A 72,089-nucleotide genomic window follows, 5' to 3' on the forward strand; every position below is an offset into this window, starting at 1 on the left:
TGCTGTTGCCTGTCAGCCAGCCAGCCCAGACTTCTGCCGTCTATGCTGACGTTGTGCCATCCGAAACCGGGCATACTAGGCCCAGGGCTGCTCGAGATCGTCCTGCAAGGCCACCTGCAGTCTTCCACCAGCCATGCTGCAGCCACTGGGGAAGCATGGCAAAAGAGCACTAGGATAGGCAAAGGTGCACACAAGACAATCACTCAGGTGATTAGCTGAATGTTGGATGTAATATTGGATGGAAAAATTTCGATTGTAATATTTGCTTTGTGCTGTCCTTTTTCTCAGCATTATGGCCAAGATGACACTGTGATCATCAGTAACAGCGGGAAGGTAAGGTGTCGTACAAATGTTGAAAAGGGAATTGGGATTCATAGAATAGAATCATAGAAATTTACAGCACAGAAGGAGGTCATTTTGGCCCATTGTGTCCGTGCCGGCAGACCAATAGCTATCCAGCCTAATCCCATTTTCCAGCTCTTAGTCCATAGCCCTGTAGGTTACGACACTTAAAGTGCACATCCAAGTATTTTTTAAATGTGGTGAGGCATTCTGTCTCTACCACCCTTTCAGGCAGTGAGTTCCAGACCCATACTACCCTCTGGGTGAAGAGATTTCCCCTCATTCCTCCTATAAACCTCTCTCCAATTACTTTAAATCTATGTCCCCTGGTTGTTGACCCCTCTGCCAAGGGAAGCAGGTCCTTCCTATCCATTCTATCCAGGTCCTCAGAATGTTATACACCTCAATCAGGTCTCCCCTCAGCCTCCTCTGTTCTAAAGAAAACAGACGCAGCATCTCCAATCTTTCCTCATAGCCAAAATTCTCCAGTCCAGGCAACATTCGTGTAAATCTTCTCTGCGCCCTTTCCAGTACAATCACATCCTTCCTGTAATGTGGTGACCAGAACTGCACACAGTACTCTAGCTGCAGCTTAACCAGTGTTTTATACAGTTCAAGCATAACCTCCTTGCTCTTGTATTCCATGCCTCGGCTAATAAAGGCAAGTATTCCATGTGCCTTCTTAACTACCTTATCTACCTGGCCTGCTACCTTTAGGGATCTATGGACCTGCACTCCAAGGTCCCTTTGTTCCTCTACACTTTTCAGTGTTGTATCATTTAATGTGTATTCCTGCAATCCTAGCTTTCGTCTTCATTATCAATCACACAGCCTATTTTAGTGTCATCTGCAAAACTTCTTAATCATACCCCCAGCATTCAAGTCCAAGTCATTGATATATATCATAAAAAGCAAGGGACCCAGCACTGAGCTCTGCAGAACCCCACTGGATACAGCCTTCCAATCACAAAAACACCCATCAACCATTACCCTTTGCTTCCTGCTTCTGAGCCAATTTTGGATCCAACTTGCCACTTTGCCCTGGATCTGATGGGCTTTTACTTTTGTGACCAGTCAGCCATGTGGGACCTTATCAAAAGCTTTGCTAAATCCACCTACACGTCATCATACGCACTGCCCTCAGCGAGCGGCCTGGTTATCTCCTTGAAAAATTCAATCAAATTAGTCAGACATGACCTTCCCTTAACAAATCCATGCTGACTGTCCTTGATTAATCCATATCTTTCCAAATGAAGATTTCTCCTGTCCCTCACGATCTTTTCCAATAATTTTCCCACCGCTGAGATTAGGCTGACTCGCCTGTAATTACTCGGTCTATCCCTTTCTTCCTTTTTAAACAAAGGTACAACATTAGCAGTCCTCCAGTCCTCTGGCACCACACCTGCAGCCAGAGAGGACTGGAAAATGATGGTCAGAACCTCTGCTATTTCCTCTTTTGCTTCTCTTAACAGCCTGGGATACATTTCATCCGGGCCTAGGAATTTATTCACTTTAAAACTGCTAAGTCCCTTAATACTTCCTTTCTCACAATACCTCATCTAATATTTCACACTCCTCCTCCCTCATTGTAAAATCTGCCTCGCCCCTCTCTTTTGTGAAAACAGATGCAAAGTGTTCATTAAACTCATACTCACATCTTCTGCCTCCACACACAGATTTCCTTTGTGGTCTATAATAGGCCCCAGTCTTTCTCTAGTTATCCTCTTGCTCTTAATGTATTTATAAAACATCTTTGGGTTTTCCCTGATTTTACTTGTCAACATTCTTTCATGTTCTCTCTTTGCTTTCCTGATATCTTTTTTAATTGCACCCCTGCACTTCTTATACTCCTCTAGAGTCTCTGCAGTATTCAGTTCTCGGAATCTTTCATAAGCTTCCCTTTTTTTCTTTATCTTACCCTGCATGTCCCTTGACATCCAAGGGTCTCTAGATTTGTTAGCCCCATCCTTTTTTTAAGGCAACGTACTTGCTTTGCACCCTCAGGATCCCCTCCTTGAATGCCTCCTATTGCTCTGACAATGATTTACATCAAATAGCTGTTTCCAGTCCACCTTGGCCAAATCCCATCTCAGCTCAGCGAAATTGGCTTTACCCCAATTTAGAACACTTTTTCCTACTCCACTTTTGGCCTTTTCCATAACTACCTTAAATCTTACTGAATTATGATCACTAGCACCAAAATGCTCTCCCACTGATGCACCTTCCACCTGCCCTCTTCATTCCCCAAAACCAAGTCCAGAACCATCCCCTCCCTTGTTGGGCTTGTTACATACTAGCTAAAGACGTTCTCCTGAATGCATTTTAGGTATTCTGCAGCCTCTGTACCATTTCACACTGCTTTTTTCCCAGTTAATATTAGGGTAATTGAAATCCCCCACTATTACAGCTCTATAGTTTTTGCACTTCGCAGCAATTTGCCCACATATTTGTTCTTCTATCACCCTCTGACTGTTTGGGGGTCAATAGTACACTCCCAGTAGTGTGATCGCCCCTTTTCTGTTCTTTAATTCAACCCATATGGCCTCGTTTGATGACCTCTCTAACATATCATCCCTTCCCACAGCTGTAATTGTTTCTTTAATTAATACTGCAACCACCCCTAGAACATAAACATAAGAACATAAGAAATAGGAGCAGGAGTAGGCCATTTGGCCCCTCAAGCCTGCTCCACCATTCAATAAGATCATGGCTGATCTGATCCTGGCCTCATTTCCACTTCCCCGCCCACTCCCATAACCCTTGACTCCCTTATCATTCAAAAATTTGTCTATCTCCACCTTAAATATATTCAAAGACCCAGCCTTCACAGCTCTCTGGGGTAGAGAATTCCAAAGATTCACGACCCTCTCAGAAGAAATTCCTCATCATTTCTGTTTTAAATGGGCGACCCCTTATTCTGAAACTATGCCTCCTAGTTCTAGATTCCCCCTTGAGGGGAAACATCCTCTCTGCATCTACCCTGTCAAGCCCGCTCAGAACTTTATACGTTTCAATAAGATCACCTCTCATTCTTGGAAGAAGGTGTAATTTGAGGTAGCACAAGAGGTTAGCAGCACGAGCATGATGCCAAGTTCCTGGATACAATGCAGGAAGCGATTCAACAACAACAACAACTTGTATTCATATAGTACCTTTAACGTGGTGAAATGGCCCAAGGTGCTTCATACGTATATTATGAGACAAAAAAAGAATTGACACCTAGCCAGGCAAGTAGAAATTAGGGCAGGTGACTAAAAGCTTGGTCAAAGAAGTAGGTTTTAAAGAGCGTCTTGAAGGAGGAAAGTGAGATAGAGAGACGGAGAGGTTTACGCTGGGAATTCCAGAGCTTAGGGCCAAGGCAACAGAAGGCACAGCCGCCAATGGTTGAACGATTATAATCAGGGACGCTCAAGAGGGAAGAATTTGAGGAGGGCAGACGTCTCAGGGGATTATGGGACTGAAGGAGATTACAGAGATAGAGAGGGGCAAAGCCATGGATGGAGGCCATCTTAGTTATGCTGCGGATATGTGGTCAATAGTTCATTTCAGGGTCAAATATGACACAAAGGTTGCAAACAGTGTGGTTCACCCTCAGACAGAAGTTGGGGTGAGGGATGGAGTCAGTGGCTAGGGAACAGAATTTGTGGCGGGGACCAAAAACAATGGCTTCGGTCTTCCCAATATTCAAATGGAGAAAATTTCTGCTCATTCAGAACTGGATGTCGGACAAGCAGTCTGACAATTTAGAGACCGTCGAGGAGTTGAGAAGAGTGGTAGAGAGGTAGAGCTGGGTGTCATCAGCGTACATGTGGAAACCGACGCTGTGTTTGCGGATGATGTCGCCAAGGGGCAACATGTAGATGAGAAATAGGAGGGGGCCAAATCCTTGGGGAACACTAGAGGTAACGATGTGGGGGTGGGAAGAGAAGCCATTGCAGATAAGAATGGAACCAGCCGAGTGCAGTCCCACTCAGCTGGACAATGGTGGAGTGGCTTTGGAGAAGGATAGAGTGGTCAACCGTGTCAACAGCTGCAGACAAGTCAAGAAGGACGAGGAGGGATAGTTTGTGGCATAACTCCTTTTGGAAGTGCAGCCTTCCAACGCACATGTTATCAGACAAGTCAAGGTATGATCGCTTATTCCTGTAACTGCATTGGGTGTAATGTCTCCTTCTCCTCAGCAGTCTGCTACCTCTTTTATTGGGCACATAATGCTCTTAAATGAACCCTCTCCCATCTCTATTCTGCAACAGGTGAGTAGTCATCACTATTGGTTGTGAAGTTACAGGCCCCATCACAATAAATCACTGTAAATGCCCTAATCTGTCTTCTTAAATTGTCCTCAACAGATACAATAGAAACTGGAAATTAACCACAATGTGATTAGATGATTGGCAAGATTCAAAAATGCCCTTAAAATCACTCACAAATTACTTCAATGCTCCCAACCACTTCAAGCGGCTTTTTATTAAACTTCCTCCATACTGCCGTGTTAAGGTCAGGTGAGTGCAGCTTTTCTTGAGCGTCTTTTGGGGCCAGCGATCATTTGAGCGAATTATGGGCAAAGTGCCGAAAGTAGTGCTCAGCGATAATCTGGGCGATAATCGGGCACTAGTTTCCATTATAAAGAATATTCTAGGTCTTGCACAAGTGATGACATCATATTTTTTTGAAATAGCCCGGGCGATTCAACTCAATCCTGTATGCCGAAAGTTGCACCGGCAATAAATGGATGATAATATAAAAACATAGAAAATAAGTGCAGGACTAGGCCATTCGGCTCTTCAAGCCTGCACCACCATTCAATATGATCATGGCTGATCGGGCGCTCATTTCCATTTATCATCAAATATGGGTGATAATCTGAATCTCAGCGCTTACATGGGCGCTAAATGGGTGCTAAATGGGCGATTATGTGCCAAAAGTCTAGCCCATAGTCTCTAAGATTGAGACCATCCATTCAGCCACCATTGCCTCTTTCCTTCCTTCCCCTAGCCCACCGGGCCAAACTTCCTCTAAGAATCCCCCGTGCCTTAGCCTGACCTCACATCTTTCTCCAGTTTCTCTCCGATCTCCCCTCATGACATTTCTGAGCTCATCCTATCCTTGAGACCCACTTCCTGCTCCCTTGACCCTATTCCCACCAAACTGCTGACCAACCAAATTTCTTTTCTGGCTCTCATGTTAGCTGACATTGTTAACGGTTCTCTCTCCTCAGGTACTGTCCCCCTCTCCCTCAAATCTGCCATCATCACTCCTCTCCTCAAAAGACCAACTCAACCCCTCCATCCTTGCAAACTACCACCCCATCTTCAACCTCCCTTTCCTCTCCAAAGTCCTTGACTGTGGTGTCGCCTCACAAATCCGTGCCCTTCTTTCCCGCAACTCCATGTTTGAATCACTCCAATCCAGTTTCCGCGATGCCACAGTACCGAAACACCTCTCATCAAAATCACAAATCACATCCTTTGTGACTGTTTGCAGTCCCTGAAGACAGATTGCGTTTCCAGACTATGCGCACAATACTGCTGGGATTACTGAGTCGGAGGACTGCTTTCAGGTTTTCTGATTCCTACCTGGAGGTTCTCATGGATGAGGTCAGAGCAAGGAATGGGTTATGCAGATGCAGCCCCAGCACTACAATTCAGCAGGTCCTGGATAGAGGTGACTGACAAGGTCAGTGCAATGATAGCAGTATCACCGCAGGATCTGGCTTCAATGTAGCTACATTCAATGACCTCACAAGAGTAGCAAGGGTGTGGACAGCTCTTCATCTCTCCAGATTTACCAACAACACCTGGCAACACTCCTTTCACCCCCTCCCCCATCACTCTCAACAATTCCCTCCCTTCATCACATCCTTGGGTGTACAGTCACAAGGGCACACTACAACTCCGTTCACTCTCAATTCCTCTCATCACTCCTTCTACACTTCAAGTTCCACGCACTTAGCTTTACATTCATCACCTCCGTATCTTCATTCCCTTTGCCTCTCTCAACATATGCACAAGCCCTACACATCCCCATTTACCTTTTCAACAGTCACTCACTAACTCTCACCCTCTCTTTCTGCAGGACAAGACAGCACATAATCCGAGAGGTACGATCAAGACTGGGGGAAGAGTACTTGACATTGTAGCCCTCACACAAGTACAGCAAGAAGCCCTGGAAATTACTGGCCCATGCTGACTCATGAGCATCGGGGAAGGTGACTTATGTGAGCAGAGTATCTGCATATTACTTGTAACTCTTCATTCACCTCAGAAAATATTCAGCATTTCACAGCTTCACGTTTCATTCTCAAGACTGTGGTCTGCTAATGTTCAGCTTCTCAGTGCTATCCTAACTTGTCCATTTACTCTTTCCTCTAGATCCTTCCAAATAGGAAGAGCTTTGTGCATCCTCAGAGGAGAACAATCCTCCTGAGGATGCACCGACATGCTCCTCTCATTCCTTCCAAGCACCAACATAGTGGTATTCCGCCTGGTTTAGTTAGCGATGCAGAGGGGTCTGCACGTGGTGAAATACCCAAGATAAGTGAGCAGCAGAAGGGACTGATGGCAGAGACAGCTCAGGAGAGAGCTCTCTTGCTGGAGGGCGAGATTCTCTTACAGCTCTGCTGAGCAAACAGAGATGAGGGGGAAGAATTACGGTTGTGTAGCGCCTCAGTTAGCGCCCCGGAGGGGCATTAATGCATCTCGAATTGCTTACTGCCCCGCCGCGCAGCTTGCAGTGCCCCGCCGGGAAATTTAGTTCAGATTTACTGGTGGTGCAAAACGCTACTGCCTCGCTGTGTACTTTCAGTCAGATCATGAGGTCAGTCCTCGTGTAACGACCCGCTAGCGCCCCGCTCGCAAAATTAGGTGTGGCCGCCACATTTAGCGTACGCCCCTAATCACGCCAGAGAAACCAGGTGGTCCCATATTTCATAGTCGATACCTGGAGGTTATTTAAAGGAAGGAGGAAGCGCATTCATCGGAGGTCACATTGAGTGCAACGTTTCGACAGAGCACGGTGCACGAACCTCTGACTTTGCAGCGGCAGATAAATGTGACATTACAGGTTCTTAGCAACTTGAGTTTAACAATTTAATGGGTGGATTACTAGCTCGCCATGGTTGCCTTCTACAGGCTCTTGTTAGGCAGCATCAGGGTAAAAGGGCTGTTGGCCATGTCAGCCCACAAATCAGGAGAGCCCATAGATGTCAGGACAGGAGGCCTTATCCCCCAAGGGTTTACCGGCAGCAACACTCATACCTCGATCTGTCGGAGGAGCAACGTGTCAGAAGGCTGTGCTTCCAAAAGGAGGTCCTGCCAGAGATATGCCATCTCCTACAGGAAGACCTGCAGCCCCACATTTACGCCAGGACTGTGCTGCCCGTCGCAGTGAAGGTCAGTGTGGTGCTGGCCTTCTATACCTCCGTCTCCTTTCAAGCTGCATCAGGAGTTATATGCAGCATCTCTCAATTCGCTGCACATCGCTGCATCCGTGATGTGACACAGGCTCCGTATACACGCAGAATGGACTTCATAATATTCCCAATGAGCAGGGAGAAACAGAATGTGTGGTCATGTGGGTTTGCCAGGATTGCGGGCTTCCTGATGGTTCACGGAGCCATTGACTGCACACAGTGGCCTTGCGAGCACCATTCAAGAATGCTGAGGTATTCTGAAAGGGATACCACTCCCTGAATGTGCAGCTGGTGTGCAACCACACACAGTGCACCCTTGCAGTGAATGCCCACTATCTTGGCAGCATACATGATGCATTCATGCTATGTGAGAGCATTGTGTCATGAATGTTTCAGCCACCACGGAAGGGGCGTGGCTGGCTGCTCGGGGACAGAGGATATGGCCTACCCACCTGGCTAATGACCCCCCTCCGCAACCCCACTACCCAAGCGGAGCATCGCTACAATGACAGCCTTGTGGCCACCCGCAACATCATCGAGCAGTCAATGGAGTGCTGAAGCAGCGTTTCCGCTGTCTGGACTGCTCTGGAGGCAGCCTTCAATACTCCCCTTACCAGGTGTCGCTATTCATTGTGGTGTGCTGCATGCTGCACAACTTGGCCATAATGAGGGCTCAGGCATTGCCAGTGGGGATTGCAGCCCCACCTCAGGAGGAGGAAGAGGAGGAAGAGGAACCGACTGAGGTACTGAATGGCCAGCCAGACGAGGAGGAGGAGAAGCAGCCATGGAGGAGGCAGTGTGGCAATGATGCCGGTGCAAGGGCCACACATAATGCACCGGCAGCATTGCCACACTGTCTCCTCCATGGCTGCTCTTCCTCCTCCTCATCTGGCAGGCCATTCAGGACCTCAGCCAGTTCACTTGAATGGAGGAAGCTGAGGGATGCAGCTAATAATGACTATGTGCGACCATAATGGCACATCTCCGTGAAATTTCACATTCATACGCAAGACAGTAATGCAAAATGGTCAAATGAACATTTTATTAACGGCATCTAAAGTCTGGCGTCAAACAACACAACAAAACCCCTCACCAGTAACTAATAAAAAATGTAACGATGGCCCCTTGAAGCAGCATAACACACAATTAACTTCAACAATATGTGTACAAACGCCCCTGCCATTTGTCATTCTCACCACCATCCAGGTGCCATATTAGGCACACACCCTTACAACAATAGTAGGATCAAACAACAGCAATGAGATCTTTACAAGCATAGTTACAGGATGAGGACATCTGTCCATGGTGGCCAAAGTCTTTATTCAGACTTGCTCTGGGATTTGTCACCACTTACCTAATTCCCCTCCCACTCCTACTGCTCCTCCTTAATGTTGCCTCAGTGCCTGCAGCAAGGCTGCTTGAGGGCTGATGTGTGTGTAAGGGAGACAGTACGGATGGCCTAGCAGAAAGCCCTGGACCAGCTCTGGGTGTGGAAGGCCCGGCTGTGTGCTCCACCACCTCAGCATCGGCGGCAGCCGTCTCGGATGGCTGGGGTGTAGACCGCGGCAGGTGCAAAATCTGAGTGGCAGTGGTGGGAGCTGGAATGCTGTCACCTTGAGGAAGGACAGCACCTTCCATTTCCAGCGGCCCACTGCCACTCGGAGCAAAGCCTCAGCATCCGGAGCAATATGTGGGAGCACAGATTGCTGGCCTGCTTTGGCACCGGCACTTCCCCAGTTGGACTGTGGGGAACACAGAGAGGATGGCAGCAGTCAGTGTTTGCATGGCATCACTCTGCGACCACAGAGCAGTCTGAAATGCAGCAGTCTGAGAGTTGATGCCAGCATCACATCATGAAGGCCTTGCGTGGTTTGGGCCTGTGATGTGATAGCTGCTGTCATGTCAACCACGGCATGCACTATCCCCTCTGGGACTCCACTGTTGCTCATTGAGTCCATCTCCCTCTGTAAGCGGGCAAGGATGGGCTCGTTGGACTGCTGAAATGCACGGGCAATGCTTGAGGTGGCCTGCCCCAACCTCAGAGCAAGTGCATCTATGCTCTGCGGGACCTTTTCCAATGCACCCATAAGCTTGCGATGCATTTCCATGGACTCTCTGGACATAGCCTCCAAGTCCAGATCCATATCTGACTGTCTCTGAGCAGGACTCATGGGCCAACTCACCCTCCAGGGAGATGGCCCCCGAGCTTCCCCTCATGCTGGGCATTGTTGCAGGCCGCTGGGGCCAGGAGCTCTTCAAGACTGAGGAATGCTGGCTCTTCCACCGAGGTGGTGTCCCCACTCGGTGCAACTGATGGAGGGTCCGGCTCTGTTGCAACACTTTCATCACCTCCCTCCTCATCTCTCCCATTGTTCGATGTGGAGGGCACATGGGCAGGCTGCCGCATTTCTGGCTCATCATCTGTAAGCCCAAACAACAGAACTATGGTTAGTAGCAGGGGACGGGGCAGGAAGGAAAGAGGAAGTGGCATTGGACATTTATATGTAAAAGGGGATAAGTCATTTACTATCAATGGTGAAGGATCTAACAGAAATCGCAAAGGGCATTCACATATCGTCACTGTCCACAGGGGGTTTTGCTTCACCGACTGCTACAGCACCAACTGGTGTACCCATGAGGGTGGACACTCGCTCCTCCACTCAGTGAGGTACTGTATGTCAGGCTCCCTCCTCCAGTGCACTGCTGCTCTCTCCTGTTGTGTGCCAATTTCGACTGCAATAAGAAACACAAGATGGTGTGAGTGAGTGAGCAGCTCATCGTGTGCCACATGTGCTTTCCATAGTTAAATAGCTTCTGCCTAAAGTGTTCAGATGTCCATTTGAATCTGTGTGGCTGCGCAGAGTGGATGTGTGAACGGTGGGATTAGGTGACAACCACCTAAGTTTAAAGATGAGGCTGAAGTATTGTGGAAACATATCAAGAGTGAAATGGTAGTGTGAGGAGGGGTGAGGCTGAGTCAGGAACAAGAAGATGAGCAACACTTGAATGGCCAGGGCACGGCTGGTGAACTGACCCTGAACTTTTATGGTGGCTTCACCAACAAAGACCGTGGCCTGGTACACATAGAGAAGGAGCAGGTGCTGCAAAGACTTTACATTGTATGAGACAGTGAGGTTCACATTAATAGAAACAGTACTCACCCTGACAACCCTAGTGAGGTCATTGAAATTCTTGTGACATTGTTTCACAGTTCTTGCCACCTACAGAAAGGTGCTGGACCGCCTCCCTCCAAACTCTTCGGAACACTCTTGGAACGGGACTCCTTCCAGTAGGAGGTTGCAGCACATTCCACCTCCTCTCAATAGCCTCGATTAAGGCGTCAGCGGCCATGGCCGAGATGCAGTGGGCACGCTGGCGACCTTCTTGCTCCTCCATTTTCCCGCTCTGCTCAGAGTGAAATGTTGAAACTGCGCATGCACATATTTATCATACGAAGCCTTTAAGAATTGGCTGTCCCCGGGATATATAGTGGCCTTCAGAGCATGTGCATTGCTTCTTCCAATTTAGCACTGAGATTTTCAGTTCCACACCCGAGGAGACTTGTGGAATGACTGACTTAGCGCTCCCTTTCCCTCTTGGTGCAATTAAACCAAATTTCTTGGGAGGCGACGCAGACTTTTCGAGGGGGCTACAGCTACCGCCCCAACAGGATTAACACCTCAAAACGGGCCGTACCGAATTTCCAGCCTGAGGACTTCAGGGTTCCAGCAATGAAATGAAAACTGATTGTCTCAGACAAATGCCTATTCCATTTATTGGAAGGCCTGTCAAGGAGTTTAAATACTATGGATGAAAGTGTTGAGGAATTTGCTTCTATCCTGAGTGACTTACATGGATTTAGTGCCAACATTTATTTGGTGCTGGTCAGTACCGGTATCATCTTTTGTGCCAGTCAATACTAGTGGTCTCCCAACACCGAGGGACATAAAAGGATAATTGGTACCAGCGTTGTCCAATGATGGTGAGTCCCATGAAATTGACTTAATTTATTAAGCCCTCAGTACCATGAAATGCCAATGATTCCTTGGCACCAGTTTATCTCACTGTGAGTTCAGCTATGTCTAACTGGACATAGCTGGATTTTGTTCGGTTTTCTGTGCTTGTCTACCTTGTTCTGAATAATGCAGGAAATAGAGTGCAGCCATAACTTACTGGCTACTTTGTGAACTCAAGAAAACTTAGCAGGCTTCCAGTTCTTATTTAAGTAGCAAGCATTTTATACAATGATTATGACTGCCAGTGATCATAAATTAAATTTCACAATATTTAAAGCCTTTGGCAGACAGTCGTCCAAACATGTTTGCCCACAGTTTTTTCTTGATTCAGGCAGTGCACTGTATGGCCGCGATTTCCCTAACCTCGGCGAATCCGGTGCAGCCGAGGTCGGTGGTGGGTCCCAACCCCGCTGCTGGCTCTAGCCCACTCTGTGAAATGATTTTCCCCTGATTGGGCTTGTTAAGTCCGCCCAGCACATTTCCTGGCCAATTAAAAGGAAGCGAGTCTGATGATGTCATTTGATGACGCATCAGCAGCAATTTCCTTAAAGGGACCACGTCCACATTTAGTTTGACAGTTGTGCTGTCAGTGTTCTACAGCAATGAGGTGCATAGCTGCAACCAGGCTCTTCCATGACTCCCTGCATATGTTTATGGAGGAAGTCACAGCATGCAGGGAAGTATCCTTCCCTTCCAGTGGGCGGAAGAGATCTCCCCAGGACACCAACACAGCCTGGTTGCGCATTGCACAGGAAGGCACAAGCAGGGATGTCATCAGGAGGACCAGGCTGCAGTGGTGCAAACCTTTCAATGATTGCAATAGATCACGAAATGTTGCTACAAAGCAACACTCAACCTCATCCTGCTGTGCCACTTAACACATCCCCATCACTCTGCCTTCCCTACCCTATTCCTGCACATCCTTACACACACCAACTTACTTTGCACCACCACCCATCTCTCTCTGTCTACATTATCACTTCCTCATCTCACTAGCCGCCCCTCACACTCACCTTCATCCGAGTGCAATCATACCAACCAACAACACACAACTGTAGGCACTTGGATCTTTTAGCCAATGTTCATGTAAAGTTTCTGTTACTGTGCTGTCAAACATTTACATTTTTATTTTCAACACTTTGCATTCTTGGACAGATTTGTGTGCACCTTTGGAAGTGATTTAGTGAGTTGCAGTTGCAGTACATAGTGAGACATAACGGTACCCCCCGCAATAGTTATGAGTGTGAAAGGAATGGCTTGGGCATTTATGATGTTGATGTGGGGTAGTGCCAACCTAGTGCTTCATGTGGCAGCCAGGGTGTACAGTATCAAGTGAAGTAAATCTGGTCATGGTGAGGCCATCCCTGGCCTCTGGGCAGCAATGTGGTGTGTCCTGTGCAGCATCAGTTGGTTGCGGAGAATGTTGATGTTGTTGTTGGTGCTGCTGGTGTGCCTGATGCTGCTTGTATTGGGGCTGTTTGTGGGGGGGATTCTGAGGACCAAGGTGAGATAGTTTCAAGGGCATCAACGCTAATGTAATAGATAGCAGGTGATCTTGAGATGTCAGAAGCGACATGTCAATGGTGAGAAAGGTTGTTCCAGTGAGATGACACTGGATAGAGTGCTTGCTCTAAAAACTTGCAACCTGCATGAAGCTCAATCTGTCTTCCAAAGAAATAAGCAACAGCTTTTGATCTTGGAAAGTGATCAGCTGTGAGATGGGAACCTTTGTAGCACATTTGCAGCTGTCAAGTTAACAAATGTTGTAATGCATTATAACAGTGACTACTCTCCAAAAGTACTTCATTGGCTACAAAGCGTTTTGAGACGTCGGATGGTCGTGAAAGGCTATATGAATACAAGTTTTTCTTCTTTCTTTTAAAGAAATGAATTCATGGTAGCACAACTCCCAACGTCCTTACCTGACATGATCCCTGAGTAACGTAGACCACATGGACAATCTGGTAAAATGATAAAGTTAGCTCAAAATACTGTTTAAAGGGCTTTTATCAAGGACATAATGCCCTGAATTGCCTCCCCCACTGCTGCGTGTCGGATCTGTTCAGACCTGACATCTGGGAAAGGCGTGTGGCGGTGGGTTGACAGTGGGGTACCCACACGCTGTCAAAACATTTTTTTTCCCACCCAACCTGCCACCAATCGTGCCCGCTGAACCCCCGAAGAAATCCTCCCTTTGAGTCAGTATTTAAGTACCTATCATCTGACCATTGGCAAAGGTTGCCAGGCCCATATCTGCAGCTCCCTCATTGGAGGGGGCCTAAGGCAGCACACGCAATGCCACTCTCTGGAGAGACATGGCCATCTGTGTCCATTCTTTGCAGCCCACTAGTGTTGGGCAGAGCTAGTGTTTGTAATCATGTAATCACGTAATCATGTAAGCTCTCTTCATCAATCCCATCATCTACAGCAAGAGGATAGGAAATATATTCACATAATATCTAGTTTGTGACTAGCAACACCGCAGCATGAAAGTAAATGCTTATTTTACTTTCATCTGCCAGATGCCTCCATTTTAAGGCAGCCCACAGAGCTACCACTCTTTCAAACAGAAATGCAAGTCTATGAGTGAATCCTGGGAGATCAAGGATATCCTCTGCATTCATGCTGATGACACCTGAGCACTTTCCCTGCACATCAATTGAATATTGCTATAATGAAGTCCATTCTTCATACAAGTTAGCATAGAGCACACTATTGGAAAGTTGTAGGCTTGCTTCTGTTGCCTGGATCAGTGAGTTCCAAAGGCACCCAAGGGTTAGCAGGTAGATCAGCTGGAGACGAGTAACAACTTAAAAAGGATGCGGAGAACATCCCTGTTAGATTATGGATCTTTGCTGCCTTTATTACTCGAAATGTTTCAGTTTATTTCATTCTACTCTGAAAGCTGAATCGTAGCTTCCTGTAACCCCAAGAGTATCTTAAGCAGCTCTGATAGCTGGGTAAGTCTTTCATAGCAGGCCAGCACAATGAACTGAAAACTGTCTTTAGATTTTCTTAGCTACAGGGTTTATCCTGTGCTTACTACAGAATTCTTCTGGTCTCTTACTCCACGTCAGCGTGGCTCAGTTGGCAGCACTCTCGACTCTGAGGCAGAAGGTTGTGGGTTCAAGTCCAAATCCGGAGACTTGAGCACAAAAATCTAAGCTGATACTCCAGTGCAGTACTGAAGGAGTGCTCCACTGTCAGAGATGCCGTCTTTCGGATGAGACATCGAGGCCCCGTCTGCTCTTCAGGCTTTGGAAAGCAGACTGGAGGGCATGATGACTCGTGGTTTTCAGTGTCTCAATAAGGCCTTGAATGAGCTGGTGGCTGCCATCATTCCACCTATTTGTTAGCTGAGACCAGTAGATCAATTCCACACAGGTGGGTCAACTCGTGTGGTCCAATTGGCTAATGCTTCCACCTCTATGGGTGGCAGTGCCACCCTGGCCTTACAGCAGAAGGCACCAGGCCAGCTGGACACGGCAAGTTGCAAGAAACAGCTCAGGATCTCAATCCCAGGATACAGACAGCAACATTCCTGCAGATGAAGGTAAGCATCGACAAGTCACATGACCATGGCTCATCAGACCATCCACCACACTGCAAGTAGCCGCACCATCCATGTTGTCTGCTAGAGAGGACGGGGGACGGCTGGTATAAGAGCTCAACTGGGCATTGTGGCCAAGCAAGGTATCTTGAGGGAGTTGGGTGAATTTAATTCCTGTCTCTGCCATCTCCACTTTCTTTTCGTCATCCAGTGGCCAGGCTGGAAGAAGTTTTGTTAAAGTTTAATACAGTTTTTGTAAAAAAAAATTAAGTTTACATAGTTTGAACAATGTTTGTTGCACTCTTATTGAACTTAATTTAAAGTTTAATATAGTTTTTCTACAACTTCTGAATTTCAAAAATATTTGCACTCTTGTTCATGTTTAAATGTTCACGTTTAATTCAGTCTTTGCACAATTTTAAAACAGTTTACATCGCTGGGTTGTACAACTTGTTAGATTCAATATTTGTACCATACTTGTATATAGTAATATTTTGAGAACTGCAAAAGAAATTTAATTTTTTTTGTGTTTTCTATTTATCGTTGACAGTGGGATATTTCAATTTCTTGTAAGAAATCCTTTTTGAATTTGAACAAATCAGTGTCTGAGTCTTCTTCTACTTGCTACCCCGGGGGGGAGGTTGGAGGAGGTGTTATAAATGAGGGATGGGGCTCATTGTGTGAAAGCTTGCACCAAAAGCTGTGCTCTGCATCTTCTGTTTGAATCGGCTTCTCTCCTCGGATGTTTATCACAAAAAAATATCATTTTTAAGCAGAGTTTCAAACCACCACCAGTGAGTAACCCGATTTAACATAACTGAAGATGACTTTAAAAAAGTACAGAATCATTTCTTAGTTACACTGAGCTACAGTTGTTAGTTTCTTATTATTTAAAAAAAATTACATTCAACAGCATTCAAAACATTCCTAGTAGCGACCGTGCACCCAAAAGCACCAGCTTAATTTTTAGAGCCTCCTCAAAGCCCTGCAAATTAGCGCAATTAGCGGATACTCCCAATGGTGATTAATTCATCCTGGGGGTGTGGCCAGTTTTGTGGGTGGGGCCTGCTTCTAATGCAATTTTTTAAAACTAGCACAAAAGATCACAGAAACGAGTTGCACTGAGCATAATTTGCACTTAAAATTCTGCAATCTTTTACATTGGTTATGCTGATTTTGGCCAAATTATGCCGAAAATCTGACACAATCAAGCAGAAACACCAGGCCTACATATTTTCTGTATCTCTAATATGTAGTTTAATTCAATTCTTTCAGCAGATTCCAGTGCCTTATCAACTCAGGTGGAGTGAAGTCATGTACTGCAATCAACCTGCTTAATAGAGAAGTGTTAATCTTCATGTTACGTAAAAATAACCCTTTTCCTGGAATATGCAAATTTACATGTAATAGCTTTAAACAAATTCCAACATATACATCTTCAATTGTAATTGGTTTAACATGGCTCATCGTTGTATAAATCATTAAACCTAATTCCCCAGAGAAAACATAGGCAAAGCCACTACAATATGGAGGGTATGTACAGAAAGGATAGTCATTTTTTGAAATGTATGCCTTTGAAAAAATCCATCTGGATGGTTTCGTGTTGATCAAGGGGTAGCCTGTGAAAAAGTCACTGGAAACGCTTTTGCTAATTTTCAGCAGAAAATTAACTAAATACTTTACATTTATAAATACATCTGCATCTGCTTTCATCACATAATCAGCCTTGGGACAAAATTCTGAAATCCACTGAAATGCCATTATTGTCTTTAAGGTCAGATTATCATAAGAGTCTATAAAATCTTGACTGATTATATCGCCGTACTGAAGAAATTCTTTTTCTATATCGCTGTGACTTTCTACATCTTTTCCAAGCAAGAACAAAGTAATAACTTTTTTCCCAAACCACATCTTATCCGTTCCCCACGTTGATCTGATCGCCTGCCGTGCATCTGTTTCTTTTGGCCTTGTAGCAACTAGTATAACTAGAATGGGATTTTCATCTTTACATTTCGAATGCGGATTTATAGTAAAATTAGAGTTCTTTTTATAGATTGGCTTCTCTTGGTAGAAGAACTGGACCTTTTCCTTTGAACAGTCTTTGAAATTAATGAAAATGAAAGTTGATGAAATAAAGAAGATGATCAGGATCAAAGGCCACTTCTTCCAAATTGAATGAATGAATGAAATGGTACTGTCTGAAACACGTTTCAGTTTCCTTGACACTCTCATTCTTGTTTTTCTAACAATCTGCAACAAAAAAAGATAAAATAAGTTATCTGTATCACTCCCGGACCTTCATTTTCAGGTTCATATGATTAACATTTGAAATTTATTCTGCTAACATCTGCTGTTGGATTGCATTCTTTTGGGAAATAGCCTATTGCACATCTCAGCAGAATAAATGTGTGTAATGTTCCAAACAATGCTGTAGTGTCACAATCATTTAATTGCTTCAGTTTATATTTATAATTATTTTACTATGTTATACTCTTTGCAAAGTAGAGAATTTACTGTGTATAGAAGTTAAATAAGGTTAATGCTAATCTCACTCATACCACCTACATGATTTGACACTATGTATCTTCATACTAAGTTCTGCTATGAAAAACAATCAGAACCATTCCCTTGTGCATTACAGCCTGTCGAAAGGTTGAATCTTAATGCCCACTGCAGGGGCATAGCAAGCCCCCGTCTTAAACCAATCATTACCACAAAAGGGAAGCATAGACTAAACAAGTGTGGCCCTAAATAGATGCAAAAGAAATCAGAAGCAAAATAAAGAGATAAAGGAAATAATATTTTTGGGTCTCTTTAAATCTTCTCGTCCTAAATTATTTCAGCTCTCACATCATAGATCATTGTTATGGGTAAGTCACGACTTCCTATACCTTCAGCACAGATTTTGGTGTTGAGAGTTTGCAAATCTTTTCTGCAAATTCGGAAAAATCTCTCACCTCATTTCTACCACCTCATCATCATCACACCATTAATAGGCTGCTTCCCTGATCTCTACTTGACCTGCCATCTATTACATCAGCATGGGTGCCGTTTATACTGTCTCACCTTGCTCCTCAGAACTGGACCACAATGAGCCCCAACACCAGCAGCAGCAGGTACACCTGCAGCAGCAACACCACCAACCTTCTCCTTACCACCTGCTGCTGCACAGGACAGAGGGCATCATCGCAGGGCTGCACCACACCGGAGGCGATACTCTCAACACAGGGTATACAAGCAGAGGATGAGCTTCCTCAACATGACTGAGCAGCAGTGCCAAAGGAGGCTCAGACTATCACACCAGGTCATTACAGACATTTTCAGCTTGCTGCAGGCAAGAGCTGCAGCCCAGAGGAGCTGGTGGGCACGCCTTACCAGTGGCTGTCAAAGTTACCAGTGCCCTCAACATCTTTGTCTCAGGCTCCTTCCAGGGATCTGAAGCAGACATTTGCGGCATCTTGCAGTCGGCCGTCCACAGATGCATCACACAGGTCACCAATGCCATGTTTGACTGCCGTAGAGGAGGATTTCCTGGAGTGTATTAGGGATGGTTTTCTTGACCAATATGTGGAGGAACCGACTAGAGAGCTGGCCATCCTAGACTGGGTGATGTGTAATGAGAAGGGACTAATTAGCAATCTCATTGTGCGAGGCCCCTTGGGGAAGAGTGGCCATAATATCGTAGAATTCTTTATTAAGATTGAGAGTGACACAGTTAATTCAGAAACTAGGGTCCTAAACTTAAGGAAAGCTAACTTTGATGGCATGAGGCGTCAATTGGCTAGAATAGACTGGCAAATGATACTTAAAGGGTTGACGGTGGATAGGCAATGGCAAACATTTAAAGATCACATGGATGAACTTCAACAGTTGTACATCCCTGTCTGGAGTGTAAATAAAACAGGGAAGGTGGCTCAACCGTGGCTAACAAGGGAAATTAAGGATAGTGTTAGATCCAAGGAAGAGGCATGTAAATTGGCCAGAAAAAGTAGCAAACCTGAGGACTGCGAGAAATTTAGAATTCAGCAGAGGAGGACAAAGGGTTTAATTAGGAGGGGGAAAATAGAGTATGAGAGGAAGCTTGCCAGGAACATAAAAACTGACTGCAAAAGCTTCTATACATATGTGAAGAGAAAAAGATTGGTGAAAACAAACGTAGGTCCCTTGCAGTCGAACTCAGGTGAATTAATAATGGGGAACAAAGAAATGGCAGACCAATTGAACAAATACTTTGGTTCTGTATTCATGAAGGAAGACACAAATGACCTTCCGGCTGTACTAGGGGACCGAGGGCCTAGTGAGAAGGAGGAACTGAATGATATCCTTATTAGGCGGGAAATTGTGTTGGGAAAATTGATGGGATTGAAGGCCGATACATCCCCAGGGCCTGATTGTCTGCAACCCAGAGTACTTAAGGAGGTGGCCCTAGAAATAGTGGATGCATTGGTAATCATTTTCCAACAGTCTATCAACTCTGGATCAGTTCCTATGGACTGGAGGGTAGCTAATGTAACACCACTTTTTAAAAAAGGAGGGAGAGAAAACGGGTAATTATAGACCGGTTAGCCTGACATCAGTAGTGGGGAAAATGTTGGAATCTATTATTAAGGATGAAATAGCAGCGCATTTGGAAAGCGGTGGCAGGATCGGTCCAAGTCAGCATGGATTTATGAAAGGGAAATCATGCTTGACTAATTTTCTAGAATTTCTTGAGGATGTAACTAGTAGAGTGGACAAGGGAGAACCAGTGGATGTGGTGTATTTGGACTTTCAAAAGGCCTTTGACAAGGTACCACATAAGAAATTGGTGTACAAGATGAAGGCACATGGTATTGTGGGTAATGTACTGGCGTGGATAGAGAATTGGTTGGCAGGCAGGAAGCAGAGAGTCGGGATAAACGGGTCCTTTTCGGAATGGGAGGCAGTAACTAGTGGAGTACCGCAGGGCTCAGTGCTGGGACCCCAGCTCTTCACAATATACATTAATGATTTGGATGAAGGAATTGAGGGTAATAACTCCAAGTTTGCAGATGACACTAAACTGGGTGGTGGTGTGAGCTGTGAGGAGGATGCTAAGAGGCTGCAGGATGATTTGGACAGGTTAGGAGAGTGGGCAAATGCATGGCAGATGCAGTATAATTTGGATAAATGTGAGATAATTCACTTTGGTGGCAAAAACACAAAGACAGAATATTATCTGAATGGCGGCAGATTAGGGAAAGGGGAGGTGCAACGAGACCTGGGTGTCATGGTTCATCAGTCATTGAAAGTTGGCATGCAGGTACAGCAGGCGGTGAAGAAGGCAAATGGCATGTTGGCCTTCATACCTAGGGGATTTGAGTATAGCAGCAGGGAGGTCTTACTGCAATTGTACAGGACCTTGGTGAGGCCTCAACTGGAATATTGTGTTCAGTTTTGGTCTCTTAATCTGAGGAAGGACGTTCTTGCTATTGAGGGAGTGCAGCGAAGGTTCACCAGACTGGTTCCAGGGATGGCTGGACTGACATATGAGGAGAGACTGGATCAACTGGGCCTTTATTCACTGGAGTTTAGAAGGATGAGAGGGGATCTCATAGAAACGTATAAGATTCTGACGGGACAGGACAGATTAGATGCGGGAAGAATGTTCCCGGTGTTGGGGAAGTCCAGAACCAGGGGACACAGTCTTAGGATAAGGGGTAGGCCATGTAGGACTGAGATGAGGAGAAACTTCTTCACTCAGAGAGTTGTTAACCTGTGGAATTACCTGCCGCAGAGAGTCGTTGATGCCAGTTCATTGGATATATTCAAGAGGGAGTTAGATGTGGCTCTTACAGCTAAAGGGATCAAGGGGTATGGAGAGAAAGCAGGAAAGGGGTACTGAGGTGAATGATCAGCCATGATCATATTGAATGGTGGTGCAGGCTCGAAGGGCTGAATGGCCTAATCCTGCACCTATTTTCTATGTTTCTATGTTTCCATGTTTCTATATCAACTTTACCACGATGGCAATGTTACTGAGTGGGTGCTCGGCTTTGCGGCTCTGGCTCGCTTCCTATGAGTGCAGGGCATCATTGACTGCACACCCATGGCCATCAGAGCAGCCTATCATCACCCAGGAGTGCTTGTCAACCGCAGGGGCTTCTACTCCCTCAATGTGCAGCTGATCTGCTACCATAGGAAGATCATCAGGCATGTGTGCGCTGTCGTGATTCTTTCATTCTGTGCCTGTCCACTATCCTTTGGCTCTTTGCACTGCCAAACAGACTTTACGGATGGCAACTTGAAGATAAGGGCTATCCACTGAAGACATGGCTTATGTCACCCTTGACGTGGCCACGTACTGAGGCCGAGGAGCGTTACAATGAGAGCCACATTTCCACCTGTGTCATAAAGCAAATAATAGGCATGCTGAAAATGCACTTCAGATGCCTTGACAAATCTGGAAGAGCCTTTCAGTACACACCAGCCAGGGTGTCCAGAATCATGGTCGTCTTCTGCACGTTGCACAACGTCGCGTAGCAACGAGGATTATTGCTGCATGAGGAGCAAGGTGCTGAGTGCACAGCCTCTTCAGAGGAGGAGATGAGCATCAGTTGGAAGATGAGCAGGAGGGAGCAGGGGGAACCCGAGGTCCAGATGTCAGCAGCACTCGAGCGCATTGCTGCCCGGGAGGCCGGGGACGGTCTCATCATGGCCAGATTTACTTAACTTCCAGCATTACACCCATATGGCTGCCACATGCTGTGACAGATCCCCACCCACCCCTCAAACAACTCCATAAAGCATCCCTACAATAACCAAGCCATTCCTTTCATACTGACCCCAATTGCAGTAGGTAAAGTTATGTCTGGCCATTCACTCCAACTCACTAAGCTATTTCTAAAGTAGCAGACAAAAATAGGCATGACCAGAAAGTGGTGAATATAACTAGTTTTATGTGTGACATGAGAGTAACGGAACCTTAACAAAAACATTTCTTTAAACACCCACGTGCTTATCCTTGTACATCTACTTCTCTGTCATTTTGGCTTCATGCATGCTTCTAATAGGTAGAGGCAGCTTGCTGCGACTGTGTAGACACTTTTGGCGGGTGTCCTCTAGATTTTGGAGCCAAAGTCTGCTCCTCCTGTGACTGTGCAGGGGCAGACTCGGCCATCACAATACGAGGAGGCATCTGGGGCTCTGACTGAGGGGGAGGCAACGGGGGAGAAGTGTGAGCACTTTGAGAGGACCTCACACTTCCATGTCCTCTTTCACCATCATGGGCCACCCGCACTTCGCTGCTACGGAGCTGGAGAGCACCTTGCTGCACATCAGTGGGGCCATGAGGACCCAAGTCTATGTCGACATCCCTCCTAGAGAGGAAGTCTATGAGCCTCTACAATCTGTTCTTTATAGATAGCATGTGCTCATGTGAGTAGTGCATTAGCTACTCCATGCAGGTGTTCATCCTTTCCTTGAAAGAGCCATTGCCTGTGACACAGTGGTGCTCATGGTGGAGATGTAGCCCTCCAATCTCTGCATATTTGCAGACATCGCGGTCACAAAACCTTCTTCCTGCTCCTCCAGGATCACCTTCTTTCTCGATGCCCCCGAGGCTCAGTGTCTGCATGCAGCTGGGAGCATCCTGTGCCCTCCGGCGAGGAGTCTCCACTGCTGTCCCTGTCTTCACCATCTCTTCTTGCTCACTTGTGACTTGTGAGACACCAGGTGACAACACTACTCTATCCCACGTAGGACCCACTGAGGTGTGCATGTCTGCGTTGGTGCTGGGTACGCTTGGATCCAGTGCCTGAAGAAGAGAACATCTTCCAATTCCACCTTCGAAACCAAGAGCATGTGGGGGAGGGGGAGGGGCAGGGGGAGGTGATGGATGTTGTACTCAGTCTGGAGGAGGTGTAGGTGCCGCCCATTGAGGTACCAGGCCCTTTCCTGAGTGGTATAAGTGTTGGGACATTCCATGGTTTCTCACAGTCCGAGGCTGAAAATTCCAGTGGGGTGCAGCGAGGCACACCCAGGGCCCCACCGTCCGAGGCTACGGGTCCCAGTTGGATGCAGCGAGCTACACCCAGGGCCCCACCGTCCGAGGCTGTGAGTCCCAGTTGGATGCAGCGAGGCACAGCCACAGCCCCACCGTCCGAGGCTGCGGGTCCCAGTTAGATGCAGCGAGCTACACCCAGGGTGAGGAGGGGAAGGAGAGCTCGACAGCGTTCTCCTGAGGTGCAGGATCTAACAGATGTGGTTCAGATGATGCCAATGAGTGCGGAGAGCATTGACCTTACACAATCACTCCTGGACATCATCAGTGGGGTGGGTGATGAGGTATCGGGACTGTCGGGGGAAGTAACAACAATTTCACAAGAAATGGGAACACTGTCCGGGCACATGAGGGAGGGCACATGAGGGAGGGAATGTTGCAGGTAGTTGAGACACTGTCAGGGCACATAAGGGAGGGAATGTCAGAGTTAGCTGTGGCAATAAGGGAACACGCCCAGACCCCATGCCCATTGACCGAACTAACTGCCACTCCCACTCCAATCCCCAGACCAGCATCTGAGGAGGCCCAAGCCGGGCCCTCCACATTGCTGCCTGCCCCCTCCCCCCGACTGCCCCATCAAGAAATGCGCATTACCCGAGATGTTAGAAAGAATGTGCTTGGTCCCAACCCAAGAAACGCTGCATCACCGCCTGCGGGCAGGGATGGAGTCAGCAAGACCAAGCACAGGCGATCTTCGAATAAGGTGGAGGAGAGATGGGTGCAGCTTTTCTTTGCAGTTGTTATTAGTATTATTGTTGTTACTGTTGTATCTATTCTCAAATTAAAAGTTTTTTGTAAGTTTAAGTAAATTTACAAATTTAAAAGTTTGTAAGTGATCTTAAAGTTTGTAAGTGCACGAATATTTTTATTAAATCTAAGTTAAGTACAAACAAGTGTTAAACTTTTGAATAAAATATATTTTAAATTATACCTGAATCATTTCCATTATTTGTTCCATTATTAACACTACTTTTTGAACTAAAGAACAATAATTGCCATTATTTGTTCCATTAACACAACACAACATTACGGAACAGGTCCAAACAGTAAACATCGTCCACTTGGAATAGTTGCCGCTGAGCCTTCAGGCAACAAAGCGTTCACAGATGAGCTGCTGGTGCAAGGCTCGAGAAATCGTTAAAGGGGCACGACCGCCTGCCCTCCTCTGCCGTCGTGCTCCGGGTTCAGGTAGTTGCATGGCTACCTCGTCCTCCTCCTCATCATCATCTGCATCTTCCTCCTCATCATCAGCCACTCTCACCTTAGGTGGGTCTTCTACTACCAGCAGCTGCTGCCATGTAGCAACATAGAAATATAGAAAATAGGTGCAGGAGTAGGCCCTTCGGCCCTTCAAGCCAGCAGCATTATTCAATAAGATCATGGCTGATCATTCACCTCAGTACCCCTTTGCTGCTTTCTCTCCATACCCCTTGATCCCTTGAGCCGTAAGGGCCGTATCTAACTCCCTCTTGAATATATCCAATGAACTGGCATCAACAACTCTCTGCGGTAGAGAATTCCACAGGTTAACAACTCTCTGAGTGAAGAAGTTTCTCCTCATCTCGGTCCTAAATGGCTGACCCCTTATCCTTAGACTGTGACCCCTGGTTCTAGACTTCCCCAACATCGGGAATATTGTTCCTACATCTAACCTGTCCAGTCCTGTCAGAATTTTATATGTTTCTATGAGATCCCCTCTTTCTAAACTCCAGTGAATACAGGCCCAGTCGATCCAGTCTCTCCTCATATGTCAGACCCGCCATCCCGGGAATCAGTCGGGTGAACCTTCGCTGCACTCCCTCAATAGCAAAAATGTTCTTCCTCAGATTAAGAGGCCAAAACTGAACACAATATTCCAGGTGAGGCCTCACCAAGGCCCTGTATAGCTACAGTAAGACCGCACTGCTCCTATACTCAAATCCCCTCGCTATGAAGGCCAACATGCCATTTGCCTTCTTCACTGCCTGCTGTACCTGCATGGCAACTTTCAATGACTGATGTACCATAACACCAGGTCTCGTTGCACATCACTTTTTCCTAATCTGCCACTATTCAGATAACATACTTCCTTCATGTTTTTGCCACCAAAGTGGATAACCTCATATTTATCCACATTATACTGCATCTGCCATTCATTTGCCCACTCACCTAACCTGTCCAAGTCACCCTGCAGCCTCTTAGCATCCTCCTCACAGCTCACACCGCCATCAGCTTAGTGTTATCTGCAAACTTGGAGATATTTCACTCAATTCATTCATCTAAATTATTGATGTATATTGTAAATAGCTGGTGTCCCAGCACTGAGCCCTGCGGCGCTCCAATAGTCACTGCCTGCCATTCTGAAAAGGACCCGTTTATCCCAACTCTCTGCTTTCTGTCTGCCAACCAGTTCTCTATCCACGTTAATACATTACCCCCGATACCATGTGCTTTAATTTTGCATACCAATCTCTTGTGTAGGACCTTGTCAAAAGCCTTTTGAAAGTCCAAATTCACCACATCTGCTGATTCTCCCTTGTCCATTCTACTAGTAACATCCTCAAGAAATTCTAGAAGATTTGTCAAGCATGATTTCCCTTTCATAAATCCATGCTGACTTGGACCGATCCTGTCACTGCTTTCCAAATGCGCTGCTATTTCATCTTTAATAATTGATTCCAACATTTTCCCCACTACTGATGTCAGGGTAACTGGTCTATAATTCCCCATTTTCTCTGTCACTCCTTTTTTTTAATTGGTGTTACATTAGCTACCTTCCAGTCCATAGGAACTGATCCAGAGTTGATAGACTGTTGGAAAATGATCACCAATGCATCCACTATTTCTAGCTCCACTTCCTTAAGTACTCTGGGATGCAGACTATCAGGCCCAGGGGATTTATCGGCCTTCAATCCTATCAATTTCCCTAACACAATTTCCTGACTAGTAAGGATTTCTTTCAGTTCCTCCTTCTCGCTAGATCCTCCATCCCCTAGTATTTCCGGAAGGTTATTTGTGTCTTCCTTCCTGACGACAGAAACAAAGTATTTGTTCAATTGGTCTGCTATTTCTTTGTTCCCTATTATAAATTCATCTGATTTTGACTGCAAGGGACCTACGTTTGACTTCACTAATCTTTTTCTCTTTGCATATCTATAGAAGCTTTTGCAGTCAGTTTTTATGTTCCCAGCAAGCTTCCTCTCATACTCTATTTTTCGCCTTCTAATTAAACCCTTTGTCCTCCTCTGCTGAATTCTAAAATTCTCCCAGTCCTCAGATTTGCTGCTTTTTCTGGCCAATTTATATGCCTCTTGGATTTAACACTATCCCTAATTTCCCTTGTTAGCCACGGTTGAGCAACCTTCTCCGTTTTATTTTTACTCCAAACAGGGATGTACAATTGTTGACGCTCATCCATGTGATCTTTAAATATTTGCCATTGCCGATCCATCGTCAACCCTTTAAGTATGACTCGCCAGTCTATCTTAGCCAATTCACGTCTCATATCATTCCTTAAGTTCAGGACCCTAGTCTCTGAATTAACTGTGTCACTCTCCATCTTAATAAAGAATTCTACCATATTATGATCAGTCTTCCCCAAAGGGCCTCGCACAACAAGATTGCTAATTAGTCCTTTCTCATTACACATCACCCAGTCTAGGATGGCCAGCCCTCTAGTTGGTTCCTCGACATATGGTCAAGAAAACCATCCTTAATACAATCTAGGAAACCCTCCTCCACCGTATTGCTACCAGTTTGGTTTGCCCAATCTATATATAGATTAAAGTCACCCATGATAACTGCTGTACCTTTATTGCATGCATCCCTAATTTCTTGTTTGATGCCATCCCCAATCTCACTACTACTGTTTGGTGGTCTGTACACAACTCCCACTGGCATTTTCTGCCCTTTGGTATTCCGCAGCTCTACCCATACAGATTCCACATCATCCAAGCTAATGTCCTTCCTCACTATTGCATTAATTTCCTCTTTAACCAACAATGCTACCCTACCTCCTTTTCCTTTCTGTCTATCCTTCCTGAATGTTGAATATCCCTGGATGTTGAGTTCCCAGCCTTGGTCACTCTGGAGCCATGTCTCCGTAATTCCAATTATATCATATTCGTTAATAGCTGCCTGCGCAGTTAATTCGTCCATCTTATTACAAATACTCCTCACATTGAGGCACAGAGCCTTCAGGTTTGTCATTTTAACACACTTTGCGCTTTTAGAATTTTGGTGTAATGTGGCCTTTTTTGCTTTTTGTCTTGGGTTTCTCTGCCCTCCACTTTTACGTTTCTTCTTTCTATCTTTTGCTTCTGCCCCCATTCCACTTCTCTCTCTCTTCCTGCATAGGTTCCCATCCCCCTGCCATATTAGTTTAACTCCTCCCCAACAGCACTAGCAAACACTCCCCCTAGGACATTGGTTCCGGTCCTGCCCAGGTGCAGACCGTCTGGTTTGTACTGGTCCCACCTCCCCCAGAACCGATTCCAATGTCCCAGGAATTTGAATCCCTCCCTCCTGCACTACTCCTCAAGCCACGTATTCATCTTAGCTATCCTGCTATTCCTACTCTGACTAGGTGGCACTGGGAGCAATCCTGAGATTACTACCTTTGAGGTTCCACCTTTTAATTTAACTCCTAGCTCCCTAGTTCAGCTTGTAGGACCTCAGCACTTTTTTTACTTATATCGTTGGTACCTATATGCACCACGACAACGGCTGTTCACCCTCCCGCTCCAAAATATCCTGCAGCCGCTCCGAGACATCCTTGACCCTTGCACCAGGGAGGCAACAAACCATCCTGGAGTCTCGATTGTGGCCGGAGAAACGTCTGTCTATTCCCCTTACAATTGAATCCCCTACCACTATAGCTCTCCCACTCTTTTTCCCGCCCTCCTGTGCAGCAGAGCCACCCATGGTGGCATGAACTTGGCTGCTGCTGCCCTCCCCTGATGATTCATCCCCCCCAACAACACCCAAGATGGTGTATCTGTTTTGGAGGGGGATGACCGCAAGGGACCCCTGCACTACCTTCCTTCCGCTGCTCTGCCTGATGGTCACCCATTCGATATCTCCCTGAGTAACCTTTACCTGCGGTGTGACCAACTCACTAAACTTGCTATTCACAACATCCTCAGCATTGCGGATGCTCCAGAATGAATCCATGCGCAGCTGCATTGCTGCAATGTGGTCTATCAGGAGCTGCAGCTGGATGCACTTCCTGCACATGTAGTCGACAGAGACACTGGAATTGTCCCTGGCTTCCCACATAGCACAGGAGGAGCATGACACAGGTCAGGCACTCCTGCCATGACTTAACCCTTAGATTAATTTAATTTGGAAACAGTGACAAGGTTTCTTACTGATAAAGGAAAAGAAAAAGAAGAATAACTACTCACCAATCAGCAGCGAATCACTTACCTCCTTGGCTGTGACGTCACACTTCGATTTCTTTTTACTTCTTTTTTTCCTTCTCTCCCTGCTGCAGCTGCACCAGCTGGCAGCTCGACGGCTGCCGCTCCCTCCGACACTGCTGGGCCTTTTATGGGGCTCCCCACGACTCACCGCTCATCCTCCTCGACATGATGGTTAAGTTATGCAGCATGCAGCACACAACAGTGAACTGACCGACAATCTCAGAATAATATTGCAAGTAGCCTCCGGAATGGTCCAGGCATCGGAAACGCTGTTTCAAGATGCCAATGGTCCTCTCTATTATGCTGCACGTCGTAATGTGCGACATGTTGTATTCCCGGTCAAATTCCGTCCAGGTTACACGTAGAGGCGTTATGAGCCAGGAGGCGAGGCCGTACCTTTTGTCAACGAGAAGCCAGCTCTGTCCTTCTGGCTGCTGCTGAAACATAGCATATATAACGCTCTCGCATAAGATGAACACATCATGGGTGCTCCCAAGGTATCTTGCATTGACTGACATGATGCGATGCACGGCGTTACACATGAGCTGCACATTAACGGAGTGGAAGTCTTTTCTGTTCCTGTACATCTTGGAATCCTCCAAAGGTGCTTGCAAGGCAATGTGGGTACAATCAATGCAGCCCTGTACCTTTGGGAAGCTAGCAATCCTGGAGAAGCCCACAGCACTGTCATGCATTGCCTGGGCTGTCATGGGTAACTTTATGCAGTCATTCTTCCCGGCATAGAGTGCAGCAGTCACTGCCCGAATGCAGATATGTGTTGCATGTTGAGAAATGGCTCACAAATCCCCAGTTATGGCCTGGAATAATCCTTCACTGTATCCTTCACTTCAACTGACAAAGCCATCCTCCTGATGCTTCTAAGTTGCAGGTCTGCTTTTACTAACTCACAGATCTCGGTTACAACTTTGTGGCAACGTAGCCTTCTCACACAGTCTGCATCACTCAGGTGCAGGTATGAATGCCTGTCTCGATATACATGACATAGGTAAGGCCTCCTGTCCATCATCCTACGTGCTCTGAGGTTCCTCTTGCGATGACGTTTAATCAATCGTCTCCTCCACAGCATCATCATGCAGAAGGATTGCACGAGGTATGGCATTGTCAGTATTGCCCCCATGATTAAATTGTACCTATGCAAGAACCTCAAAACAGCAGGACAAGGAGTTAAAGCTTCTTTGATCTCCCTCTCCCCAAGGGCGACACCCTAGTATGGATCACAACCAGGTCTGCGCATACGCAATAGGCTTGCTTAGAACCACCTCACCACCGACTGCACGTCTCCTCACCGGGCTCAAGAGTCGGCCAGCAGAATCACTCCTTCACCCGGACACAGGGACTCGTTAAACACCACCCAACCCGCTCCCCCGGGCTTCTTTTAATGCTGTTGAATAGTATAAGGCTTCCCATGCCTTCAGTTCGGCATTCAGCACCGCCCCCCCGCACCCCCCGCCCTCTGCCCACCGCCTTGGGCTTCTTTTGAAACCGAGCCCCGAGCCCCTGTGTCCGGGAAAGGGATCGATTCTGTCGGCCGACGCTCCGACCCTAGAGCCCGGTGAGGAGATGTTCGGTGGTGGCGTTGCACTTTGAAAAAAATCCAAAATTAAAGAATTACATTAGAATTACATTTTCTCAGTTTTAAGTTTGAAAAAATTAAGCTTCATGATGCATATTTAATCTGTTCTTGGCTCCCTCCAAAACTGTGCATAAAAACAATGGCGTCTTTTTGTGCTGATTTTTTAATGTGCGCTGGTTTTTTCTTAAGTGCCCAGAAGATTTTTCGGGAGTGGTCACATACGCTGAATGTACGTTGGCCAAACTTGCATAAATGTGAAAAACTGGCACAGACATCAGGTTACTATGCAAAAAAATAGTATACCTAAAAAAATCGTAATTAACTGAGTTAGGCTGGCGCACAAACTTTGGAGAAACTCGGATATTTTAATTCAGACCAAAAAAGTGGCGTGCGCCAAAGAAACGGCGCAGATAACTGGGGAAAATTGAACCCATTATGTTGACTTTGCTGAGATAGCCTAGTGTTTGCTTTTTATTTCTCCAGGCCCAAAATAAGTTAATTTTATTATACTTTGAAGAGTTAAAACCATGGAGGTATACATATACGAGGGAGGACATTCGGCCCATGCTGTCTGTGCTGCATATTTGCTAGAGAAATCCAAAACTACTACCACTGCCCTGTTAGCGGGTGATGCAGGAGTTGCTCCCGTATACTCTTGATATTCTTATTGAAAATTATTACAAAATACATATTTTTAAATGTATGAATGTTTCTCAAGCTAAACAAATGCATCCTGGAATTTCACAAATAGAAATTATAATATGCTGTTAAAATAAGATATAACTAATTGAGGCTTCAAATCTCAAAAAATAAAGATGAATACTTTTTTTGCTTCCCTCCCAACTCCCAAAATATCCTCCAAAATTACGAGCTTCTGTATAGATGTCAAGTGCTCTGAAAATTACATTATTTCTCATTGTGTCGAATTCAATTACTTAGTTTATCAGTAGGCTGTTTTCCGTGCTGCTCTACAGTTCTCGATTTTCAATCATTGATAAAATGGCTAATCATAATCTACTGTACAAGATTTGGCAAAACTGATTAGCAATTACAAGAGAAAAAATAATAAAATAGAATTTTAAATGTTATCTAAAAATAGCAGTGCTGACTTGTTTTACAGAAGCTGCAGTGTCCATTGTAAGTGAATTTTAAATTCTGACTTCACCTTCAGATGTTATTATTAGTGAGCACCACTCCTGGTATACTGGCGAGTTGGAATTTTATCACGACCAGAACTTAAGTCATTTGTTGAAAGTTATCACTCTTGGAAACTGTTAACCTGCTTATCACCTGACTCTCTGTGTACTTCTAGCGTTTACTCTTTTTTATCTCAGATTTTCAGTATTGTCTTTTAATCTCATTATTTCTCCTTTATTGATCAAGATCATTAAAGCCCATTTGTAATGCCAAATTAAACCCATGAGACAGGAAATTCCGTGGAGCTGCACCCGCTCAAGGGCACAGATGAATTTCCCAGCCATGGGTGTTTTATTTTTACAGTAAAAATGGAGAAAATTAGTGTGAAAAGTTAAGACTCAAAGATAGTTTTTTTTAAATTCATTCACGAATGTGGACGTTGCTGGCAAGGCGAAAGTGTAACTGGTAAATGGAATTGCACCCCACCCGCTCCTCCGTAATTTGGCTGATTTGGCTCTGAAAAATCTGCAATCGGAACAATTCATTCAACAAAACTAGTCTGATTTTTTGCTCACGCTGCTAATGGATTCAACGTTTTATATTTGAAAAAAAAATGTTCAGCCATGGATCATTTGAGCTCTAACGGGCAGGAATGATGGAACACACCCTGACTACTAACGGTACTTTAAGCATGTACTCCCAGCCTGTCTCTCGCTGTGCCGGGGCTGCATTGTATTCACAACTTTGCCTCTGCCGAAAGCTCAGTGTCGCTGGGCGGGTCGGAGCAGATCGAGTGATTGCATCCCTGGGCCAGATAACACTCGGCTTGTGTCAGTTTCTGCTCCCTGCAAACTATCTGACGGGGATCAGACCTGAATAAAACACGTACCTGGCTGTGGCGGAGGAGTCAGTCTCACGGCCTTCTGTCTCCAGCGCTGACTTTGCGCACTGACCGGCCGCGGAAATCAGTGACAACAGATTCCATTCAGATGAGTGTGCGCCGCCCAGTCCAACTATAGAACAGTTGTGCAAGATAGTCCGACTATGCTATTAAACAACACTACCTACTGGAATCAGGAAGCGTTGCAGGACTGTGTCATTCACATTTACTTACAAATCATCATTCAGCTGGATTAATATTTATACCTCGCAACAAACAGATTGCTAGGGTAAAGACGCCCTTCCGCTGACACTTTTACGATTTCGCTGCACCCTATTCTTCTCTGGCCAATGCCAATATTAGTTTTGATAACAATACTTTGAACTGCAGTAAAAATGGAATATGGCAGGGGAAGTGTGATACTGGTGAAATGATCGTATCTCATTCATGACGCCTCGTCATAGCTCGCCAGCAGCTAACTTTCTGGCCATTGACGTGAATGGGGGCATGCATGGGGGCCGGTGAGCGTGGAAGCAGAAATGCCAGCCATTATTCCTGAGTTTCTGCGGGTGTACTGAGACTGAACATTCAGTGACAGCGCTAAGCAATGTCTTGCGGTGTCAATTTGTAGTCAAGCGCATGGATTTTCCTCATTTACTCTTCTTACTGTCAAAGCTGGTTCGAGGAGGTGGAGCGGGATGTCGGTGAGGCCTACAAGAGGCCAGCGCGAGCGAGGAGTTTGAGGTGCGTCGAGGAGGTGGAGCGGGATGTCGGTGAGGCCTACAAGAGGCCAGCGTCGAGCGAGGAGTTTGAGGTGCGTCGAGGAGGAGCGGGACATCGGTGAGGCCTACAAGAGGCCAGCGTCGGGCGATCAGTTTGAGGTGCATCGAGGAGGTGGAGCGGGACGTCGGTGAGGCCTACAAGAGGCCAGCGTCGAGCGAGGAGTTTGAGGTGCATCGAGGAGGTGGAGCTGTACGTCGGTGAGGCCTACATGAGGCCAGCGTCGAACGACGAGTTTGAGGTGCGTCGAGGAGGTGGAGCGGTACGTCGGTGAGGCCTACAAGAGGCCAGCGTCGAGCGAGGAGTTTGAGGTGCGTCGAGGATGTGGAGCGGTACGTCTGTGAGGCCTACATGAGGCCAGCATCGAACGAGGAGTTTGAGGTGCATCGAGGAGGTGGAGCGGGATGTCGGTGAGGCCTACAAGAGGCCAGCATCGAGTGAGGAGTTTGAGGTGCGTTGAGGAGGTGGAGCAGGACGTCGGTGAGGCCTACAAGAGGCCAGCGCGAGCGAGGAGTTTGAGGTGCGTCGAGGAGGTGGAGCGGGACGTCAGAGAGGCCTACAAGAGGCCAGCGCGAGCGAGGAGTTTGAGGTGCGTCGAGGAGGAGCGGGACATCGGTGAGGGCTACAAGAGGCCAGCGTCGAACGAGGAGTTTGAGGTGCGTCGAGGAAGTGGAGCGGGACGTCGGTGAGGGCTACAAGAGGCCAGCGTCGAACGAGGAGTTTGAGGTGCGTCGAGGAGGTGGAGCGGGACGTCGGTGAGGGCTACAAGAGGCCAGCGTCGAACGAGGAGTTTGAGGTGCGTCGAGGAAGTGGAGCGGACGTCGGTGAGGCCTACAAGAGGCCAGCATCGAACGACGAGTTTGAGGTGCGTCGAGGAGGTGGAGCGAGACGTAGGTGAGGCCTACAAGAGGCCAGCGTCGAGCGAGGAGTTTGAGGTGCGTCGAGGAGGAGCGGGACATCGGTGAGGCCTACAAGAGGCTAGCGTCAAGCGAGGAGTTTGAGGTGCGTCAAGGAGGTGGAGCGGGATGTCGGTGAGGCCTACAAGAGGCCAGCGTCAAGCGAAGAGTTTGAGGTGCGTCGAGGTGGTGGAGCGCAACGTCGGTGAGGCCTACAAGAGGCCAGCGTCAAGCGAGGAGTTTGAGGTGCATCGAGGAGATGGAGCGGGACATCGGTGAAGCCTACAAGAGGCCAGCGCGAGCGAGGAGTTTGAGGTGCATCGAGGAGGTGGAGCGGGACATCGGTGAAGCCTACAAGAGGCCAGCGCGAGCGAGGAGTTTGAGGTGCATCGAGGAGATGGAGCAGGATGTCGGTGAGGCCTACTAGAGGCCAGCGTCGAGCGAGGAGTTTGAGGTGCGTCGAGCAGGTGGAGCGGGACATCGGAGAGGCCTACAAGAGGCCAGCATCGAACGACGAGTTTGAAGTGCGTCGAGGATGTGGAGCGGGACGTCGGAGAGGCCTACAAGAGGCCAGCGTCGAGCGAGGAGTTTGAGGTGCATCGAGGAGGTGGAGCGGGACGTCGGTGAGGCCTAGAAGAGGCCAGCGTCGAGCGAGGAGTTTGAGGTGCGTCGAGGAGGTGGAGCGGGACGTCGGTGAGGCCTAGAAGAGGCCATCGTCGAGCGAGGAGTTTGAGGTGCGTCGAGGAGGTGGAGCGAGACGTAGGTGAGGCCTACAAGAGGCCAGCATCGAACGACGAGTTTGAGGTGCGTCGAGGAGGTGGAGCGAGACGTAGGTGAGGCCTACAAGAGGCCAGCGTCGAGCGAGGAGTTTGAGGTGCGTCGAGGAGGAGCGGGACATCGGTGAGGCCTACAAGAGGCTAGCGTCAAGCGAGGAGTTTGAGGTGCGTCGAGGTGGAGCGGTACGTCGGTGAGGCCTACATGAGGCCAGCATCGAACGACGAGTTTGAGGTGCGTCGAGGAGGTGGAGCGGGACGTCGGTGAGGCCTACAAGAGTCCAGCGTTGAACGACGAGTTTGAGGTGAGTCGAGGAGATGGAGCAGGACGTCGGTGTGGCCTACAAGAGGCCAGCGTTGAACGACGAGTTTGAGGTGCGTCGAGGAGATGGAGCAGGACGTCGGTGAGGCCTACAAGAGTCCAGCGTTGAACGACGAGTTTGAGGTGCGTCGAGGAGATGGAGCAGGACGTCGGTGAGGCCTACAAGAGTCCAGCGTTGAACGACGAGTTTGAGGTGCGTCGAGGAGATGGAGCAGGACGTCGGTGAGGCCTACAAGAGGCCAGCGCGAGCGAGGAGTTTGAGGTGCGTCGAGGAGGTGGAGCGGGACGTCGGTGAGGCCTACAAGAGGCCATCGTCGAGCGAGGAGTTTGAGGTGCGTTGAGGAGGTGGAGCGGGATATCGGTGAGGCCTACAAGAGGCCAGCGTCGAGCGAGGAGTTTGAGGTGCGTCGAGGAGGTGGAGCGGGATATCGGTGAGGCCTACAAGAGGCCAGCGCGAGCGAGGAGTTTGAGGTGCGTCGAGGAGGTGGAGCGGGACGTCAGAGAGGCCTACAAGAGGCCAGCGCGAGCGAGGAGTTTGAGGTGCGTCGAGGAGGTGGAGCGGGACGTCGGTGAGGGCTACAAGAGGCCAGCGTCGAGCGAGGAGTTTGAGGTGCGTCGAGGAGGTGGAGCGGGACGTCGGTGAGGGCTACAAGAGGCCAGCGTCGAACGAGGAGTTTGAGGTGCGTCGAGGAAGTGGAGCGGACGTCGGTGAGGCCTACAAGAGGCCAGCATCGAACGACGAGTTTGAGGTGCGTCGAGGAGGTGGAGCGAGACGTAGGTGAGGCCTACAAGAGGCCAGCGTCGAGCGAGGAGTTTGAGGTGCGTCGAGGAGGAGCGGGACATCGGTGAGGCCTACAAGAGGCTAGCGTCAAGCGAGGAGTTTGAGGTGTGTCAAGGAGGTGGAGCGGGATGTCGGTGAGGCCTACAAGAGGCCAGCGTCAAGCGAAGAGTTTGAGGTGCGTCGAGGTGGTGGAGCGCAACGTCGGTGAGGCCTACAAGAGGCCAGTGTCAAGCGAGGAGTTTGAGGTGCATCATGGAGGTGGAGCGGGACGTCGGTGAAGCCTACAAGAGGCCAGCGCGAGCGAGGAGTTTGAGGTGCATTGAGGAGATGGAGCAGGATGTCGGTGAGGCCTACAAGAGGCCATCGCGAGCGAGGAGTTTGAGGTGCATCGAGGAGGTGGAGCGGGACATCGGTGAAGCCTACAAGAGGCCAGCGCGAGCGAGGAGTTTGAGGTGCGTCGAGGAGGTGGAGCGGGACATCGGAGAGGCCTACAAGAGGCCAGCGTCGAGCGAGGAGGGTTGAGGTGCGTCGAGGAGGTGGAGCGGGACGTCGGTGAGGCCTACAAGAGGCCAGCGTCGAGCGAGGAGTTTGAGGTGCGTCGAGGAGGTGGAGCGGGACATCGGAGAGGCCTACAAGAGGCCAGCATCGAGCGAGGAGTTTGAGGTGCGTCGAGGAGGTGGAGCGGGACGTTGGAGAGGCCTACAAGAGGCCAGCATCGAGCGAGGAGTTTGAGGTGCGTCGAGGAGGTGGAGCGGGACGTCGGTGAGGGCTACAAGAGGCCAGCGTCGAGCGAGGAGTTTGAGGTGTGTCGAGGAGGTGGAGCGGACGTCGGTGAGGCCTACAAGAGGCCAGCATCGAACGACGAGTTTGAGGTGCGTCGAGGAGGTGGAGCGAGACGTAGGTGAGGCCTACAAGAGGCCAGCGTCGAGCGAGGAGTTTGAGGTGTGTCGAGGAGGTGGAGCGGGATGTCGGTGAGGCCTACAAGAGGTCAGCGTCAAGCGAAGAGTTTGAGGTGTGTCGAGGTGGTGGAGCGCAACGTCGGTGAGGCCTACAAGAGGCCAGCGTCAAGCGAGGAGTTTGAGGTGCATCATGGAGGTGGAGCGGGACGTCGGTGAAGCCTACAAGAGGCCAGCGCTAGCGAGGAGTTTGAGGTGCGTCGAGGAGATGGAGCAGGACGTCGGTGAGGCCTACAAGAGGCCAGCGCGAGCGAGGAGTTTGAGGTGCATCGAGGAGGTGGAGCGGGACATCGGTGAAGCCTACAAGAGGCCAGCGCGAGCGAGGAGTTTGAGGTGCATCGAGGAGATGGAGCAGGATGTCGGTGAGGCCTACAAGAGGCCAGCGTCGAGCGAGGACGGTTGAGGTGCGTCGAGGAGGTGGAGCGGGACGTCGGTGAGGCCTACAAGAGGCCAGCGCGAGCGAGGAGTTTGAGGTGCATCGAGGAGGTGGAGCGGGACATCGGTGAAGCCTACAAGAGGCCAGCGCGAGCGAGGAGTTTGAGGTGCATCGAGGAGATGGAGCAGGATGTCGGTGAGGCCTACAAGAGGCCAGCGTCGAGCGAGGACGGTTGAGGTGCGTCGAGGAGGTGGAGCGGGACGTCGGTGAGGCCTACAAGAGGCCAGCGTCGAGCGAGGAGTTTGAGGTGCGTCGAGGAGGTGGAGCGGGACATCGGAGAGGCCTACAAGAGGCCAGCATCGAACGACGAGTTTGAAGTGCGTCGAGGATGTGGAGCGGGACGTCGGAGAGGCCTACAAGAGGCCAGCGTCGAGCGAGGAGTTTGAGGTGCGTCGAGGAGGTGGAGCGGGACGTTGGAGAGGCCTACAAGAGGTCAGCATCGAGCGAGGAGTTTGAGGTGCGTCGAGGAGGTGGAGCGGGACGTTGGAGAGGCCTACAAGAGGCCAGCGCGAGCGAGGAGTTTGAGGTGCGTCGAGGAGGTGGAGCGGGACGTCGGTGAGGGCTACAAGAGGCCTGCGTCGAACGAGGAGTTTGAGGTGCGTCGAGGAGGTGGAGCGGGACGTCGGTGAGGGCTACAAGAGGCCTGCGTCGAACGAGGAGTTTGAGGTGCGTCGAGGAAGTGGAGCGGACGTCGGTGAGGCCTACAAGAGGCCAACATCGAACGACGAGTTTGAGGTGCGTCGAGGAGGTGGAGCGAGACGTAGGTGAGGCCTACAAGAGGCCAGCGTCGAGCGAGGAGTTTGAGGTGCGTCGAGGAGGACCGGGACATCGGTGAGGCCTACAAGAGGCTAGCGTCAAGCGAGGAGTTTGAGGTGTGTCGAGGAGGTGGAGCGGGATGTCGGTGAGGCCTACAAGAGGCCAGCGTCAAGCGAAGAGTTTGAGGTGCGTCGAGGTGGTGGAGCGCAACGTCGGTGAGGCCTACAAGAGGCCAGCGTCAAGCGAGGAGTTTGAGGTGCATCATGGAGGTGGAGCGGGACGTCGGTGAAGCCTACAAGAGGCCAGCGCGAGCGAGGAGTTTGAGGTGCGTCGAGGAGATGGAGCAGGACGTCGGTGAGGCCTACAAGAGGCCAGCGCGAGCGAGGAGTTTGAGGTGCATCGAGGAGGTGGATCGGGACATCGGTGAAGCCTACAAGAGGCCAGCGCGAGCGAGGAGTTTGAGGTGCATCGAGGAGGTGGAGCGGGACATCGGAGAGGCCTACAAGAGGCCAGCGTCGAGCGAGGAGGGTTGAGGTGCGTTGAGGAGGTGGAGCGGGACGTTGGAGAGGCCTACAAGAGGCCAGCGTTGAACGACGAGTTTGAAGTGCGTCGAGGAGGTGGAGCGGGACGTCGGAGAGGCCTACAAGAGGCCAGCATCGAGCGAGGAGTTTGAGGTGCGTCGAGGAGGTGGAGCGGGACGTCGGAGAGATCTACAAGAGGCCAGCGTCGAACGACGAGTTTGAAGTGCGTCGAGGAGGTGGAGCGGGACGTCGGAGAGGCCTACAAGAGGCCAGCATCGAGCGAGGAGTTTGAAGTGCGTCGAGGAGGTGGAGCGGGACGTCGGAGAGGCCTACAAGAGGCCAGCGTCGAGCGAGGAGTTTGAGGTGCGTCGAGGAGGTGGAGCGGGACGTTGGAGAGGCCTACAAGAGGCCAGCATCGAGCGAGGAGTTTGAGGTGCGTCGAGGAGGTGGAGCGGGACGTTGGAGAGGCCTACAAGAGGCCAGCATCGAGCGAGGAGTTTGAGGTGAGTCGAGGAGGTGGAGCGGGACGTTGGAGAGGCCCAGCCAGTGCAGCTGCAGCAGGGAGGCAAAAAAGAAGTAGAAAGAAATCGAATGGTGATGTCACAGCCAAGGGGGTAATTGATTGGCTGGTGATTGGTAAGTAGTTTTTCTTTTTCTTTTCTATATCAGTCGGTAACCTTTAGCATTTTTTCTGCCAACTTAAGTTTATCTAAGGGTTAAGTCATGGCAGGACAGCTTGGACACGTGTCATGGCAGTATAGCTTAGACACGTGCCTCTTGTACTATTTGGGAAGTCAGGGACGCTTCCGGTGTCCCTGACGACTACGTGTGTGGGAAGTGCATCCGCCTGCAGATCTTGACGGACCGCATTGCACACTGGAGCTGCGGGTGGATGAACTCTGGAGCATCCACGATGCTGAGAATGACGTGAATAGCCCGTTTAGTGAGTTGGTCTTACCGCAGGTAAAGGATACACAGCCAGATAGGGAATGGATGACCAACAGGAAGAGCAGTGCAAGGAAGGTAGTGCATGGGTCCCCTGCAGTCACCCCGCTGCCAAACAGATACACCGCTTTGGGTAATGTTGAGGGGGATGGCTCATCAGGGGAGGGCAGCAGCAGCCAAGTTCATGGCACCGTGGGTGGCTCTGCTGCACAGGAGGGCAGGAAAAAGAGTGGGAGAGCTATAGTGATAGGGTTTCAATTGTAAGGGGAATAGATAGACGTTTCTGCGGCCGCAACCGAGACTCCAGGATGGTATATTGCCTCCCTGGTGCAAGGGTCAAGGATGTCTCGGAACGGGTGCAGGGCATTCCGAAAAGGAAGGGTGAACAGCCAGTTGTCGTGGTGCATATAGGTACCAACGACATAGGTAAAAAACGGGATGAGGTCCTACAAGATGAATTAGGGAGCTAGGAGCTAAATTAAAAAGTAGGACCTCAAAAGTAGTAATCTCAGGATTGCTACCAGTGCCATGTGCTAGTCAGATTAAGAATCACAGGATAGCTCAGATGAATACGTGGCTTGAGGAGTGGTGCACAAGGGAGGGATTCAAATTCCTGAGACATTGGAACCGGCTATGGGGAAGGTGGGACCAGTACAAACCGGACGGTCTGCACCTGGGCAGGACCGAAACCAATGTCCTGGGGGAGAGTTTGTTAGTGCTGTTGGGGAGGAGTTAAACTAATATGGCAGGGGGATGGGAACCTATGCAGGAAGAGAGAGAGAAGTAGAATGGGGGCAGAAGCAAAAGATAGAAAGAAGAAAATTAAAAGTGGAGGGCAGAGAAACCCAAGGCAAAAAGCAAAAAGGGCCACATTACACCAAAATTCTAAAAGGGCAAAGTGTGTTAAAAAGGCAAGCCTGAAGGCTCTGTGCCTCAATGCGAGGAATATTCGGAATAAGTTGGACGAATTAACTGCGCTTATAGCAGTTAACAGGTATGATGTCATTGGCATCACGGAGACATGGTTGCAGGGTGACCAAGGCTGGGAACTCAACATACAGGGGTATTCAACATTTAGGAAGGATAGACAGATAGGAAAAGGAGGCGGTGTGGCATTGCTGGTTAAAGAGGAAATTAATGCAATAGTAAGAAAGGACATTAGCTTGGATGATGTGGAATCGGTATGGTTGGAGCTATGGAATACCAAGGGGCAGAAAACACTAGTGGAAGTTGTGTACAGACCACCAAACAATAGTAGTAAGGTTGGGGACAGCATCAAATAATAAATTAGGGATGCATGCAATAAAGGTACAGCAGTTATCATGGGTGACTTTAATCTACATATTGATTGGTCTAACCAAACTGGTAGCAATGTGGTGGAGGAGGATTTCCTGGAGTGTATTAGGGATGGTTTTCTGGACCAATATGTTGAGGAACAAACTCGTGAGCTGGCCATCCTAGACTGGGTTATGTGTAATGAGAAAGGACTAATTAGCAATCTTGTTGTGCGAGGCCCCTTGGGGAAGAGTGACCATAACATGGTAGAATTATTTATTAAGATGGAGAGTGACACAGTTAATTCAGAAACTAGGGTCCTGAACTTAAGGAAACGTAACTTCGATGGTTTGAGGTGTGAATTGGCTAGAATAGACTGGCAAATTATACTTAAAGGGTTGATGGTGGATAGGCAATGGCAAACATTTAAAGATCACATGGATGAACTTCAGCAATTGTACATCCTGTCTGGAGTAAAAATAAAAAGGGGAAGTTGGCTCAATCGTGGCTAACAAGGGAAATTAGGGATAGTGTTAAATCCAACGAAAAAGCATATAAATTGGCCAAAAAAAGCAACAAACCTGAGGACTTGGAGAAATTTAGAATTCAGCAGAGGAGGACAAAGGGTTTAATTAAGAGGAGGAAAATAGAGTACGAGAAGGAGCTTGCTGGGAACATAAAACCTGACTGCAAAAGCTTCTATAGATATGTGAAGAGAAAAAGATTAGTGAAGACAAACATAGGTCCCTTGCAGTCGGATTCGGGTGAATTTATAATGGGGAGCAAAGAAATGGCAGACCAATTGAACAAATACTTTGGTTCTATCTTCACGAAGGAAGACACAAATAACCTTCTGGAAGTACTAGGGGACCGAGTGTCGAGTGAGAAGGAGTAACTGAAGGATATCCTTATTAGGCAGGAAATTGTGTTATGGAAATTGATGGGATTGAAGGCCGATAAATCCCCGGGCCTGATAGTCTGCATCTCAGAGTACTTAAGGAAGTGGCCCGAGAAATAGTGGATGCATTGGTGATCATTTTCCAACAGTCTATCAACTCTGGATCAGATCCTATAGAATGGAGGGTAGTTAATGTAACACCACTTTTTTAAAAAGGAGGGAGAGAGAAAGTGGGTAATTATAGAATGGTTGGCCTGACATCAGTAGTGGGTAAAATGATGGAATCAATTATTAAAGATGTCATAGCAGCGCATTTGGAAAGAGGTGACATGATAGGGCCAAGTCAGCATGGATTTGTGAAAGGGAAATCATGCTTGACAAATCTTCTGCAATTTTTTGATGATGTAACTAGTAGAGTGGACAAGGGAGAACCAGTGGATGTGGTGTATTTGGACTTTCAGAAGGCTTTTGACCAGGTCCCACACAAGAGATTGGTGTGCAAAATCAAAGCACATGGTATTGGAGGTAATATACTGACGTGGATAGAGAACTGGTTGGCAGACAGGAAGCAGAGAGTCGGGATAAACGGGTCCTTTTCAAAATGGCACGCCGTGACTAGTGGAATGCCACAGGGCTCAGTGCTGGGACCCCAGCTCTTTACAATATACATCAATGATTTGGATGAAGGAATTGAGTGTAATATCACCAAGTTTGCAGATGACACTAAACTGCGTGGCGGTGTGAGCTGTGAGGGGGATGCTAGGAGGCTGCAGGGTGAATTGGACAAGTTAGGTGAGTGGGCAAATACATGGCAGACGCAGTATAATGTGGATAAATGTGAGGCTATTCAATTTGGGGGCAAAAACGCAAAGACAGAATATTATGTGATTGGCGGCAGATTAGGAAAAGGGGAGGTACAACGAGACCTGGGTGTCATGGTTCATCATTCATTGAAAGTTGGCATACAGGTACAGCAGGCGGTGAAGAAAGCAAATGGTATGTTGGCCTTCATAGCTAGGGGATTTGAGTATAGGAGCAGGGAGGTCTTACTGCAGTTGTACAGGGCCTTGGTGAGGTCTCACCTGGAATACTGTGTTCACTTTTGGTCTCCGAATCTGAGGAAGGACGTTCTTGCTATTGAAGGAGTGCAGCGAAGTTTCACCAGACTGATTCCCGGGATGGCAGGACTGACATGTGAGGAGAGACTGGATCAACTGAGCCTTTATACATTGGAGTTTAGAAGGATGAGAGGGGATCTCATAGAAATATCTAAGATTCTGACGGGACGGGATAGGTTAGATGCGGGTATAATGTTCCCGATGTTGGGGAAGTCCAGAACCAGGGGAGACAGTCTTAGGATAAGAGGTAAGCCATTTAGGACTGAGATGAGGAGAAACTTCTTCACTCAGAGAGTTGTTAACCTGTGGAATTCCCTGCTGCAGTGAGTTGTTGATGCCAGTTCATTGGATATATTCAAGAGGGAGTTAGATAAGGCCCTTACGGCTAAGGGGATCAAGGGGTATGGAGAGAAAGCAGGAAAGGGGTACTGATGGAATGATCAGCCATGATATTATTGAATGGTGGTGCAGGCTCGAAGGGCTGAATGGCCTACTCCTGCACCTAGTTTCTATGTTTCTAAAATTAGCTATTGGCTGCTTTTAATCAGAGTTGCATCGAAGTGGTCTGTTTGCACATTGTTCCCTTGGTCAACTGATCAGCATGACTTCGGGTGTAAACGTGAACTGATGTAAAGAGCAGACTAGCAGTGGGAATGAAAAATATGAAGCTTAAAGATCGGGGACAATGAAAGAAAAATATCACCGTACAAGAAATTTGAACGTATTTTCAACCCATTGGCAGCTTTTGTTAGGACTGAAGGGGCAGAAGACTAACAGAAAGGCAACAATAAAGAGTAAGGAAATGCAAAGTTCAGGCAGGAATCTGGAGGCAAGTGTTGGAGCAGCCAAGCATTGACTCTCTGTTTGATGGCTCCTGCGGTGGTGGCACTGCTGCAGGAGATGTTTCCCTCTGTTCCGCTCCAAAGTACCATCTCCATAAGTCAGCACTGCACTATGTCTGCAAGGAAACACAACACATTTTCAGGCCACAGCTGATCATTGGTGTCACTTCATAAGCTTCAATGCTAAGTATTAGCTGCATGTATCATTGCTGATGGCACAACAATGTACCTACCTCTTTGTGGACCCAGACCCTGAAAAGATCATTTCTCATGGTCATTACCAGGTAGGTGTGCGAGAGGATTCAGAAATAGTTGGTGGCATCCTGACAGATACAACCAATCAAGCAATGCTGCCTCCTAAACACACTGGGTTAACCAGTGCCACTGATAGCAGGATACACTGTGATTGGGGTGTTTCCAAGGATGCATCCAACATTACAGCTAGGCATTCACATATCTTAATGATGCCACTGGGGTATGCTGTCATAACTTCCTTTAGGAAGAGAAGTCATCATCAGCACCAAATGCCTGCAAAAGTGAAGTCTTTTCACCTCTGTCTGTGGTTGCTATTGTGTGACTACCAGCTGGTGAGCACAGAGCATCGCTTATGCACATTGACTTGCCTGACATCATTCCATGGTGTCCTCTCTTCCTCCAGGCACATGGGAGAGGTGCTTCCGATCAAAATTTTAAAATGGCTAAAAATAAACTTACCTCTACATCACTGAGGTGCTTTTCATGATATTCATGATATTCAGGATATTTATTATTGCCTAGCAACCCTGGAAATCCATTTAAAACCGGTACATCAAGTGTCAGCTTGACTCAATGTTAGCATAAGAACATAAGAAATAAGAGCAGGAGTAGGCCATTTGGCCCCTCAAGCCATTCAATAAGATCATGGCTGATCTGATCATGGACTCAGCTTCACTTCCCTGCCTGCTCCCCATAACCTTTTACTCCCTTATTGCTCAAAAATCTGTCTATCTCCGCCTTAAATAAATTCAATGACCCAACTTCCACAGCTCTCTGGAGCAGAGAATTCCATAGATTTACAACCCTCTGAGAGAAGAAATTTCTCCTCATCTCTGTTTTAATTGGGCGGCCTCTTATTCTAAGTCTCTGTCCCCTAGTTTTAGTTTCCCCTATGAGTGGCAATATCCTCTCTACATTCACCCTGTCAAGCCCCCTCATTCTCTTATATGTTTCAATAAGGTCACTTCTCATTCTTCTGAACTCCAATGTGTATAGGCCCAACCTACTCAACCTATCCCTATAAGTCAACCCACTCATCTCCAGAATCAACCTAGTGAACAGCCTCCAATGCAAGTATATCCTTCCTTAAATATGGAGACCAAAACTGCACGCAGTATTCCAGATGTGGCCTCACCGATACCCTGTACAGTTGTAGCAGGACTTCTCTGCTTTTATACTCCACCTCCCTTGCAATAAAGGCCAACATTCTATTTGTCTTCCTGATTACTTGCTGTACCTGCATACTAACTTTTTGTGTTTCATGCACAAGGACCCCCAGGTCTCTCTGTACGGCAACACTTTGCAATTTTTCTCCATTTAAATTATAATTTGCTTTTCTATTATTTCTGCCAAAGTGGATAACCACACATTTTCCCACATTATACGCCATCTGCCAAATTTTTGCCCACTCACTTAGCCTGCCTATATCCCTTTGCAGATTTGTTGTGTCCACCTCACAATTTGCTTTCCCACCCATCTTTGTATCATCGGCAAACTTGGCTACCTTACACTCGGTACCTTCATCTAAGTCATTAACATAGATTGTAAATAGTTGAGGACGCATCACTGATCCCTGCGGCACTCCACTACTCACTGTTTGCCAACCGGATTATGACCCATTTATCCCGACTCTCTGTTTTCTGTTAGTTAGCCAATCCTCTATCCATATTACCCCCAATAATATATTACCCCCAATAATATATTACCCTCAACCCCGTGAGCTTGGTCACCTCTGCATCAGAAGTTTGTACATTCAAACCCCACTATGGATTTAAGTACCTATTCTAGGTCGGCACTTCACTGAGGAACTGAGGGACAGCTGCATTGTCAGAGATGCCATTTTTCAGATGAGATGTTAAACCCAGAACCCATTTGCCTATGTAGATAGACATGAAATACATAAAAGATCCCACGGCACTTTTTGAAAAGAGCAGCAGAGATTTCCTGGCCAAACATTTGTCCCTCAATCAACATTACTAAAAACCAATCACCCAGTTGTTAATCTCATTGCTGTTTTTGGGGCCCTGCCGTGTGCAAATTGGCTGTTGCACCTGCCTACAAAACAACAGTGACTACACTTCAAAAGTAATTCATTGGCTGTGAAGTACTTCAGAATATCTTCAGCACATGAAAGGTGCTATATAAATACAAGTTCTTTCTTAACAGGCATGCTACACTGCAGAAGTGCAGAAAATGCCATGCAGCACTAACATCCCCCAAATCAATAGTCAACTGAAAGGTGAACACTTCCACTGACACTGGTCCAGCCCACCAGATGATACAATGGATGCAAATCTGGCACTTTGCCAACAGAGCAGAACTTACAATTATGTTCTTTATCTGGCTACTGTGATTGTTGAGGTCAGGGTGGACTAAGGAGAGCCTGGTTTTGAGTGCACGTTTCATTAGTAACTCCGCAGGAGGGACCCCGGTAAGCGAGTGGGGTCGTGTCCTTAACATAGAAATATAGAAACATCGAAAATAGGTGCAGGAGTAGGCCATTCGGCCCTTTGAGCCTGCACCACCATTCAATAAGATCATGGCTGATCATTCACCTCAGTACCCCTTTCCTGCTTTCTCTCCATATGCCTTGATCCTTTTAGCCATAAGGGCCATATCTAACTCCCTCTTGAATATATCCAATGAACTGGCATCAACAATTCTCTGGAGTAGGGAATCCCACAGGTTAGCAACTCTCTGAGTGAAAAAGTTTCTCCTCATCACAGTCCTAAATGGCTTACCCCTTATCCTTCGACTATGTCCCCTGGTTCTGGATTTCCCCAACATCGGGAACATTCTTCCTGCATCTAACCTGTCCAGTCCCATCAGAATTTTATATGTTTCTATGAGATCTCCTCTCATCCTTCTAAACTCCAGTGAATGCAGGCACAGTCGATCCAGTCTCTCCTCATATGTCAGTCCTGCCATCCCGGGAATCAGTCTGGTGAACCTTCGCTGCGCTCCCTCAATAGCAAGAACATCCTTCCTCAGATTAGGAGACCAAAACTGATCACAATATTCCAGGTGAGGCGTCACTAAGGCCCTGTATAGCTGCAGTAAGACCTCCCTGCTCCTATACTCAAATCCCATAGCTATGAAGGCCAACATACCATTTGCTTTCTTCACCGCCTGCTGAACCTGCATGCCAACTTTCAATGACTGATGTATCATGACACCCAGGTGTTGCTGCACCTCCCCTTTTCCTAATTTGCTGCCATTCAGATAATATTCTGCCTTCATGTTTTTGCCACCAAAGTGAATAACCTCATATTTATTTACATTATACTGCATCTGCCATGCGTTTGCCCACTCACCTAACCTGTCCAGGTCACCCTGCAGCCTTTTACCGTCCTTCTCACAGCTCACACTGCCACCTAGCTTAGTGTCATCTGCAAACTTGGAGATATTACACTCAATTCCCTCATCCAAATCATGAATGTATATTGTAAATAGCTGGGGTTCTTGCAGTGAGCCCTGTGGTACCCCACTAGTCACTGTCTGCCATTCTGAAAAGGACCCATTTATCCCGACTCTCTGTTTCCTGTCTGCCAACCAGTTCTCTATCCACATCAGTACATTACCCCCAATATCGTGCTTTAATTTTGCACACCAATCTCTTGTGTGGGACCTTGTCAAAAGCCTTTTGAAAGTCCAAATACACCACATCCACTGGTTCTCCCTTGTCCACTCTAACAGTACATCCTCAAAAAATTCTAGAAGGTTTGTCAAGCATGATTTCCCTTTCATATATCCATGCTGACTTGGGCCTATCCCGTCACTGCTTTCCAAATGTGCTGCTATTTCATCGTTAATAATTGATTCCAACATTTTCCCCACTACTGATGTCAGGCTAACCGGTCTATAATTACCTGTTTTCTCTCTCCCTCCTTTCTTAAAAAGTGGTATTATATTAGCTACCCTCCAGTCCATAGAACCGATCCAGAGTCGCTAGACTGTTGGAAAATGATCACCAATGCATCCACTATTTCTAGGGCTACTTCCTTAAGTACTCTGGGATGCAGACTATCAGGCCCCGGGATTTATCGGCCTTCAATCCCATCAATTTCCCTAACATCATTTCCCACCTAATAAGGATTTCCTTCAGTTCCTCACTAGACACTTGGTCCCCTAGTACTTCCGGAAGGTTATTTGTGTCTTCCTTCGTGAAGACAGAACCAAAGTACTTATTTAACTGGTCCGCCATTTCTTTGTTCCCCATTGTAAATTCACCTGAATCTGACTGCAAGGGACCTACGTTTGTTTTCACTAATCTTTTTCTTTTCACATATCTATAGAAGCTTTTGCAGTCAGTTTTTATGTTCCCAGCAAGCTTTCTCTCATACTATATTATCCCCGTCCTAATTAAATCCTTTGTCCTCCCCTGCTGTTTTATAGCATTCTCCCAGTCCTCAGGTTTGCTGCTTTTTCTGGCCAATTTATATGCTTCTTCCTTGGATTTAACACTATCCTTAATTTCCCTTGTTAGCCACGGTTGAGCCACCTTCCCCGTTTTATTTTTACTCCAAACAGTGATGTACAATTGTTGAAGTTCATCCAGGCGATCTTTAAATGTTTGCCATTGCCTATCCGCCGTCAACCCTTTAAGTATGACTCGCCAGTCTATTCTAGCCAATTCACGTCTCATACCATCAAAGTTACCTTTCCTTAAGTTCAGGAGCCTAGTCGCTGAATTAACTGTGTCACTCTCCATCTTAATAAAGAATTCTACCATATTATGGTCACTCTTCCCCAAGGGGCCTCACACAACAAGATTGCTAATGAGTCTTTTCTCATTGCACATCACCCAGTCTAAGATGGCCAGCCCTCTAGTTGGTTCCTCAACATATTGGTCTAGAAAACCATCCAGGAAATCCTCCTCCACCACATTGCTACCAGTTTGGTTCGCCCGATCAATATGTAGATTAAAGTTGCCCATGATAACTGCTGTACCTTTATTGCATGCGCCCTAATTTCTTGTTTGATGCTTCCCCAACCTCACTACTACTGTTTGGTGGTCTGTACACAACTCCCACTCACGTTTTCTGCCCTTTGGTATTCCTTGGCTCCAACCATACCGATTCCACATCATCCAAGCTAATGTCCTTCCTTACTATTGTATTAATTTCCTCTTTAACCAGCAACGCCACCCCACCTCCTGTTCCTTTCTGTCTCTCCTTCCTAAATGTTGAATACCCCTGGATATTGCGTTCCCAGCCTTGGTCACCCTGGAGCCATGTCTCCGTGATGCTAATTACATTGTATCCGTTAACTGCTATCTGCACAGTTAATTTGTCCACCTTATTCCGAATACTCCTCGCATTGAGGCACAGAGTCTTCAGGCTTGTCTTTTTAACACACTTTGCCCCTTTAGAATTGTGTTGTAATTTGGCCCTTTTTGCTTTTTGCCTTGGGTTTCTCTGCCCTCCACTTTTATTTTTCTTCTTTCTATCTCTTGCTTCTGTCCCCATTCTACTTCCCTCTGTCTCCCTGCATAGGTTCCCATCCCCCTGCCATATTAGTTTAACTCCTCCCCAACAGCACAAGCAAACACTCCCCTAGGACATTGGTTCTGGTCCTGCCCAGGAGCAGACCGTTCGATTTGTACTGGTCCCTGCTCCCCCAGAACCAGTTCCAATGCCCCAGGAATTTGAATCCCTCCTTTCTGCACCACTCCTCAAGCCATGTATTCATCTTAGCTATCCTGCGATTCCTACTCTGACTAGCATGTGGCACTGGTAGCAATCCTGAGATTACTACTTTTGAGGTCCTACTTTTTAATTTAGCTCCTAACTCCCTAAATTCACCTTGTAGGACCTCATCTCGTTTTTTACCTATATCGTTGGTACCTATATGCACCACGACAACTGGCTGTTCACACTCCCTCTTCAAAATATCCATCAACCGCTCCAAAACATCCTTGACCCTTGCACCAGGGAGGCAACATACCACTTGGTTGCAGCCGCAGAAACGTCTATCTATTCTCCTTACAATGGAATCCCCTATCACTATAGCTCTCCCACTCTTTGTCCTGCCCTCCTGTGCAGCAGAGCCACTCACGGTGCCATGAACTTGGCTGCTGCTGCTCTCCCCTGATGAGTCATCCCCCTCAACAGTACCCAAAGCATTGTATCTGTTTTACAGGGGAATGACCTCAGGGGATCGTTGCACTATCTTCCTTCCACTGCTCTTCCTGTTGGTCACCCATCCCCTATCTGGCTGTGTACCCTTTACCTGCCCTATGGCCAACTCACTAAACGTGCTATTCACGTCATTCTCAGCATCCTGTAACTGATCAGCACCCGGCGACGCGTTTTAAGCTCTGCTTTATGGTTTGGACTGCCCGCTCCGCTTGGCCGTTGGATGCGGGATTGAACAGAGCAGACCTGACATGCTTGATGCCATTGCGGGTCATGAATTCATTGAATTCCGAGCTGGTGAAACACAGACCATTGTCGCTGACCAGAATGTCGGTCAAGCCATGGGTGGCGAACGTGGCCCTGAGGTTTTCAATGTTGGCGGTGGACTTGCTGGATGCCATTATTACACATTCAATCCACTTAGAGTCGGCGTCCACTACAACGAAGAACATTTTTCTTCGAAAGGGGCCCGCATAATCAACGTGGATCCTGGACCATGGTTTTGAGGGCCAGGATCACAGACTGTGTGGAGCCTCCCTAGGGGCATTGCTCAATTGTGAGCAAGTGTTACACTGGTGCACGCACGACTCCAAGTCCAAGTCAATGCCGGGCCACCAGACGTGGGACCTGGCGATAGCCTTCATCATGACTATGCCTGGGTGGGCACTGTGTAGTTCGCGTATGAAGGTTGCCCTGCCTTTTTTTGGCAGGACGACACGGTTGCCCATAAGAGACAATCCAATTGGATGGACATTTCGTCTTTACGACAGTGAAACAGCTTTATCTCATCTTGTATTTCTCTTGGGACAGCTGACCAGCCCCTATTGAGGACGCAACTTTTTACAAGAGATAATACAGGGTCCTGATTGGTCCGGGTCCTCATCTGGCGTGCCGTTACGGGTGACCCTTCGCTTTCGAAGACGTCCATGACCAGGCACAGGTCTGCGGGCTTCGCCATTTCTGCCCCGGTGGTGGGTAACGGTAGCCGGCTGAGGGCATCAGCGCAGTTCTCAGTGCCTGGCCTGTGAAGGATCGTATAATCATAAGCGACAGTGTTAGTGCCCATCTTTGGATTTGCGATGAAGCATTGGTGTTTATATCTTTGCTTTCCGAAAACAGTGAGATTAGGGGCGTGTGGTTGGTTTCTAACTCGAACCAGAGTCTGAACAAATACTGGTGCATTTTTTTTACCCCATAGAAACAAACCAAAGCCTCCTTCTTGACCATACTGTAGGCTCTTTTGGCCTTAGATAGACTTCTAGACGCTTACGCAACTGGTTGGAGTTTGCCCGCTACATTTGCTTGCTGTAAAACACACCCGACACCGTACGACGACGTGCCGTATGCTAAAACTAGACATTTACCTGGATCATACAATACAAGCAACTTGTTCGAACACAGCCACTTTCTGGCCTTTTTGAAGGCGGCCTCTTGATTTTGACCCCAAACCCAGTCGTCTCCCTTGCATAGCAACTTGTGCAATGGTTCGAGCAAGGTGCTCAACCCTGGAAGAAAGTTACCGCAATAGTTGAGGAGTCCCAGGAACGAGTGCAGCTCCGTTACATTTCGTGGCCTGGGTGCATTCTTGATGGCCTCTGACTTCGATGCCGTCTGCCACAAATTTCCTCCCCAGGAATTCTACCTCTGGTGCCAGGAAGACACACTTGGATCATTTCAGCCGGAGTCCGACTCTGTTTAGTTGACTTAAAACCTCTTGCAGGTTGTGCAGGTGTTCGGTGGTGTCGGGACCAGTGATTAGGATGTCAACCTGAAATACAACGGTGCGTGGAACCGATTTCAACAGACTCTCCATGTTCCTTTGAAAGATGGCTGCAGCCGAGCGGATCCCGAACGGGCACCTGTGATACAAAAACAGTCCCTTCTGTGTGTTAATGCACGTTAATTTTTTTGCCGGCTCAGCCAGCTTCTGGGTCATGTAAGCAGAGGTGAGATCCAGCTTGGTGAACGCCTTTCCCTGACTAATGCCACAAAGGGATCGTCGGCTTTTGGTAGCAGGTACTAGTCCTTTAATGAAACTCGATTGATTGTTACCTTGTAGTCGCCGCAGATTCTGACAGTGCCATTGTTCTTTAGTACCAGAACTATCGGCTGGCCCACTCGCTGAATTCGACTGGTGATATGATTCCCTCACGTTGAAGTCTGTCCAATTCGATCTCCACTTTCTCCCTCATCAAGTAAGGGACCGCTGGAGCCTTGTGATGAACCGGCCATGCCCCGGGGACCAAGTGGATCTGCACTTTGGTGCCACTGAAGTTGCCGATGGCTGGTTCAAATAAGGATGGGAACTTGCTCAGCCCTTGAGCACAGGAAGCATCGTCCACTGAAGATAGTGCTTTGATGTCTTCCCAGTTCCACTGAATCTTCCCCATCCAGCTTCTGCCAAGCAGCATTGGCCTATTGCCTGGTACAACCCACAGTGGCAATTCGTGTATCTCGCCATCATAGAATACTTTTACGTTCACACTGCCGATAACTGGGATCAGTTCCTTGGTGTAAGTGCGCAGCTTTGTCTGAATCGGGCTCAGCTTGGATCTTTGTTCTTTGTTGCCCCAAGGAGGAGGAACTGAGGGAAATCCTTATTAGTCGGGAAATTGTGTTGGGGAAATTGATGGGATTGAAGGCCAATAAATCCCCAGGGCCTGATGGACTGCATCCCAGAGTACTTAAGGAGGTGGCCTTGGAAATAGTGGATGCATTGACAGTCATTTTCCAACATTCCATTGACTCTGGATCAGTTCCTATGGAGTGGAGGGTAGCCAATGTAACCCCACTTTTTAAAAAAGGAGGGAGAGAGAAAACAGGGAATTACAGACCGGTCAGCCTGACATCGGTAGTGGGTAAAATGATGGAATCAATTATTAAGGATGTCATCGCAGTGCATTTGGAAAGAGGTAATATGATAGGTCCAAGTCAGCATGGATTTGTGAAAGGGAAATCATGCTTGACAAATCTTCTGGAATTTTTTGAGGATGTTTCCAGTAGAGTGGACAAGGGAGAACCAGTCGATGTGGTATATTTGGACTTTCAGAAGGCTTTCGACAAGGTCCCACACAAGAGATTAATGTGCAAAGTTAAAGCACATGGGATTGGGGGTAGTGTGCTGACATGGATTGAGAACTGGTTGTCAGACAGGAAGCAAAGAGTAGGAGTAAATGGGGACTTTTCAGAATGGCAGGCAGTGACTAGTGGGGTACCGCAAGGTTCTGTGCTGGGGCCCCAGCTGTTTACACTGTACATTAATGATTTAGACGAGGGGATTAAATGTAGTATCTCCAAATTTGCGGATGACACTAAGTTGGGTGGCAGTGTGAGCTGCAAGGAGGATTCTATGAGGCTGCAGAGCGACTTGGATAGGTTAGGTGAGTGGGCAAATGCATGGCAGATGAAGTATAATGTGGATAAATGTGAGGTTATCCACTTTGGTGGTAAAAACAGAGAGACAGACTATTATCTGAATGGTGACAGATTAGGAAAAGGAGAGGTGCAGCGAGACCTGGGTGTCATGGTACATCAGTCATTGAAGATTGGCATGCAGGTACAGCAGGCGGTTAAGAAAGCAAATGGCATGTTGGCCTTCATAGCGAGGGGATTTGAGTACAAGGGCAGAGAGGTGTTGCTACAATTGTACAGGGCCTTGGTGAGGCCACACCTGGAGTATTGTGTACAGTTTTGGTCTCCTAACCTGAGGAAGGACATTCTTGCTATTGAGGGAGTGCAGCGAAGGTTCACCAGACTGATTCCCGGGATGGCGGGACTGACCTATCAAGAAAGACTGGATCAACTGGGCTTGTATTCACTGGAGTTCAGAAGAATGAGAGGGGACCTCATAGAAACGTTTAAAATTCTGACGGGGTTAGACAGGTTAGATGCAGGAAGAATGTTCCCAATGTTGGGGAAGTCCAGAACCAGGGGACACAGTCTAAGGATAAGGGGTAAGCCATTTAGGACTGAGATGAGGAGGAATTTCTTCACCCAGAGAGTGGTGAACCTGTGGAATTCTCTACCACAGAAAGTTGTTGAGGCCAATTCACTAAATATATTCAAAAAGGAGTTAGATGAAGTCCTTACTACTAGGGGAATCAAGGGGTATGGTGAGAAAGCAGGAATGGGGTACTGAAGTTGCATGTTCAGCCATGAACTCATTGAATGGCGGTGCAGGCTAGAAGGGCCGAATGGCCTACTCCTGCACCTATTTTCTATGTTTCTATGTTTCTAACTTTTCAAATGCCTTCTGGCTCATAAGTGACTGACTCGCCCTCGTTTCCAACTCCATGGAAACAGGAATGCCATTCATCTTGACTTTCATCATCATGGGGGGACTTTTGGTAGTGAAGGTGTGCGCCCCGTACATTGCTTCCTTGGGCTAAGTCGCCTCTCTAGTTTGTACTTTATGATCCTTGCTGGATCGGAAAGCTCCTGCCGACTCCTGTGCCACATTTTGAGTCACAGTTCTTCTGCACATTCGCTATGGATGGCCCTTTTGGCTGCAGCCTTTGCACACATAGTGTCTGAATCAACACAGATGGGCCCAATGGTTACCCCCGCAATGCCAGCATGTTAAACGATTCACATTTACACCCCTTGACAGACTCTGAGTCGGACTAATTATTTGATCAACAGTTATTTTCTGCACAGTACTTGCCAGTGAGTTTTGATTCTGGGAGAATCTCAACATTGAGGTCGTGAACGCATGGCTTAAGGTAATGGTCTGCTTTACGTCCCGTCCAGTCGCGAAAACATCCCGCAACACATTGTTGAGGTGTTCGCCAAATTCGCACGGTTCCACGAGCCTTCGTAAGTCTGCGAAATATTCCGCTAATTCCTCAGTGCAGTGGTGAATGTAGAAGCGATACGGAATGAGGGAGGTCAAGTGGAGCAAGTGTCAGTGGGGGAACAGTTAGGGAACAGTGATCATAGTGTTATAAGGTTTAGATTAGCTATGGAAAGGGACGGAGAGAAATCTAGAGTAAAAGTACTTAATTGGAGGAAGGCACATTTCAGAAGGATGAGAACAGATCTGGCCCGGGTAAATTGGTATCAAAGATTGGCAGGCAAAACTGTAGTGGAACAATGGGCTGTCTTTAAAGAGGAAATAGTTTGGCACGGTCGAGGTACATTTCCACTAGGGGGAAAGGTAAGGCAATTAAAGTCAGAGCTCCCTGGATGATGATAGAGAATATGATGAAGCAGAAAAAGAGAGTGTATGACAGACATCAGGTTGAGAATACATCTGAGAATCAGGTTAAATATAAAAAGTTCAGAGGATATGTGAAAAAGAAAATAAGAGGGGCAAAGAGATTGTTTGAGAATAGAATGGCGGTAAACATAAAAGGTAATCCAACAGTCTTCTATAGCCTTATAAATAGTAAATGGGTAATAAGGGGAGGGGTGGGGTTGATTTGGGACCAAAAAGGAGAGTTAAGCATGGAGACAGAGGGCATAGTTAAGGTACTGACTGAGCACTTTGCATCTGTCTTTATCAAGGAAGAAGATGCTGCCCTAGACATATTAAAGGAGGAGATAGAGGAGATACTGGATGGGACATGAATTGATAAAGACTAGGTACTAGAAAGCTGGCTGTACTTAAAGTAGATAAGTCACCACGACAGATTGGGATGCATCCTAGGATGCTGAGGGAAGTGAAAGACAACAACTTTTATTCAAATAGTGTGGAGTGTCTTTAACATAGTGAAACGTCCCAAGGCGACTCACAGGAGTATTATGAGATAAAAAATTTGATATCGAGCCACATAAGGAGAAATTAGGGCAGGCGACTAAAAGCTTGGTCAAAGGGGTAGGATATAAGAAGCGTCTTGAAGGAGGAAATAGAGGTGGAGCTGTTTAGGCAGGGAGTTCCAGAGCTTATGGCCTAGGCAACAGAAGGCCTGGCCACCAATGGTTGAGCGATTATAATCAGGGATGCTTAAGAGGGCAGAATTAGAGGAGCGCAGGGGGGGTTGTGGGGCTGGAGGAGATTACAAGGACAGGGAGAATGGAGACCATGGAGGGATTTGAAAAATGGCTGAGAATTTTGATATCGAGGCATTGCTCAACCGGGAGCCAATGTAGGTCAGAGGGTGATGGGTGAGCGGGACTTGTAGTTTTGGATCACCTTTAGTTCACTGTGTTTAGAAAATAGGCAGTCTTAGTTATGTTGCAGATATGTGGTCACAAGCTTATTTCAGGGTCAAATATGACACCAAGGTTGCTAACAGTCTGGTTCAGCCTCAGACAGAAGTTGGGAAAAGAGATGGAGTCGGTCGCTAGGGAACGGAGTTTGTGGCTGGGACCAAAGACAATGGCTTCAGTCTTCCCAATATTCAATTGGAGAAAATTTCTGCTCATCCAGAACTGGATATCGGACAAGCCATCTGACAATTTAGAAACCGTGGATTGGGCGAGAGAAATGGTGGTGAGGTGGAGCAGGGTGTCGTCAGCGTACATGTGGAAACTGACGCTGTGTTTTCGGATGTCACCAAGGGACAGCATATAGATGAGAAACAGGAGGGGGCCAAGGACAGATCCATGGGGGACACCAGTGGCAACAATACAGGATGGGAAGAGAAGCTGTTGCAGGTGATTCTCTGGCTATGATTAGATAGATAAGAATGGAACCAGGCGAGTGCAGTCCCACCCAGCTGGAGGACGGTGGAGAGGCGTTGGAGAAGGATGGAGTGGTCAACCATGTCAAAGGCTGCAGACAAGTCAAGAAGGACAAGGAAGGATAGTTTGCCTTTGTCATAGTCACAAAGGATGTCATTTGTGACTTTGATGAGAGCTGTTTCGGTACTGTGGCAGGCACGGAAACCGGATTGGAGGGATTCAAACATGGAGTTGCGGGAAAGACGGGTACGGGATTTGGGAGGTGACAGCATGTTCAAGGACTTTAGAGAGGAAAGGGAGGTTGCAGATGGGACGGTAGTTTGCAAGGATGGAGGGGTCGAGGGTTGTTTTTTTGATAGGGGTCATGATGGAAAATTTGAGGGGGAGGGCAACAGTACCTGAGGAGAGAGAACTGTTCACAATGTCAACTAACATGGGAGCCAGAAAAGGAAGTTGGGTGGTCAGTAATTTGGTGGGAATAGGATCAAGGGAGCAGGAAGTGGGTCTCATGGACAGGATGAGCTCAGAAAAGTCATGAGCAGAGATTGGAGAGAAACTGGAGAAAGATGTGAGGTCAGGGCTAGGGCAGAGGGTATTCTATAGGGAAGTTTGTCCCGGTGGGAAGAAAGGAGGACCTCCCAGCACATCCTGTCTCTGGGCGACCCTATCCCTGGCCGAAGGAATGTTGCCCCTATCCCGGGCCGAGTGACCTGCCTGCCCTTACCTCCTCAGCGGCGGGGCCCACCCGACCAGCAGCTCTTCAGCGGCGGGGCCCACCTGACCAGCACCTCTTGGCTGGCGAGCCCCGCCCAAGCAGCATCTCTTCGGCTGCAGGCCCCGCCCGAGCAGCACCTCTTCAGCAGCGGGGCCTGCCCGACAAGCTCTTCGGCAGACTGTTGGACGGCTCCCGGTGCTGCAGTAGGTGAGTAGAAACTTTTAATTTTTTATTTATTGATTGATTTTTTATTTTTTATTTTTTAAATTTTTAATTTTTAAATTTTTAAACAATTTTTGATTGATTGATTGATTTATTGATTTAGTTATCATTTATTATTGATGATGGCTCTTTATTGGTAAAAGTGAAGTGTTTAATGCTTTGTAAAATCCCCTAACTTCCCTCTAACTTGCCATCTGCACCTAATTTATAAAGTGTAGGCAAGGTTTTTCTGAGTGTACAAAAATCGACACTTACTCCATTCTAAGTTAGTTTGGAGTAACTATTCGCTGCCTAAACTTCCAAAAACATAGGAGCAACCCGAGCCGAAATTTGGGCCCCAGAAGTCCATGAGCTCCTCAAACATATTGTCAGAGGTGAAGATGGAGACAGGGGAGAGGAGTTTAAAAAAACAGATAGCAGAAGAAGAAATCGCAGAGGTACGAGCCATAACCTTCCAATCCTCCTTAGAAACGGGGGTGATGCCGGAGGACTGGAGATTTGCAAATGTTACACCTTGTTTTAAAAAAGGGTGTAAGGATGAACCCAGCAACTACAGGCCAGTCAGTTTAACCTCAGTAGTGGGGAAGCTTTTAGAAATGATAATCTGGGAGAAAATTAACAGTAACTTGGACAAGTATGGATTAATTAAGGAAAGCCAGCACAGATTTGTTAAAGGGAAGTTGTGTTTAACCAACTTGATCGAGATTTTGGATGAGGTAACTGAAAGGGTTGATGAGGGCAATGCAATTACAGCATGAAAGGAGGCCATTTGGCCCGTCGAGCCTGTGCCAACTCTCTGCTTTTCTTGATAAATATTAATGATTTGGATGTGGGTGTACAGGGCACAATTTCAAAATTTGCAGATGACACAAAACTTGTAAGTATTGTGAACAGTGAGGAGGATAGTGATAGACTTCAAGAGGGTTAGGGTTAGGCTGGTGGAATGGGTGGACACGTGGCAGATGAAATGTAACGCAGAAAAGTGTGAAGTGATACATTTTGGTAGCAAGAATGAGGAGAGGAAATATAAACTAAAGGGTATAATTCTAAAGGGGGTGCATGAACAGAGAGACCTGGGGGTTTCTGTGCACAAATCGTTGAAGGTGGCAAGTTGAGAAAGCTGTTAAAAAAGCTTATGGGATCTTGGGCTTCATGAATAGAGTTACAGAGTACAAAAGCGTGGAAATTATGATTATCCTTTATAAAACATTGGCTCGGCCTCAACTGGAGTATTGTATCCAATTATAGGCATCGCACTTTAGGAAGAATGTGAAGGCCTTAGAAAAGGCGCAGAAAATGTTTGCGAGATTGATTCCAGGGATGAGGGACTTCAGTTATGTGGATAGACTGGAGAAGCTGGGGTTGTTTTTCTTAGAGCAGAGAAGATTGTGAGGAGATTTGATAGAGGTGTTCAAAATCACGAGGGGTCTGGACAGAGTAGATAGAGAGAAACTGTTCCCATTGGCAGTGTGGATATCTAAACGGAATATATGGAATTAAGGACAGTAAAGTAAACGGGATATATGAAAATGTATAAGCCATGGAAGAATAGCTGGGAGAATGTCAGATTGCAAATAGTGCAACATCAGCATAGCTAACAGTCTGTCTCAAGGTTTCAAGTCACTACTCCTGCCAATGACATCGAATTGTAACATGAAATAAATAGTCACACCATTAGATTGAAACATTTAGAGGCAATACTTGAGCTTTCAAGAAGAACATCTCATATAGATTGACTAATGAGTGGCTGAGTTAGACTGTCAATCCATTTGTATTTTGTTATCTGATTTCAAAACTGTATAACTGTTAACGCTTTACGATGTAACTTCACCTATCCGTAGGGAGTGTGTACGCTCTATCCAGAGAGTATATCTTCTGTCTGATAGGTCTTACTGGCCGGTAATAAAGACTGCTTTGTTCAAAGCACAAGAGGTATTCGACTCAATAATTTTACTGAACCAGATTGAGGTAAAAGAATCCAGGAATTTACATTTGGTGTCAGAAGTGGGATCTCAACGGACGACTGCCGAAAACTTGCGAATTAAGAGCCAGACTAGCCTTGGACGAGACGAGGGGAAAGTGGCCACTGGAGTGAGTATGATTTCAATACTGCTCCAGTTTCCCCCGGTTTCAAAAGTCTGAGGAAAGTTTAGCCACTCGCTGGTTCTCAGGTAGTGTCTGAACGAGATCCAGGACAATCTGGTGAATACCTTTCAAACTTAGAATAGGGATAGAGATAGGGAAATTGCGCGATGACGCAAACCAAGCGGCGACTTGGAAAGATAGGTTATAGTTAGAGCTAGATAGGGATAGATGATCAATCATGGATCCAAAAATTAATAGGAAAGAAAAGAGACTCTTGTGAATGTCTGTTTAAATGAGAAATGCTTCTGTGATTTTTACTGTAAAAAAAAAGCTGGGGAGTTGTGGTTTGTTTTATCTCAAACAGAATGAAAGTTTGTTTTAACCCTTCGTAGTGTTGTCCTGTATGTGGAAAGTTTAAGAGTGTGAACCTTATTGAATTACGTATATTCGGATGTTAAGTTATGGAGCCAGGAAATGCACAAAGGATAGGTTTGTTAAAAAAAAAGAAAAAATTACATGGTCCCGGTGGTTAAAAAAAAGAAAAACTTGTTGAAAGAAAACATTCAGAGAAGGCACAGCAAAACAACTGAGATGGATTCAAAAGGATTTAAAAAAAAAAAAATTATATTAAATAACACGACCTTGAGGCTGGAACAATTGAGATAACGAAAAGCAGACCACAGCCTACGTGCCAGACTTCTCTCTAGTTATAAAAAAAAGTTACGTACTAAATAGGTGCTGAAAAAAAAAATGTTCTGAGATTTTAAATTATGAAAAAAATTCCACTGCAGTAAAAAAAAAAATCACTCCTGTCCAGTTGGCAGAAAAACTCCATTAAATTAGGGCTTTCATTGACTGATTGAATTTAAACTGCGCAGTAACGTGAAAGGATAGGGAAATTTGGAGACTGAAAGAAATTAATTGAGGCTCATAAGAAATCAAAATTAGAAAATGAGGCTCACAGGGAATAAAATGGGGATTTAAATAGAGGATAGGTGTTCAATTCAGGTACGACGTCGACCTTGTATATCACTTGGCCCGTCTAGGCTCTGATTGAATTTTAAAAAAAAACCCCCGCAGCAACTCGGAAGGTAGGGCCGACGCGAACGTGCAGCGGCGCAGACGCACAAACAATGTGAGACGCACAGCAGTGCGAGCGTGCGGCCGAGAGGAGAAGGGCTGAAGCGAACGCGCAGGGAAGCGAACGCGCAGGAAAGCGAACGCGCAGTGACGTAGACGCGCAGTACGTAAACGCGCAGGATGTAAACGCGCAGTGACGCCGACGCGTAGTGACGCAGAGGCGTAGCAACGCGAATCGCGAAAGTCAGTGCTAATGTCAGTAAGTCTTTGTAAGTCTTAAGTGTTTAGAGTTTTAAGTAAAGTTTTAAGTATCCTAAATCGCGCGGCGATGCGAACCGCGCGGCGACGCGGGTAAGTGTTAGAAGTCTTTGTCTATTTTGTATTGAAATCGCACGGCGACGCGAACCGCGCGGCGACGTGGGTAAGTGTTAGAAGTCCTTGTTTATCTTTTAAAGTTTTAAGTATCTTAACTCGCGCGGCGACGCGAGCCACAGGTCGACGCGGATTGCGCGGCGACGTGAACTGCGAGGCAACGCGGATTGCGCGGCGATGTGAACTGCGAGGCGACGTGGGAGTTTTAAGTATCACGCGGCGACGCGAACCGCGCGGCGACGCGGGTAAGTGTTAGCATTAGTAAAGTTTGGTTATTTGGAGTTAGTTAAAGTCAGTGTTAGTTTCTGTAAAGTCTGTGTCTATTTTTAAGTTTGTTTAAATTGCACGACGACACGAACGCGTAGCGACACAGTAATACGAGGAGCAGCGTGAAAATGGGTAATCAGTTAGATAAAACCACGGATGCGGATAGTCCGCTACAAAAGTTATGTGAGGAATTCCCTGAAAGAGCTGAAGACTTTAGAAAATTATCAGGAGCCCTGAATAAATTATTAGGGGATGACCAGTGGCCTGTAGGTGGCACTAGAAGTGTAGAGGTAGAAAAAAAAAGCACAGGGATTAATTTGGAGAAGGGGACGAGGAAAAGGGGATAAAAATTTAATTGCAACCTGGCGACATTATTGTCAGAAATTAAAAGATGCATCACTTCTATCGAGTTGGCAAACAAATGCTATTAAATTAGGACTTTCATTGACAGAGGGAACACATGTTAAAACTGTAGACGTCTTAAAGAAAGAATGTGCGCACGAGAAACTTGCTAAGAGATCCTCTGGGACCTCTGAGAAAGGTATTGATCAACTACGAGTTAAAATGGCTGGCATTGTGTTAGCCGAGGCTGATGATGAAATTGATGAGTGGCCACTGACTCAGTGCCCAACGGCGCCTCCCGCACCCCCTGGCCTCTTGCTCCAGTCCTCTTCCCAACACCCTCCACCTTACACTCCGGCGAGAGGAGTTAAAAATAACCCCATACCACCAAAGCAACAAACCCGAACTGACTCCTCATCTTCTGATAGCGATTCGGATCCCCAGTTTACAAGCAATAGAGCCGAAAGGACCAGATCTCACACTCGAAAGGGCAGAACTATATCTCAACATCACAAACAGTCCCGTAAATCTTCTAGTCAATCTACCAGTCCAAGTTGTGAAAGACATAGCAAACACCCCCGCCGATCGAGACGCAGAACTGTCAAGCAGTCAGACAGCTCTGAAACATCCTCCGGCCTAGAAATGATTTCCAAGATCCCAAAGTCCCGACACCAATTCCCTGTCAGACCAATGCCAAACCCTGATGCACAACAAGCTGCAGACCACCTCTCTATAGATGTCTGTGATCTTCAAACAACTATTTGATTGCTCACGCTATCCGGACAGATGGAAAGGGCAGTTAGATATTATTGGCAGGAAAAGAAAGGGGAGGGGGGAGGTGCGCCCCTAACCCGGGTCAAGACTGAATACGTGACTAGAAAGGAAGAGCCATCTCGGGAGGAAGGATCAATAGAACCGCAGTGTGGCATACAGGATTGGATGGATAAGCAAGGATACGATTATACTAAACAACCAAACGGCCCGAGCCCTGCTAATAAACCTCCCTATTGTCCCCGGCATGGTATGGGAAGAGGCCGGGACTGGGTAGGAGGAATTGACTGTTTTAATTGTGGGCAGGAAGGACATTGGAATAAAAATTGCCCCTACCGTCAGCATGGAAAAGGAAGAGGAGGAAGAGGAGGGGGGGGGCAAGGGGGGAGAGGAGGATCTTACACTAACTTCTCCCAGAACAACCCCTTTGGTCAATTGTCCCTCGATTGACTACGCAGCTTGATTGTGCAGGGATCCTCCCCAGACGCCGAACCCATTCTGAATGAGTGGCAACCCTTTTTGATAGATACGGGAGCCTTCATGTCTTCTGTACAATCAAAGCTTAAACTCCCTGCCTCTACTGAAACACAGGAACTTTCAGGATTCCTGGGACAAATCTCGACATTCCCAGTGTCAGAACCGGTTAAAATGGGTTACCAGGAAGAATCGGTGGAACATCGAGTTGTTATCACAACCAATCTGGACTGTAACTTGATGGCTAGAGACCTCCTTTGCAAATGCCAGTTGCATTTGGAGTATGGAGATTATTGTAAAACAGGAAACCCTTAAGCGGCAGTATTATACCACTAGAACCCCTCAGTGGTGGTCTCTGGACCTGCCGCAGGCACCCTATCACGTGACCCTAGCATACGATCCCAGTGTAAAGAATCAGGACCTGCAGAACTTTTATCAGGATCACGAAGGGGAAGTGAAGGGAATTCTATTAAGGGCTAGAGTGACTGAACTGGAAAGAGAGGCAGATTTTGTGGAAGTGGATAAGAATCTGTGGAAACAGCCCCTAACAATAGCACCGCATATTGCTCGTGAAGTATTAGCCCCTCACCATGCTAAAGATTTGGGAGTTATGGTACGCAAGGCCATAGATGAGGCTGACCCTACCAGCCGGGATGTGCAAATCGTAAAACATGGCCGAACAGTCCAATTTCATGGGGACCCCGAGAAGGTCTTAAGGACTCTACAGCATCATACTGGCTCCGGCATACCTGACTATGTGGATCCTCATGTGTGGGCAGAGGACCCCTCCCAAGTGGGTTATACTCCCATTAATTGAGATCCCAGTGCAGGGCAATGTGGACTGGCCCTCTATCCGACAGAACCCACTGAAATCACAGGCAATCCTAAACTGACCTTTCGGCACTGTACTGCAATTAATCCGGCCTGTTTTCTTACTGAGCCACCCCAAGATGAGGAAGAACCCAGTCATGATTGCTTATCTTTAATTTAAGAGGCCACATCAGTCAGGGAAGATTTAGTTGATGGAAGATCCAGACTGTATTCTTACTGAGCCACCCCAAGATGAGGAAGAACCCAGTCATGATTGTTTATGTATGTTGACGGAAGTACTTCTATAAATCCAGAAGATACACGAATCTCAGGATACGCCATAGTAAACCAGGAGAATCAGGTCTTGGAATCTGCCGCTTTGAAACCGCCTATTCTGCTCAACAAGCTGAACTATTCGCCCTCACCCGAGCCTGTATCTTGGCCAAAGATCTCAAAGTCAATGTCTATACCGACTCTAGGTATGTCTTTGGGGTGGTCCATGATTTCGGACAATTATGGAAAAATAGAGGATTCCTAACCTCACAGGGGAATGAGATATCTCATAAACAGTTAGTATCTGATTTGTTGCAAGCCCTCATGTTCCCCAAACGCATTGCCATTGTCAAATGTACCGCCCATACTACCGGAAATTCTCTGGTTGATATAGGGAATCGTTGTCCTGACCAAGAGGCCAAACAGGCCTCTCGTGACCAACAGATGGTAGTGCCCAAAATTATGAGTCAGACTAAAAATCCTGCGAAGGATAAGTTAGCCTCGGAAAAACCAATGCCAACCATCCAAGATGTTATAAAAGCACAGGAGGACGCTCCTGAAAAAGATAAACTGTTGTGGAAATATTATGCATGTACTTATGACAATGTTTCTAAACTCTGGACCACTCCCGCGGAACAGACTTGCATGTCTGACGAGTTGGCCTCATGGGTTATAGAATGTCTGCATTTTGCTACTCATTGTGGAGCAAGGGCAACAAGTGATACGCTTTTGGCTACTTGGTGGCACCCTAGACTCCAGGCGCTCACCCAGAACATCAGTAGTCGTTGCCTGGTTGGCCAGCAACATAATCCAGGGAAGGGAGTCCCCTGTGATTAGGGTAAAACGCCCCTACCCGAAGGTCCCTTTAAGACATTTCAGTTGGACTACATTGAGTTGCAAAAAGTTCAGTGTTACAAGTATGTGTTAGTAATAGTAGATGTGTTTAGCAGATGGATTGAAGCCTACCCTAACCTGGACAATAAGACTCAGACCGTTGTTAAGGTGTTAATGAGGGAAATTGTTCCTAGATATGAGATCTCAGCTCGACTGATGACCACCTATGTTCTTTCTCTGACTCAGGCTCTGCGACTAGTTCACAACCAGGTTCAAGATGCTCACCTCGACCTCCCAGTTTTACCCGCATCACCATTTAAACAAATTTTGCTGGTTAGTCTAATTCCTGTTTCTGTTCCAGATCTCCTCTTCCCCATAGCTGAACAAGGCAGTTGAAGGAGGATCAGTTTGAACTTTTACCCGTAAGACAGCCAAATACACTGACGGAGACCTGAAGAAGGGAAACAGGAAAACAGAACTCTTTTTATCAGCTAAATAATTGGACTATTTATAAGATGAGACTGTGTCTGTATGCCACTGTCTGCATAATAGTGTTGATATGACAGTTTTGGCGCACGGGAAGGAAGACAAAGGTGAGAGCTCCATGTAAACACCTTTTTGTATATGTCTTACATTTATGCGGAAAAAGGGCACTTCACTAGATGCTGGGTGTGTTCACATATCCCTATACATTCCAAAGGGGGAATTCCTTTGCGCACCGTTCCACTGACCCTAACTGAGACTGTTAGATGGATTCAAAGAAACAATATTGGAACAGGTAGCTAACCGCACTGCTGAGGCTCTGGAGGGCATCACAGCTGAAATGGTAGCGATAAGGACCGTAGCATTACAAAACCGAATGGCCCTCGATTACCTGTTAGCTGAGAAAGGGGGAACGTGTGCCCTGATAGGATCTGAATGTTGCACTTACATTCCTGATAGTTCAGAAAACATAACCCACCTTGCCGATCACATAAGGAGGGAGGTGAAGAAGTTATCCACACCAGCAAAAGAACTTAGCAGGTTTGATAGGTTTCTGGGTGGATCTTGGAGATCCTATCTAATACATGGGGCAATTGTTCTCCTCATAATAATTACCTGCTGTTTGATTGTTGGTTGCCTTAACCTCTGCTGTAAAGTAATGATGACAAGGTTAGCAGACCCTCTTGTGGTCAAGGGTTCCCGGGTTATGATCCAACAAACTAGAGAACTACTCAACAATGCAATACTCCTAGAATGATCCTAAATGTTATCATAGAATGATAAAAGGAGGGATGTGGATATCTGAACGGAATATATGGAATTAAGGACAGTAAAGTAAACGGGATATATGAAAATGTATAAGCCATGGAAGAATAGCTGGGAGAATGTCAGATTGCAAATAGTGCAACATCAGCATAGCTAACAGTCTGTCTCAAGGTTTCAAGTCACTACTCCTGCCAATGACATCTAATTGTAACATGAAATAAATAGTCACACCATTAGATTGAAACATTTAGAGGCAATACTTGAGCTTTCAAGAAGAACATCTCATATAGATTGACTAATGAGTGGCTGAGTTAGACTGTCAATCCATTTGTATTTTGTTATCTGATTTCAAAACTGTATAACTGTTAACGCTTTACGATGTAACTTCACCTATCCGTAGGGAGTGTGTACGCTCTATCCAGAGAGTATATCTTCTGTCTGATAGGTCTTACTGGCCGGTAATAAAGACTGCTTTGTTCAAAGCATAAGAGGTATTTGACTCAGTAATTTTACTGAACCAGATTGAGGTAAAAGAATCCAGGAATTTACATTAGAAGGGTCGAGAACAGAGCACACAGATTTAAGGTGATTGGCAAAAGAATGAAAGGCAATACAAGAAAAAACGTTTGTACACAGCGAGTGGTTGGATCTGGAATGCACAGCCTGAAAGGGTGGTGGAGGCAGACTCAATCACTGCTTTCAAAAGGGAGTTGGATAAGTACCTGAAAGAAAATAAATTGCAGGGCTACGGGGAAAGGGTGGAGGAGTGGGACTAAGTGAAGTGCTCATGCAGAGAGCCAGCACGGGCTCGACGGGCCAAATGGCCTCCTTCCATGCTGTAACCATTCTATGATTCTATGATTCTACATAGTATCAGAATGTTATGGTTGGCACTGCATGGAGTGTAATTGTCAAACCATGCAAGTTTTTATGGGATCTGCTGCAAGTTCTAACCTATATTACCACAATTAAATGATTAGAGAATGGGGAATCTCACCTCTCAGCTCTTATTTACATTTCTAACTGTCCGGAGAAAGGTCAGCACATGCATGTATATAAGCATGCACATACTTTCCCTAAAAAGAAAGAAAGACTTGGATTTATATTGTGCCTTTCATGAACACCGGATATCTCAAAGCGCTTTACAACCAATGAAGTACTTTTGGAGTATAGTTACTGTTGTAATGTGAGAAATGCGACAGCCAATTTGCTAACAAGCAAGCTCCCTCAAACAGCAATGTGATAATGACCAGATAATCTGTTTTTTTGAAATGTTGAAATGTTGAACGAGGGCTAAATATTGGCCAGGGCACCAGGGATAACTCCCCTGCTCTTCTTCAAAATAGTGCCATGGGATCTTTTACATCCACTTGAGAAAGCAGATGGGCCTCGGTTTAACATTTCATCCGAAAGACGGCACCTTCCGACAGTGCAACCCTCCATCAGCACTGCATTGGAGTGCCAGCCTAGATTTATGTGCTCAAGTCTCTGGAGTGGGACTTGAACTCACAACCGTCTGACTCAGAGGCAACAGTGGGCTACCCATTGAGTCACAGCTGACAGTAAACAGGACAGGTAAACATTTTCAACATGATTCTGCTGCCAGTCAAAAATGTGGCTATCAGTAGCTGTAGTGTAAACTCATCTTTAGTTAGTGATGTGAGTCACAATATAATTTCTCACTGTTTTTCAGAATCAATTGTCAGCCCCGATATGACTTGATTTTTCTTTCTATATGGCCTAATTTAGATATTGCACTGTGTGTATTAGTGTGTGTGAGGGGTGGGGGTCAGAAGGTGACAGCTCTATCTAATTTTTCACATCTGCACCTTACTCACGGCACCAGCTCTCATGGTTCCATGAGAGAAAGTCACCGTTTGGCATCTCAGCAAGCCAACATTCGTGTGTCAGCTTTGACACTAATGCCTGCAATTTCTGAAGGGGTGGTCTGGTGGGATTTGGTGGAAGCCCTAGATATTGTATATGTAGGCCCCTTGTTAATGACTCCACGAGGCAGGCATATGGTACTTAAACTGTGAAAACTGTAGTCCTTTAGTGCAGCTCCTAGAGTGAGGTCACTAAGAGGTCAGCTCCCTTTTATATTGGGTTACCTGCAGTGTGCAGGTGACCCTTAGGTCTCCAGCAGCAGCACCCTCTGGTGTACAGATAAGGTGTGTACAGGGTGAAGGTACATTCAGTGTTACAGTACATCATAACATTACATCATACCATTGTAGGCATGCATCCATAACAACACACCCCCCTAAGCATTTTTCATGTCCTTATTGCCATGACCTGGGGAGGTGATCAGTAGTGGGCTGTGTGAAGTTGTGGTGAGGGTTGTGTGGGTGCCAGGTGTGATCCCTGTGCTTGAGGCTGACCTCATACATCCACCCCTCCTCCCCCCCTGCCCTCACACACAGACCATGTGGGTGTTACTGTTGTGGGATCGTTCAGTGGGGGAGCCATCTGGGGTGCCAATGCAGCAGTGGGTAGGGTACTTACTCTGTCGAGTGGGAAGTGTGTAGTGGTGGGCAGGGCCACAGGGCTGGTGTGGGCTCCTTGTCCTCCATTTGTGAAGAAAGTCTGGTCATCCCAGGGTCCGCCAGGGAAGCTGAAGGGTACTGGCCTCTTGCTCCCGGTGCTGACCCTGGTGGCCAGGGGGTGTAGGGCCGATCTGGGGCAGGTTGCCAGTGGTGGTGGCTGTGCTGCCCATTGACTGCTGTCCCTGCAGTGGGTCTGCTCCCACTGTGTGTATGTGTGTCCTTCCTGGGGCATCACATTTGTCCCAAAAGTCCAGGCTACATGGTCAGGTAGCCCGCTGGACTTGGGGGTCTCCCACGGGAGGATTCCTCTGGCATTTACATTGTCCCTGTAGAACCCGGTGTCCTTTATCAGTCTACTCCCTGTATACATGCCACATTGGCTCCGATCATACATAGTTGAGTCGATATTGTTAACACTCTCTCTTTACATTGTTAATTACAGCATTTACATCACTTTCTTGTAACTCCTTCTCTCCATACATGGTTACATTTATCATTTTAAAATTCCTTTCATCATCATTAGGCATTACAAACTTGTCTTTACCCTTACTTACACAAGCTTTCATTTCATTTTTCTCATCAGTTACTCCGGCATCATAATTCCACGTTACGTTATCATACCTGCATTCGCAAACTGCATTTTTAACTTTAAAATCCTTGTCATCTTTAGATTGAAACTGTCCCTTTAAATTCTTTGGGTTACCGGTCTCCTTTAAGCGGGCCTTCCAATCCGGTTTGCTGCTCGGTGTCACGTGTCGCTCCTCCAACGCTGCCCCTCATGGTCTGGTTGCGGCCATTTTGATTTTAGGTTCTTCTCTTCATGGTGCGGCCGCCATCTTCTCGCTCTCCTCCAGGTAGGCTGTAGTGATCTTTTCCTTCTCAGGTTCAGCCACAGACATTGGAAATTCACTTTTTTCGACGATTTTCTTTCCTTGGAGTTCTGCCACGGCCTGGAGGGTGAAATCTGGATGTTTGGTGTTGGTGACTTCGCCACGGTGTTGAGGTCATCGCCACCCAGTCAAGCTGGATGGTAGGATTTCTAGATGCAGCGATGGATCCAGGATCGAGACTGTGTGGGATGTGGATTGCTGGAGCCCGGAAGCTGTCGTCACTTCGACCGACTTGGACCTGCTTCATCCAACTTCTTCTCATCACCGGCAACGATCCACAGGAGGAGGTTGTTCATCACGCCGCTCTGGGAGACCTGGACGTCCACGCTGCCAACAAATTGGATTTTGCCTTTGGTGTAGGTGAGCAACTTCACTTGGACAGGAGACAGTTTTGGTCATTTGGCGGGTTTGATCCAAAGTTTTTCAAAGGTCGTTTGGCTCATCAAAGACTGGCTCACCCCTGTGTCGATCTCCATCGAAACTGGAACTACATTATGTCTACTTCCATCTTCCATGGGGGGACTTTTGGTAGAGCAGGTATAAATTCCATACTCTTCTTCCAGGGGTTGAGCTGCTTTGTCTTCATCTTTGTCGGAGCCCGGATGATCAGCCAACTCTTCAGCGACACGGTGAGTAAAGCTTTGTCTGCGCATTCTCTGAAGGTGCCCTTTCTCTTTGCAGCCTTTGCAGGTATAGTCTTTGTAGTGGCACTGGTGGGCCCTGTAGTTGCCTCCACAATGCCAGCACGGGGCTTGTCGGTTTGCCCCATGCGGCGGACTCAGGTTTGCGGGACTCGGGTCAGCCTTTCTGCCTTTAGAAGTAGCCATTCGGTTCACTGCGTTCGTTAGTTTAGAGTCCTGGGTGTGGGTCAATATTTGCCTGGAGTCACAGACCAAAATCATGTAGGCCTGGCTCACTTTAATTGCCTTCTGCAGGGTGACTGTGATGTCTGCAGAGAGCAATTTGTGGAGGAGGCCCTCGTGGCCGATTCCGATAACAAATATGTCACTTAGTGCTTCGCTAAGGTGGTCGCCAAAATCACACGGTGCAGCCAATCTTCTTAAATCTGCAGCATACTTCGCAATTTCTTGGTCTTCGGGTCGCCGGTGAGTGTAGAACCGGTGCCTGGCTGTGAGGATGCTTTCTTTGGGTTTTAGTTGCTCTTGTATTAGGGTTACAAGTTCCTCATAGCTCTTGGTTGTTGTCTTCTCCGGGGCTAGCAAGTTCCTGACGAGACAATGGATGGTGGGTCCACAACTGCTAAGCAGGATGGCCCTGCGCTTGTTCGGTCGTGCAGCCGGTGTGTCCCCATCCAGGTCGTTGGCTATGAAGAAATGTTCCAATCTTTCCACGAAAGCATCCCAATCTTCCCCATCGGTGAATTGCTGAGATTCGACATGTTGTGCGTGTAGTTCGTGACCTCGACACCAGTTATTGTGTATGTAGGCACCTTGTTACTGATTCCACAAGGCAGGCATATGGTACTTAAACTGTGAAGACTTTAGTCTTTTATTGCAGCTCCTTGAGTGAGGACACTAAGAGGTCAGCTCCCTTTTATACTGGGTTACCTGCAGTGTACAGGTGACCCTTAGGTCTCCAGCAGCAGCACCCTCTGGTGTACAGGCAAGGTGTGTACAGGGTGAAGGTACATTCAGTGTTACAGTACATCATAATAGGCATGCATACATAACACTGGATATACAGCATAAATGGCTGAAAATGGTGATTTATATCATTTCTCCAGGGTCTGAAAGTTAGAAGGCAATTATGTTGTCTTTGCCTGACATACACATGCAAAAGATAAGGCTGAAGCGTTTGCAACCATCTTCAGCCAGAAGTGCCAAGTGAATGATCCATATTGGCATCCTCCTTTGGTAGCCATTGTCATGTATTTAACGATCATTGTAACCCATGTATAAGCTGACCTAAGTTGTACACCTTGAGAACATTGACCACAAGGGGCGAACTTGTGGGAGACACTCCTAACCTGGACTTTCAGGTATAAAAGGGGAAGCTCCACCCACCTTCATCACTTGAGGTCTTGGTAATAAAGGTTACTGGTCACAGAGTGACCTTCTGTCAAGTATGGGCCTCGTGTGCATTTATAGTGTATAGTAAGGACATATCATTGGCGACGAGAAACTTGGATTTAAACCACGTGAGCATGGCCACTAGCAGCACAGAAGAGAGGTGATGTGTTGGTGATGATTGGGACGACTTTATTGAGAGAATACAGCAAAGTTTTGTCACTAAGAAATGGTTGGGACAGAATTCGGCCGACAAATGCAGGGCTCATCTCCTGACAGTTTCAGAACATACTCCCTGATGAAGGACCTTCTAGCGCCAGAGAAGCTGGCGGACAAGAAGTTCGAAGAGTTCAGTAAGTTGATCGGGGAACATCATAATCCGGCGAGCAGCATGCACATGGCGAGACACCGGTTTTACACAGACCGGCAGCGAGAATGGCAAAGCATTCCAGACTTCATGGCAGAT

General features: G+C 47.1%; 1 protein-coding gene across 1 annotated transcript; it reads right to left on the reverse strand.

The window, feature by feature from the left end:
* Positions 1-15,704: 15,704 nt before the first annotated feature.
* LOC139265366 (UDP-GalNAc:beta-1,3-N-acetylgalactosaminyltransferase 1-like) lies at positions 15,705-32,445 on the reverse strand. The gene is made up of 2 exons (XM_070882333.1): positions 32,362-32,445; positions 15,705-17,569 (listed from the first exon to the last, which is right to left on the reverse strand). The coding sequence occupies exon 2, from the start codon at positions 17,549-17,551 to the stop codon at positions 16,577-16,579; it is 975 nt and encodes a 324-aa protein (XP_070738434.1). The 5' UTR covers positions 17,552-17,569; positions 32,362-32,445; the 3' UTR covers positions 15,705-16,576.
* Positions 32,446-72,089: the final 39,644 nt, after the last annotated feature.

This window comes from Pristiophorus japonicus, chromosome 6, assembly GCF_044704955.1.
Source record: "Pristiophorus japonicus isolate sPriJap1 chromosome 6, sPriJap1.hap1, whole genome shotgun sequence".
NCBI classification, from domain to species: domain Eukaryota; kingdom Metazoa; phylum Chordata; class Chondrichthyes; family Pristiophoridae; genus Pristiophorus; species Pristiophorus japonicus.

Coding starts and splice junctions, on each gene's coding strand:
- LOC139265366 (XM_070882333.1), bottom strand. CDS start 17,551: ATGAGAGTGTCAAGGAAACTGAAACGTGTTTCAGACAGTACCATTTCA.